A 72,089-nucleotide genomic window follows, 5' to 3' on the forward strand; every position below is an offset into this window, starting at 1 on the left:
GCAAATGCGAAGTCGTAATTGCAACAATATGTTCGCAAATGCGAACTGGGCCTCCCTCTGCCTTGATCGCGATTGTGATAGAGGGGTCGCAAATGCGGACCCTGCTGGGTTCAAAAATGCTAAGCAAAAGTCACAAATGCGACCACTGCCCCCCCCCCCGGCCCCATCGCAAATGCGATGTTATCCTCGCAATTGCGATAAATATCTCTCAATTGCGAGATCTGCAGCAGCAGCAAAAACACCAGAAAACTGGTGTGCTTTTCTACTCCCAACCCATGCCCGAAACTCACCCGAGCCCTCAAAGCTCCACTCCGAACACTCACACAAGTCCAACAACATTGTACAAACTTGCTTGAGCGATCAAATCGCCGAAATAACACCTAAAACCACGGATTTAACACCAAAATGCATGAAATCCTTAAGAACATTCAAATTCCTATCCTTACAACCGGACATTCGAATCACGTCAACTCAGTCCCGTTTCTCACAAAATTTCACAGACAAGACTAAAATACTATATTGGACCTGTACCGGGCTCCAGAACCAACATACGAGCCCGATACCAACACGATCAAGCATTATTCCTTTTCATTAAATCCTTAGAATTTCAGTTTAACAATTTCTAATAAAAATTCATTACTCGGGCTAGGGACCTCGGAATTCGATTCCGGGCATATGCTCAGGTCCCATATTTTCCCACGGACCCTCTGGGACTGTCGAAATATGAATATGGGTCCGTTTGCTAAAAATATTGACCAAAGTCAAATTTAGCCTTTTAAGAAAATCTTAAGGAATCAAATGGGCATATTTTAACCGAAACTTATGAGATTCTTCCAAAATGCTAACTTCTACAATAGGCGCCAAAATGTTCCCAAGTCTTCATAACCAGTGCGGACATACGTCCGAGTCCGAAATCATCATACGAACCTGCTGGAACCTTCGAATCCCATTTCCGAGGTTGTTTACTCAAAAATCCAATCTTAGTCCATTCTTTCAACTTAAAGCTTCCGAAATGAGAATTCTCTTTCCAAATCAACTCTGAACTTCCCAAAATTCAATTTCGACGATGCGTACAAGTCATAATACCTAAAAAGAAGTTGTTCATGGACTCAAACCGCCGAAGAACGCGCTAAAGCTCAAAACGACCGATCGGGTCGTTACAATTGTGGCTTGGAAACGATATTATTTAGAAATGAATAAAAGAAGAAATCAAATAATTTAACTATTGTTAGGACTTTATTTTATTTAATTAAATTCTATCCATTGATTTTTAACGATGCCAAGTGTCTCCAATCCAAGTAGAAACTTGGAGAAATGGAGAGATTAGCTAGGAAATGGAGGGGAGTTAGATCCAAGGTAAATAATTGTTTACACTAAACTTATTCAACTTACCATAGTTAACTAATTTAGAGCCCGTTTCGCTAAGCTGTCATAAACTACGTATTTTGAAAAGTACTGATGAGTTTTCAATGTATTTGCCTCATGCTTCTTATGTTTTGATGATCTAACAAACTTGTTGTAAAGAACCAGATAGAGAACCTAGCCCACATGTTATACATCTCAACTGACCTGGTCCAAGTCTGAAAATCGACAAATGAATAAACGACCACAGGGAGGAACACAATAGGGACCTGGTGACCTGGTCCCTTAGGGTTCTCCGACACAAGTACAAGTCAGTGACTGTCTGCAATTATAATAAAGAGGAATACAATAGGGACCTGGTCCCTTAGGGATCTTTGACAGAAGTACAAGTCAACTGTACAGCTGGAACGTAGCAGCAGAAAGTGACCATCTCGCAACTGTTATAGAACAGGAACACAACTAGGACCTGGTCCGATAGTGTCCTCTTACAGAAGTACAAGTCGACTATCCAGCTGGAACGCAACTGGACAGAAGTGGATGTGCAGACAGTACAACAGTCACTTCTTATTGGGAAGAAGCGTGTACCAAGAAGTGACATCACTATCTATTATGATGTCTTTTGTGATATAACAACCTAGTGCAAGGCACAACATTTTTGTGCATTCAGTGATATTCTCTCAAACATAACAGTGTTCATTCGGTATTGAAGTCATTGGTGTGTCAAGAACAAGAAGACAACTCCACTAAGGATTAGTTTCTTAACGAGTTTATGTACATCCGTAGTTGAGTTGTAATCTTGTTATTTTCTCTTCATTGTATTTCTTAGTTTGATTTCTTAGAAGCTTTGTCTTAGAAAAAAACCAAAAATCCGTAAACTTCTGAGTTTATGTTGTGACTAGGAATAGTCATAAGTTTAAAGCCTTTATAACTAGGATAGTTATAAAGTAGCTTGTGGTGAGAGCATCACAAGTTAGTTAAAGTCTTTGTAATAGGATTATTGCAAAGTGGATTGTAATAGGGAGATTACAAGTTAGTGAAGTTAAAAGCCTACAAGTATAGGTCGTGGTTTTTTGATCCCCTTGTGTGGGATTTTTCCACGTAAAAATCCCTTGTCTTCTTTACTTTTAGTTTCTATAGCATCCTCAGCATCATCTCAACCAGGTACTCTATAATTTGGTGGACTCATACAAACTAACAATTGGTATCAGAGCAGGTTCTTTCTAAAAGGTTAACACCTAGAAAGGATCCAATGGCTGCTTGATCGCTTCAAACTCCACACTATTAAAAAGTATGAAGAGAGGGTCACAATAGCTTTTACCCGATATGGGGGTTGGGATCGATTTCCACAGGGATCTAGGAATGGAGTTGAGTATCTATCTAGACTAGAAGTGTATATTTGTTCCAAATGTCGCTTCCATACATTTTTTGGGTTTTTAGATTACAAACTACTATTACCAAGCTACTAATTGAAACTAGATTATGCTACGAGATAATTGTTAAGTTGTATCTAATGGGAAGAAGGGCACTAGGGTTGTGACATTACCTAGGTGGCTAATTGACGGGTAGAAGTTATTAAAGTTCGATTGACATAATTGGGGCTCAGTTACCATTGCACAATTTTACCCACTCTCACACCTCTCGGTAGAGAGAGTGATTGTTCCCAATTGACTCTCTCGAGACCAAATGGGTAGGCAAATTAGATCAAGCAACTAGGGTTCAAGTAGGGTGATTACTCTCTCGAGGTTTAACCCGTTAACTGGGACTATCAATTCTCTTGAGTCTATCCCAATTCTTTGTTGGGTCAATTTTGGAGACTTAGGCTCTCTTTCTCAAGAAGAGCCAAGTCAACTTAGCACAACCCAGTGTTTGAAACCACCAATTCATAGATTAAACCATAAAATTGACCCAAATAACAAACACTCATAGTCAATCTAACAATAGATGGCAACACCCATCAATTACTCACACTAGGGTTGAGCCACAACCCTAGCTAATGGGTTTAGCTACTCATGCTTGAAGACAAAAATAAAGAAATAGATGAAGAACAAGGCATATTAATTAAATGCTAATGTAAATACAGAGAATCTATCGTTAATTTGAAGCTAAGATGCCAAAAATGGCTACAAATGAGGTTCCCACGAGCGTAGCTCAGCTCTGATATATCTGATAACCTAAAAAATGGTAAAATATTCTATTTATACTAGGCTGGAAAAACTGGACAAAAATACCCCTGCGTGGTCAGTGCAGGCCGCATAAAATGGACCGCGGCTGCACTAGGCTCTTGGACTTCAGTTCTGGGCTCTCTGAACTTGGGTTCCGCGGACCGCGGTCGTGGAGGCAGCTGTCGCGGTCCGCACAACCATGACCGCGGACCGCATTGGTATTTTCCATCTCTCTGAACATCTCTTCCGCGGACCGCACAAAAAGATAGTGCGGTCGCGGAAGCTTCACCACGGACCGCGGAATGTGTACCGCGGTTGCGTTACCTGAAGTCCATTTTTGCCAACTCTCTGAATCTCCCTTCCGCAGACTGCACAAAAAGGTAGCGCAGCTGCGGAGCCTTCACTGCGGACCGCGAAATGTCTACCGCGGCCGCGTTGCTGAGGCCTGGTTTTGCCTTCTCTCTGAATCACCTAGTGCAGCCGCATTCCATTTTGTGTGGTCTGTACTAGGCTTGTTTACCCTCAATTTACTTTGTCTTTGATACTTGAGTAGGTTTCACTTCGTTTGAGCCGATCTTTGACATTTCGTCACTTTGTCGATCAAACCTGCAATCAAGCACAACTTATGAGCCTTTTGGGACTATTTTGTAACGATTTATAATCAAAGCATAAGCAAGAAGGAGCATAAAACTCGTTAAAATTTCTATTTATCAACTCCCCCAAACTTAAGCCTTTGTTTGTCCTCAAGCAAACAAAATAGGACCCACCCCTTAAGGAAAAATCCAAGTATTTCCAACTATCCTAAAGTAACCTCAACAAGCATCAATTGGGACTAACAATTGCCCTCAATACGAATGAATCATTAACAACATTTAAACTTTGAAAAACTATGGATCAAGTGTGACACAAGAGCATCAAGAGTTGACTCATTACATCAAAGAACTCTCTCCATTCACTTTGGCCATTGTGGAACCCAAACTCACACATCCTCAACTCTCCCTAAGCAAACCTCACCTTTTAGAGTATTAGCACACAAACCAAGGTTAATGGAAATTCACTAATCTCTCTCAAGGAAAAATCACAAGTCCGGCTCTAAGTACCATATGCTTGCCCCTCATGTAAGTATCCACTAATGTAAGCGTCCTTCAACTCAAGATCATATAGGGCTTTGGAGGAGTCAATGTGAAGGCTTTTGGTTCAGGGTAGGAAAAGTTTGGTCTAAATGGGTTCCATCTTTCCTTAAGCACTTCTTTTGATTCATTTGACACAATTCTCTTGACTCTTTGAGTATCTCACTTCTTTTTAAGGGGTTAGAGAGACGTAATGTCACTCTTTTTATTGCACTTCAAAGTGTTTCTCCTTTTTCAACTTTTTCCACACCTTTTTCTCTTTTATTTTTTTCTTGAATCCCTTTTTATTCTTTTTCACATTGGGCTTTCTTTTTGTCTTTTTCTTTTCTTTTCTTTTCTTTTCTTTTCTTTTCTTTTTCATTGCCTTCCTTTTCTTCACTTTAGTACCTTTTACCACTTGTTCCTTCTCTCGTCTCTCCCCCCAAACTTAGAGTTTTGCCATTGCTCAAGGGAAAATCGGGTGCCGAAAGAGGGTATATTTTAGAATGGATATAGGCTGATAGTATTGGTTCTTGAAAGAAAAAGGTTTAAGGCTCAAAAGAGTTAACTAGGGAGTATATCATTGGTGGGCTATGGAATTGTTCAACTATCATTTGGATCAAGGAGAGCCTATAATCACTTCTCAAGCCAAATTTCACTTAAGATTTCGCCTCAACAGACATTCAGGGCAAGTTCTAGACCATTGGCTCGGAACTTGGACTCACAATTCAATTTCTCACCACACAAGCTCAAGGATTGTTAAAGACATAGAGTCGGGGACCCACAACAACCTTAGACACGATTTGAGCACACAATGGTCCCGAAAGACCACATGATGATTGTTTGGTCAACACAAGAGTCTCAAGGTCACGACTTTCACCATCCTAAACACAACGACTTGTCTTTGACCATGGGATCAAAGGCAACTGTGTTAGGCCCAAGTGAAGCTTTGCTTAAGGAAATCTTAACTACAAGCTACCAAAAATAGAAACAAAAACGGACTCAAACCCTTAAGAAGGTTGTCACACCATCCATCATCGGGAAGAGCCACTCGGTTCACACAATGCTCCACATTTGGAAAGAACCGTGGCATTAAGAAAACTAAAGGCTTATTGAAAGCGCCAAAAACAAAACAAAAAGCTACGAGCCTATCTAAGGAAATAAAAACAAGAAATTTTTTTACGAAAATAGAAAATAGAATGAATGTGTACAATAAGGGATTTGAATATACAATGGGGATGAATATATACAATAATGTAACTTTATATACAGACCAAATGAAAGATAAAAAATGCGATAAAAGTAACTAAACGTAAAATTATATACAGACCAAAGATGAAAATCAAAAAGACATAAAATGTAACAATATATACAATCATCCAAAAATGTAGGGCGCACCCCCTCAAATAAAAGTTGGCATTGTCCCCAATGCCAACTAAACAAATAGGCACCAAAAAGTATAAGGAAAGGATATGGGAACTCCCTAAGTTATGTCCATCTGCATGGGATCATCAGTGGTCCCTGGGTCCTCTGTATGCGCGGGAACCTCAGACTGGTTCCCGGTCTCCTGCTGCTCAGCTGCTGGGACTGGGGCCTGGACCTGGACGGTCTGAATATCAGGAACATCTTGTGGTTGACTGGAGGGAACCTCCGGTGGGTCCGCCAACTGGATGATCGCCTCATCTACACTAGGGAGATTCCTCTTCTTCTTTGGAAGACTCTATGTCTGCTCCTGCTGTGGCTCTGCTGCTGGAGCGGGATCCTCAAATAGCAAGTCTAAAGGCAGCTGGTCTGCCTTCAGTTTGTCCACATCCGCTCTAAGCTCCTTCACAGACTCCTTGGAAGCCCGTGTTTTGCGCAGCTTCTTGTGCTCCCTGGCAAGCTCCTTTAGGGCCTTGCCATATGAATCTGCTGCCTTAGACAAGGCACCCTGAGTACTGATGATCTTTTCCTGGTTCTCTAGGATCTTCTTCAATGTATCCTCAATGGCCTGTGGAAGTTGTGCTGGCTGCGGTGACGACTGAGCCGCAATGGTAGAAGTCAAGATAGACAACTTGGATGACACAGCTGACATCCAGTTGTTCAAGCTATGAAGTGTCTGGCTTAGCTGGTGGGTAGTGATAGGATGGGCCAGGAAGATGGAATCCCCGGGCCAGCTGAAGTAGAGGGACCAACAGTAGTGGAAGGTCCGGGAGGCATGCTAGTGAACTGTGGAAGCAGGCTCAGTGGAGGGCTCTACCGCAATTGGCTCTTCAGACTGGCTGGTTGGAGTAGAAGCAAGTGGCTTATATTTTTGTCCTTGGGGTTGTCTGACCCCTTCAGACTATACCATGAAAACGGAGCCACATGTTTGACCTTGATGTCAAAAGGTCTCTTCTCCACCTCCAGGTCCCTGAAATACATAGTGAGGGTGTTGGGAAAAGGGTAGTTCCGATCATGCTCAACCTCCACTGTAGAAATGACACGGGACATCACATTACCCATGTTGATAGGGTATCCCGCCATAATAGATGCAACAAGAACAGCCCAGGCAAGCGGAATAGTCTGATCATGGGTAGTGGGGTCAAGCCGACTGCACACAAAAGTCAACCATCCCCTAGCTTCAAAGTTAAAAGTCCTCCGAAGTATTTTTACCCCTGCTTGCAACCACTCTAGAACCGTACCCCGGACTGCTAGGTATGAGGCTAACCACAGACGAACCTCCTCGCCCATTACTAACTTTTCATTGTAAAGGGACTCATCTTCTTCGTTGAACCCCAAGTATTCATTTAGTGCCTTCCCGGTAAATACCATATTTTTGTTTCGCACTTTGGTCACTTTAGTGCCCTTCAAGATGTGGGCCACATTGCTATAAAATTCCTTGACCATGTGCTCATTCTCCTTCACACAATTATCTTTGAAGTGCTCCCAATCCATTAGAGCTTGAAACTGTCTATGTACATTGGGGTGTAGGGTTAGAAGGTCTCTGTCAATGAAGCTCCTCTCAAGAATCAACTTTTGTGTCGGCCACCATTCCCTAAACTTGTGGAACGCCACCTGGCTGACAAATATACCTTCCCAAATAGCAGGATTTCTAGTCTGGTCAACACCCCCAACTTGAGGCACACCACCCCCAGGTAACTCCCCATATCCCTCATCACCTCTAGCACTCTCTCCAGATATTGACGTTGTGGGAGAGGTAGAGTATTCATCCCCACTACCTGCCGTTGAGCCCTCAGACGACCCAGAAGAAATGTTGATTGAAGCTCGAGCATCGGGGGAAGAGTGAGGAGTGTCTTTATATATGGCATTATCCGGATACGGGATGTATATTGGGATTGAATTTGAAGAGATCTCCCGGGAGGGCTCGTACTCACTCCCCGAGTAGTCAATGGCTCTGTCGGCCGCTTTGATTGCTTTCCTCATGTCCTTTATATTTTTTCTAGCCTGGGGAGTGAGTTTTACCATCCTTTGCTTCCCTCCTCGGGAGGAATTACCTCGGCCGGGTTGTTTCGAGCCTTTGCCTCTGTGTTAAACCATTGCCTACAAGCATAAACATCTAGCTTTGTTAGTATCAACAAAGACAGTGAAAGATTTGTGGAAAATGAATTGCAAAACAGAAGATCAAAAGTTGCAGAACATATTGCAGAAACAGTGTACCACAGCCCGTGCAAAAAGGAGTGTGGCCGCATTGGGTGCACCGCGGACCGCACAAAAGCCATTGCGGTCCGTATTGGGGTAGTGTCTAAAAAATCACTCCTCTGAATCTCTCCACCGCGGTCCGCACAAAGTGGTATCGCGGCCGCGGTGGGCCAGCGCGGACCGCACTAAATGCAATGCGGCCGCGCTGGGCACAAGTCAACTTTCACACACATGAGTACCACGATCCGCACAAAATGGTACTACGGACCGCACAAAAGCTATCGCGGTCCGTGAAGGGTGCTTAGTTCAGGCACTGAGTTAGGGTTTCCAATTTTTGCATTTTTGTTCAAGTTTTCACCTACTTTGTCCCTACTCAATTTATCCAGTCATCATGCACATTAAGCACCCCAGAACTAACACTTAAACCAACCTAATCTAACAAAAATAGAGAAAACAGGACGAAAAAGAAGTTACAGGCTAATAGTAAAAAAATAAAAACAAAATTAATCAATTAAACGAACAAGCAATGAGTGAAATATTACCAGATGTGAAGATGAAATGCAATTAGTCAGTCTAAGCAAGAATTACGGTCACAAGAGCATATGAACAGTAGCATTTAGGTCTCTGAGTGTTAAAATTTCAAAAAGTGTAAACGGTGACCCTTGAGCTCTATTTATAGAAAAAGATGTGGGACCCAGTCTTACCTACCAGCGCGGGAGGTATAAAACGGACCGCGGACCGCGCTGGGTTTGTTGAGAAGGCAACCTCCGCGGTCCACACAAAACAGACCGCGGCCGCGGAGGTCCACTGCGGACTGCAATAAATGGAATACGGCCCCGGTGGCAAACTTCAGAGACTGTTTAATTTTTCCAAAATATTTTGCACTGCATCAACACAATCCCTGCAACATCTCACAAACAATTAGCTCGAAAATCAATCTTAAACTACAAAGAAAATCAGAGAAAACAAGAAGAAAAAGACATGGGTTGCCTCCCAAGAAGCGCCTGATTTAACGTCGCAGCACGACGCATATTACCATCCCATCACTTTAGATGAAGAAGCGCCACCATGTGGCTGTCATCAATTTTTCCAAGATAGTGCTTTACCCAGTGCCCATTAACTCTAAAAACTTCACCATTTTTGTTCCTTAGATCAAGAGCACCAAATGGGGTCACGAACACAACTTCAAATGGCCCACTCCACTTTGACTTTAGCTTACCCGAAAACAGACGTAACCGGGAATTGAACAAAAGAACCATATCTCAAACCTTGAACTCCTTACCCCGAGCATATTTGTCGTAAAGGTACTTCATTTTGTCCTTATACAAGGATGAACTTGAGTAGGCATGGAATCTAAACTCATCGAGCTTATTGAGTTGTTCAACACGAAGATTTGCCGCAACATCCCATTCCAAATTCAACTTCCTCAAAGCCTACATGGCCTTGTGCTCTAACTTAACTGGAAGATGACAAGCTTTTCCAAACACCAACCGATACGGAGACATACCAATCGGAGTTTTGTAAGTCGTCCGATAAGCCCATAGAGTGTCATCCAACCTTTTCGACCAATCGGTCCTATTAGCATTGACAGTTTTTGACAAGATGCTCTTAATTTCTCTGTTGGAGACTTCCACTTGACCACTAGCTTGAGGATGATAGGGGGTAGAAACCTTATGATTGACACCGTACTTGGAAAGAAACGTGTCAAAAGCCTTGTTGCAAAAGTGAGACCCCCCATCACTAATAATCGCACGAGGAGTGCCAAACCTTGTGAAGATGCTCTTTTTAAGAAACACAACAACACTCCGGGCTTCATTATTACGCAAAGCCACGGCTTCAACCCATTTTGAGACATAATCAACCGCAACGAGAATGTGAGTATTCCCACAAGAGCTAACAAATGGACCCATGAAATCGATGCCCCAAACATCAAAGATATCCACTTCAAGAATCGTATTGAGAGGCATCTCATCCCTTTTTGAAATTTCGCCCGCTCTTTGGCAATCATCACATCTCTTCACCAAATCGCCCGTATCTTTGAACAAGGTAGGCCAATAGAATCCACAACTAAGAACTTTCGAGGCGGTCCTCACCCCGCCATGATGGCCACCATAGGGTGAAAAATGGCAAGCCTCTAAGATACTCAATTGTTCTTCCTCCGGGACACATCTACGAATCACACCATCCGTACAAATCTTGAACAAGTATGGCTCATCCCAATAGAAATCCAAACTATCCCGCTTGAGCTTCTTCCTTTGGTTAGAAGAGAGCTCACACAGGATTATTCCGGTCACAAGGTAATTGGCAATATCGGCAAACCATGGCATATCCTTCATTGAAACCGCAAGGAGTTGTTCGTCAGGAAATGAATCATTGATCTCAAGGCCGTCACAAGGCCTCCCTCCTCCTCCAAACGGGACAAGTGGTCCGCCACTTGATTCTCACTACCCTTCCGGTCAATAATTTCTAGATCAAACTCTTGAAGAAGTAACACCCATCTCATCAATCTCGCCTTGGAGTCTTTCTTGGTCATCAAATACCTAAGGGTGGCATGGTCGGTGTGCACTATAACTTTGGCCCCCATAAGGTAAGGTCGAAACTTTTCCATAGCAAACACAATAGCCAACAACTCTTTTTCGGTGACTATATAGTTCCTTTGAGCCTCATTCATAGTCTTGCTTGCGTAGTACACTGGATGAAACATCTTGTTGATTCTTTGGCCCAAAATAACCCCAACCGCAACGTCACTAGCATCACACATGAGCTCGAAAGGCAAGCTCCAATTTGGTGCGGTAATGATGGGGGTAGAAGTCAACTTGAGCTTGAGAAGCTCAAATGCTTGCATACAACTCTTGTCGAACAAGAACTTTGCATCTTTCTCTAGCAACTTGCACAAAGGGTGTACCACTTTAGAAAAATCCTTTATGAACCTCCGGTAAAAACCCGCATGCCCAAGAAAACTCCTCACCCCTTTGACAGAAATAGGAGGAGGAAGCCTTGAAATCACCTCTATCTTGGCTTTGTCAACCTCAATTCCTCGCTTCGAGATTTTGTGACCCAAAACTATACCCTTTTCAACCATGAAATGGCATTTTTCCCAATTGAGTACGAGGTTTGTGTCTTCACACCAGGCCAATACTCTATCCAAATTTTTCAGACATTCATCAAAAGAATCCCCAACCACACTGAAATAATCCATGAAAACCTCCAAGATATCCTCCACCATGTCGGTGAAGATAGCCATAATGCAACATTGGAAGGTGATTCCAAGATATCCCCAATCCGAATGGCATTCGAGAGAAGGCGAATGTGTCATAGGGACATGTAAAAGTTGTCCTTTCTTGGTCCTCCGGGGCAATTAAAATTTGATTGTACCCCGAGTAACCATCCAATAAGCAATAGAAAGCACGCCTCGCAAGACGATCTAGCATTTGGTCAAGGAATGGCAATGGGAAATGATCTTTTCAGGTCACATTGTTTAGCTTCCGGTAGTCCATACATACTCTCCACCCGGTGACTGTGCAAATAGGAATGAGTTCTTTGTAGTCATTGGCCACCACAGTCATACTACCCTTCTTCGGCATACATTGCACCGGAGAAGTTCAAGAACTGTCAGAAATAGGATAAACCACACCGGTGTCCAACCACTTGATAACCTCTTTCTTCACCACTTCTTGCATCGCCTCAATTAATCTTCTTTGATGCTCTAAGGAAGGCTTTGCATCCTCCTCCAAGATGATTTTGTGCATGCAAAATGTGAGGCTTTTTCCCCGAATGTCAGCTAGAGTCCATCCAATTGCCCTTTTCGCTTTTGAAGCACCGCCAAAGTGGCCTCAACCTGCATGTTAGTAAGGCAAGAAGAAAGAATAACTGGTAAAGTAGAATTTGAACCCAAGAATTCATACCTGAGGCGTGGAGGAAGTGGCTTCAACTCCAACACTGGTGGCTCCTTAATTGATGGCTTTGTTGGTGGAGTTTTCTGGTTTTCAAGATCCAAAGATAGCTTCCTCGGCTCATAAGAATAAGATCCCATCCCATGTAGGGCATTGACACTTTCCACTCCACTAGCATCATCATTGACATCCATGTTCAAGAGCATTGCTTCAAGCGGATCTTCCACGTTGATCATAGCACTGGTATCATCCACAATCACTGTTGTGACAAGGTCTATAAATGAGTACACCTCAGTGCTATTGGGTTGCTTCATAGATTTGCAAATGTGGAAAACGACCTTTTCGGCTCCCATTCGAAAAGTGAGTTCACCCGCTTCAACATCAACCAATGCCTTCCCCGTTGCAAGGAAAGGTCTGCCCAAGATAATAGGAACCTCATAGTCCACCTCACAATACAAAATCACAAAGTCAGCCGGCAATATGAATTTGTCCACCCAGACAAGCACATCATCAATAATGCCCAAAGGTCACTTCATCGATCGATCCGCCATTTGAAGTCTCATTAAAGTTGGCCTAGGTTTCCCAATACCCAGAGTTTTGAAAACCGAGTAGGGCATCAAATTGATACTAGATCCCAAGTCACAAAGAGCTTTAGCAAAATCCGCACTCCTAATGGTGCAAGTAATGGTGAAAGCACTGGGATCTTCAAGCTTCGGGGCCATTGAATGCACTGTAGCACTAACTTGGTGAGTCATCTTTATAGCTTCATAGTCCATAGAACGCTTCTTTGTAACCATTTCTTTCATGAATTTTGCATAGCCCGGCATTTGTTCAAGTGCCTCCACCAGAAACACATTAATAGATAAGCTCTTCATCATGTCAATGAACTCTTTAAACTGATTATCAATCTTCTGCTTTGCGAGCCTTTGAGGATAAGGTGGAGGTGGCCTTGGCAGAGGAACCTTGGCTTTTGGCACCACCAGCTCGGGCATGTCAATCACGTGTTCCCTAGACGGGTTCACGGCATCATGGGTTTCTACCTCGGCCTCACCAATATCAATCCTTACATCATTGTTCACATTCTCTTCAACCACATCTTCAACAATCAAAGGTACATCAACATCCCGTAACTCAACATCTTCATCCACAACTTGCTTTTTCTTTGAGGCATTCATATCATCGCCTCTCCCACTTCATGTTGTAACCGCCATCACATGATAGTTATTTCCACCCTTCGGGTTCACTACCGTATCACTTGGTAGAGCACCCTTCGGGAGAGTATTCAATGACTGAGAGATTTGGCCTAATTGCACCTCCAAGTTTCGGATAGAGGTATTATGAAAAGCCAATTGTGCATCGAAATCCGCATTCCTCTTCATTATCTGCTCGAACATCATTTCAATTCTACTCATATCATTACCAGAAGAACTAGGACCCTGAGAAGAGAAAGGGGTGGATTGTTCGGTTGTTAGTACATTGGGGGCCTTTAAAAGCCTTGCCCCCTGTTGCCTTGGTTTACATTGTTGTTCCACCTACTTTGATTGTTGTTGTTGCCCTAGTTGTTGTTATTTCCATTCCAGTTGCCTTAGTTGTTGTTCTGATTACCCCAATTATTGTTTTGGTTGTTGTTCCAATTGCCATCACTTTGTTGTTGATTGCCCCAATTTCCTTGGAGTCGCCATTGTTGGTTTGAAGAGTTGCTCTTATTGCCTTGATAGTTGTTGACATATTGTACCTCTTCACTTTGGTCATCATAACCATCATTTTGACACCCATCATATTCATCAACAAATTGCTCAGAATTTCCTTAATTTTGTTGCCTCCTTTGCCTTCTCTAGTTTACAAGCATACTAACACCTTCCATGACATTCACTTGGCGAGGATTCTGAACTTGTTGCAACTGTGCCTTAGCTAATTGATTCATTGTGGTGGTAAGCTCAGTTATCTCTTGCCCGTGATCGTGTAATTCCTTGTGCAAATGGATAATCGTAGGGTCACCTTGAGGCACGTTTTCTCTACTCTACCATGCTGAAGATGTGTCCGCCATTTCATCAAGTACATCACATGCCTCCTCATAAAAAAGTTTCATAAAATTGCTCCCAGCCAATTGGTTAACAATGCATTGATTTGTAGTATTTATGCCTCGGTAAAAGGTTTGTTGGATCATGGCCTCGGTCATATCATTATTTGGGCATCCTTCACCATCGTTCTATACCGCTCCAAAATCTCATGCAAAGGTTCTGTTGGTTCTTGCTTGAAGGCTAATATTTCATCTCGAAGTGCCACCATATGACTAGGAGAGAAGAATTTGGCAATAAACTTATCCGCCAACTCATCCCAAGTTGTGATGGAATGGTTGGGGAGTTTCTCGAGCTAATCCAATGCCTTTCCCCGAAGTGAGAACGGGAAAAGTCTCAATCTCAATGCATCCTCGGACACATTCGTCTTTTTGCTCCCCCAGCATTTATCTATGAACTCCTTGAGATGTTTGTAGGCATTTTGATTTGCAACTCCCGTGAAGTACCCACGTTGCTCAAGTAAGGTCAACATCACATTGGTTATCTGAAAGTTTCCCACCCGGATTCGGGGCAGAACAATAACACTTGCGTAGCCCTTGTTCGGTAATACTCTGGGAGCCACTCTTGGAGGTGGAGGAGGAGGGTATGGAATATTATCATTTGGATTAGCATTTGCGTTGGCATTTCGGCCTCTCTGTTGTCCTTGAGGTGCAAGAGTCACCTCATCTTGCTCAAGTTCTTCTACTTCCTCCCCCGCTATCACGTTTCTAAGAGGGTCATTTGCGTTGTTTAAAGCCATGTTGGTACCTGAGTAATATCACAAACAAGTAAGTAAAAAAGAAGGAAAGAAGAACAAAACTCAAAACTAACTAAATTGATAGCCAACACCGTTAGCTCCCCGGCAACGGCGCCGAAAAGTGATCGCTTCAAACTCCACACTACTAAAAGTAGAAGAGATGGTCGCAATAGCTTTTACCCGATATGAAGGTCAGGATCGATTTCCACAGGGAGATAGGAATGGAGTTGAGTATCTATCTAGACTAGAAATATGTATTTGTTTCAAATGTCACTTCCATACATTTTTGGGTTTTTAGATTACAAACTACTATTACCAAGTTATTAATTGAAACTAGATTATGCTACGAGATAACTGTTAAGTTGTATCTAATGAGAAGAAGGGCACTAGGGTCATGACATTACCTAGGTGGCTAATTGACAGGTAGAAGTTATTAAAGTTCGATTCACATAATTGGGGCTTATGCTATAACCGTTGCACAATTTTACCCACTCTCACACCTCTCGGTAGAGAGAGTGATTTTTCCTAATTGACTCTCTCGAGACCAAATGGGTAGGCAAATTAGATCAAGCAACTAGGGTTCAAGTAGGGTGATTACTCTCTCGAGGTTTAACCCGTTAACTGGGACTATCAATTCTCTTGAGTCTATCCCAATTCCTTGTTGGGTCAATTTTGGAGACTTAGGCTCTCTTTCTCAAGAAGAGCCAAGTCAACTTAGCACAAACCAGTGTTTGCAACCACCAATTCATAGATTAAACCATAACATTGACCCAAATAACAAACACCCATAGTCAATCTAACAATAGATGGCAACACCCATCAATTACCCACACTAGGGTTGAGCTACAACCCTAACTAATAGGTTTAGCTACTCATGCTTGAAGAAGAAAATAAAGAAATAGATGAAGAACAAGGCATATTAATTAAATGCTAATGTAAATACAGAGAATCTATCGTTAATTAGAAGCTAAGATGCTAAAAATGGCTACAAATGAGGTTCCCACAAGCACAGCTCAACTCTGATATATCTGATAACCTAAAAAATGGTAAAATGTTCTATTTATACTAGGCTGGAAAAACTGGACAAAAATATCCATGCGGGGTCAGTGAGGGCCGCATAAAATGGACCGTGGCCGCACTAGGCTCTTGGACTTTAGTTCTGGGCTCTCTGAACTTGGGTTCCGCGGACTGCATAGAATAGACCGCGACCGCGGAGGCAGCTGTCGCGGTCCGCACAACCATGACCGCGGACCGCATTGGCATTTTCCATCTCTCTAAACATCTCTTATGTGGACCGCACAAAAAGATAGTGCAGCCGCGGAAGCTTCACCGCGGACCGCGGAATGTGTACCGCGACCGCGTTACCTGAAGCCCATTTTTGCCAACTCTCTGAATCTCCCTTCCGCGGATCACACAAAAAGGTAGCGCGGTCGTGGAGCCTTCACTGCGGACCGCGAAATGTGTACCGCAGCCGCATTGCTTGAGGCCTGGTTTTGCCTTCTCTCTAAATCACCTAGTACGACCGCATTCCATTTTGTGCGGTCCGCATTAGGCTTGTTTGCCCTCAGTTTACTTTGTCTTTGATACTTGAGTAGGTTTCACTCCATTTGAGCTTATCTTTGACATTTCGCCACTTTGTCAATCAAACATACAATCAAGCACAACTTATGAGCCTTTTGGGACTATTTTGTAATGATTTATAATTAAAGCATAAGCAAGAAGGAGAATAAAACTCGTTAAAATCTCTACTTATCACTACTCCACCCAACTTTGAGGAACGACAATCAACCTACAGACCTCCCATATTCAATGGTCAGTACTATGGCTGGTGGAAGACCCGTATGCATGATTTTATGATGGTAGAAGATTTAGAACTATGGGATATCATTTGTGATGGTCCACATGTCCCCATGAAGAAGCTTGAAGAAATAGGACCAATGGTGCCAAAAGGCAGAAAAGAGTACAGCGACATTGATAGAAAAGCTGTAGAAAAGAACTATCGTGCCAAGAAAATCTTGATGTGTGGCATAGGACCTAATAAGTACAATAGAGTCTCAGCTTGTGACACTGCCAAAGAAATATGGGAAGCATTGAAAACCTCACACGAAGGAACCACTAAGGTCAAACATTCCAAGATCGACATGCTCACCACGGAATATGAGCTCTTTAGGATGAAGAATGATGAGTCTATACAAGATATGCACACGAGATTCACCTCCATCATAAATAAGCTTCATTCACTTGGAGATGTCATTCCTAGAAACAAGCTTGTAAGGAAAATCCTCAGTGTTCTACCTGGTTCTTAGGAAAGTAAGGTAAACGCCATTAATGAAGCTAAAGATCTACAAACTCTGACTATGGATGAGTTTATTGGTAATCTGAAGACATACAAGATGAAAAGAAAGAAAGACAGTGAAAGAAGAGAGCCTAAGAAGGAAAAAAAACCTAGTACTCAAAGCTGAAAGCAGTGACTCAAGTGATGAAGATAGTGACATGGCCTATCTTACTAAGAGATTTCAAAAGATGGTTTGAAGAAATAGTGGTATACCAAAGTGGGAAAATTCAAGCAAAGCAAGGAACAACGATCTCTGTCACAGATGTGGAAAGCTATGGCATTTCATTAAAGACTGCCCACTTGCAAAACAGGAGCAATAGAAATAAAATCCTAACAAAGCAGCAAAAAGGAACCTGGTTCCAGACAAACCATTCAATCGAAAAAGTGTTGCTGACAATATTGTTAAGCAGGCTCTTGCTGTGTGGGGAGACTCCTCTAGTGAATCCGAAAGGGAACCAGATGCAGAAAATAGTTCCATGATGGCAGTGGAAACTGAAGCAACGAAGTATGATTCACTGTTCGCGTTGATGGCTTAGTCTGATGATGATGAAGAAGATGAAGACGATGAGGTAAACTTTAGGGATGTTCAGAGAAATCTGAAATCCTACTCTTCTAAGAAGCTAAGGTCATTAGCAAATGTCCTAATTGATGCTTATTATAGCCTTGTTAATAATAAGGAGATCTTGCCCGTAGAACTAGGAGAGGCCAAACAATCTTGAGATGATATGGTGGTCTGTGTAGTGGACCTAAATAAGACTATAGCTAATCTTGAAAAAGAAAAGGAAGCATTGAATGAAAGAATAACTAGCGTGGAAAATGAGAGAGACGACATGATGGTAGTAGTTGTTGATTTAAAAGAAACAATAGAAGGTCTTAGCAATGAGAAACATACCTTAGAAGGAAAAATTGCAACTATTGAGTTAGAGAGGGATGACCTTTTAATGATATGCACTGATCTAGAGGAAACCATTGAGGGACTCAATAGAGAACATAGAAATGTGAGTCTTGAGAAAGGGAAGGAAGTAGCTAGTGAGACACACATCTTGCTTGAAAAGGAATAAACTATTGTGAAAACCAGTCTATGTAGTGAACTCGAGAAGAATCAGCAACTTCAAGCTGAATTGGAGAAAGTAAGAATTGATCTTGAGAAATCTTTGAAGTGGACCTGGTCCTCAGATGCTGTCACTGCCATGTATCTTAACAATAGTGGAAACATGCAGGGCATCGGGTTCCAAAGGGAGAAAACCCCTTACAACCCTCACAGCAAGTATGTCACTGTCCCTGATAACTGGTTATGTACCCACTGTGGGAACAATGGGCATTTTAAAGAAAATTGTCAGGCCAGGGTTCAGTCTATTCAGAAAAACAAAGTGTTTACTGATAAAGTGACTACTAACAAAGGACCGGGTACCATACATAAGAAGCGGATGTTGCCTGCATGGATTAGGAAACCCTTTATTCATCCTTTCTATCATAACAAGAGACCCAAACTAGTTTGAGTTCCTAAATCTAACCTTTGATTTGCATGTGTAGGGAACAGTGAGAGGAAGCGGACTACGATAGACTATGGATTATGGATGTTCAAAGTACGTGACTAAAAACATCATGAATTTCTTCTCACTGAAAGCCCTGCAGGAAGGGAATGTATCCTCAAAAAGAAAGGAGAGGGTACATTCTCAGTAAATGTAAAGTTGGAAAGTTTTTTTTGGCACTCAGTTGGGAACGTGTACTATGTGAATGGCCTAAAGTACATGTACCAATCTAATAACTGACCGAGTGGTCTCAATGGACAAAGGAAACAAGAACATCCATTCGGTCGACTATGAATCTCCAAAAGCTGGTGGTATGAGATGGGTGAAGTCGGAAAATGGGCATGAAAGATTGGTGTATGTAAGCTTCTCATCTCCAAATAAATTAACCCAGAAGGACCTGGTACGAGGTCTTCCAAACTCAAGAGTCACCTGGATACGGGTTCACAAAACAAAGGAGGAGACTCTCGAGGTGTTAATGGTTCTTGTCAAGAAGATTCAAGAGAAAGCAAAAAAGGGGGGGATCACGCACAATTTCTCTACACCAAGGACTCCACAGCAAAATGGTATTGCTGAAAGAAAGAACGGAACTAGAAGATGTGGCATGGAAAATGCTCATCGACTATGGAATCGCCAAAATTCTGGGCAAAAGCAGTAAACACTGCTTTCTACTTGGTGAATAGGTGTCTGATCAGGTCCCTCCTGAATCAAAACCCACTATGAGATGCCAAATGGAAGAAAATGCCTTCTTGACTGAAAGATAACTCATTTGAGAACCTTCTTGACTGAAAATGTCATGTTCTCGACAATGGAAATGATCAGCTTGGGAAGTTCAATGCAAAAGACAAACAAAGGAATCCCTCTGGGGTACTCTCCACAAAGCAAGGCCACAAAGTCTACAACAAAGGGCACACTAAATGGAAGGAAGTGCTTATAGGGTATTCAACAAGACACATTCATCTAGACAAGGAAGAAACAGTGATGATCAAATGATGAACCAACTCTGGTCCCTGGGAAACATCTAATGCTTCAAATAGGGAGGCTGATAAAATGAGTAAGATGAAGGAGACTAGTGGAAGACAATGCAACATCATCTGCCACTTCTTACAAGGAACCTGGTACTTCACTTACTACCACTAAAGTTGAACAAAGAGTGGAGATGCAGCTTATGGAACCTCTCAAGCAACAGAACACAGAGTGTAGGGAAATCAAATTCTTCCAAATCTCCTCTACCAATCAAACTTCAGTCCCAAACTGGAAACACAAAAGCTCCCATCTATGTGACAAGTTAATCACTTTCTTTTATTCTAGAGTTAGATAAGTTTTTTTAAAAAAACATTTTTCCTTAGTTCCTTCTGTATCACCACTCTAAAATAGAATCCAAAGTGAAAGTCCGTAGGAATCCTACTTGAAAGATGCCCACCGAAGTTTGAGATACCATAAGGGAACTCAGGACCTGATCCCGTGTTACCCCTCAGGTGACAGCATTTTTAATCCTGTTAGGTATGATGATGTTAACTGTGCAAGTTTTTCTGTGGAAAGGAAAAGCACTTCTGGAATGGTTCACTTTCCATGATCGTGCCTCATCCCTTGGGAAATAAGGAAGCAAAACTCAATGGCCTCGTCAATAACTGAAGAAGAATCTCAAAACAAGAGGACCAAGCACATTGAGGGGTGGGATTATCTTCTGAGGGTCAATATGAAGAAAAGGTTGATCTGTGGAAAGTCTTGCAGAACAGAAGACCAAATTCCAGATATCTTTGTCAAAGCCCTGAGTAGAGAATATTCTAGATCAAACAAGGTGAAGATGGGGTCATAAGAGTCTAATACAAAACTTGATCCTCCATCAGCTGGCTATGCAAGACACTGTCAGGTAAAGGTGGCTAAAGTGTTTTCTGACCAAGCCTAACTCATATCAATTCCGTTGCAGGTAAACACGCATGACAATCAGAGAAGCTAAAGGTATAGTATGAAATGTGAGAGAGGAGCTGCTCAAACCTTTTTCAAAATAATTGGTCTAGCATCAGGTTCCTGTACCCCAGGTTAGTAGTAATGTGCTTATTCTGCATGCCTTCACAAAAAAAAATTAAAAAACAAAATTAACTCAACTGCCACATCATCCGACTTTTCAAAGTTTGCATGTCATGTCTTATCATTCAAATCCCTTCATCCCCTCTGCACGGTAACGCTTTCCCACAAACTTACTGTTATTTCAGAACCTGTTTCTCTGTCCTCTCATTATTAGTCCTTCTTCCAATAAAACTTTCTTTTTCTCTCACAGCAAGTCATGAACCTTCATCTCTTTTGTGTAGATGTGATCCTCTCTTCATCTCTCTCTCTTACTCTACTCATCTTCCAAGTACTCCTATAATAGCAATAGAACAATCGCCTCCTTCTCCCACTATTAATACCACTCCCACTTCCTTATCATCCTTGAAATCATCCCTAAAGCTTCACTATTTTACTCCTTCTACTACTTTACCCACTCCTAGCTCCTCCTCCTTTCTTACAGTTTTCCCTTTTCTGATAAACCCTGTTCTCTCTCGTTTTGAAAACCCTATGTCTATCCATTCCTCTGATCTCATCAACATACACTTAGGAGGTTTTACCTCTCAAGTGTCAGAAATCCCTGAGGATGATCCTGACCAATATCTGAACTCCTCCATCCTGGACTTCGTAACTCTCTTAGAGTCACTAGAAAAGGAAGCAGCGCATAACATCATGGCTATCGTTACTGGGAGTCTGATAAATGAAGGAGCGTATCTCTCATCTGGGTATCAAGGGGAAGAAACTCCATTCCTAGGGGATGTAAGAACCACAATACTCCTTGAGTCTTTGGCTCATGAGACGTTCTCAGAAAAACCTTCTAAAGAACCTGATTCTCTTCCATGCAAACCCACTCCTACACCTCCTGGTCATTCTAAGATCATAGAATCCTCCTCTAAGTCACCCACTATCAGGTCACAACAGCAAGAGAGTTTTGAGTCCACATTACAGAAAAGTAAGAAGAGTGTCAAGAAAAGGAAAAAGAGGATAATGAATCAAAGGGAATTTGTCACTAACAAGAGTGTTCCAGTAAGTGGGATTGACAAAAATGCTCCAAAGGAACCAGATTCCCTAGTACAACAATCTTTGAAAGCTCGAAAGTCTGTGGATAAAGCTTCCGATGAAATTATTGAGCAACAAAAAGGGTCATCCGTGAAGGGCAGCAGCAAGTCTAAAAGGAGTCAAACAGAGCAAGTTATGTCTGAAGATGATACTGTGGGGATAGTGAGCTGGAAAGGAAAGTCTATTGAAGGGTCTAGCAAACAAAAACGGGAAACTGTTAAAGAACCTGGTTCACTGAGGACCATGCCCTGTGATATTGGTTTTTGGCAGCAGAGATTAAGAACTCAGAATGTCTTGTGGGGTCGTACATTTCATCCAGTAATTTTGGAGATGGACGGTATAAGACAAATTCTAGAGATTGTGGAATTTCAACAATGGGAACACCTGTTTGAAAGGAGCATGCCTCTGGAGTACGAAGATGCGGTACAAACTTTTTACGCATCTCTCTTCACTGTTGAGGGGGATCACATTTGTGCGCTAGTAAATGGAGTAGACATTATACTCGACGCCTCAACATTAGGAAAGGTTCTTAGAATTCTATGTGAAGGGATATCCTCAGTCAAGGGTGTCTATGGTGTAAACTTCAGTAGAGCCATCATGAAGGAGCAAGCTATTCAGCAAGGGGAATAGGTGCATAAGAAGGTATTGCTTCCTGAGTATCAGCTTCTCTTTGAACTGGTCAATAAGGTGCTCTTACCTCGTTTTGAGAGGCGATCTATTGCTACAAAATCAGATATGGTCTTAATGGAAGCGCTTGATGAGTTTGTCCCAATCAATTTGCCAGGAATCATAATAGATCATATGCAAAAGGTGGCAAACTTTAAAAGTGGGAATCATTGGCTACCATATGGCTTTCTCCTCACTCAGGTGTTCAGATTCTACAAGGTCCCTTTGGTAATCCCAGAGTAGGCACAAGCAAGCAAACCTTCTTTAAGACCACTTTAGAAGAATGTGAACGTGTAGAAAGAGTTGGTGGAAGCATCTCGACCATTTCTCAGCTGATCAACGCTCAAAATATAGCTTCTGAAGAGATTAGAAGGTTGATGGCTCGAAATGCCATATTGGAAACTCAGCTCAGTCAAGCAGTTAAAGGACCTGATTTTGTTAATGAAGAAGTTGCACGACTGACAAAGAAAAATGATAAACTTTGGGAACAATTACTTGAAGAACAACTGTCTCTAAATGCTCGACTGGACCTGGTTCTCAAAACCATTGTTGTTTCTTCTTCCAAGCCTCCTTCTTCTAGTGCCCCCTAGGATCCTCTTAGTGTCCAACTATTTTTGCTCTAATATTTTATGGCTTTGCCTTTGTTTTTGTGATGGCATGCTGGTATTCACCATTATGCTCTTGTTCTGCTCAGTCCATTGTAAACATTAATAAAACAGCTTCCCTTTTTTGCTTGTGCAATGTTATGTTCCTTTGGCTTCTCTTTTCTGTCATGTTGTGTGCACATATGTGACATGAGCTATCTGTGTTAGACTTCTTTATGCTAAATCCCTGCTTATGCTCCTGCTTGTGCTCTTTTTAATGATGCCAAAAGGGGGAAGAATATAAGATTTCAGGGGGAACTTTATGTATTTGTGCAGTTTTTTATGCTTTTGCAAGTCTTCAGGATTTCTGATTTTGCAAGTCTTCAGGAGAGCTCTAAGATTAAGGGGGAATAAAAAAAGAGAGATCTGAGATTAAGAGGGAACCTTGTGTAGTTTCTGGTATCTTATCTGGTTATTTATGCTCTAAACAAATACTATCCATGCCTAAGTTTGTCATCATCAAAAAGGGGGAAATTTATGGGTTTTCAATGTCTTTGTCTGATGTCTTATGTTTTGATGATCTAACAAACTTGTTTTGAAGAACCAGATAGAGAACCTGGCCCCCATGTTATACATTTCAACTGACTTGGTCCAAGTCTGAAAATCAGCAAATGAATGAACGACCAAAGGGAGGAACACAACAGGGACCCGGTGACCTAGTCCCTTAGGGTTCTTCGACACAAGTACAAGTCAGTGACTATCCGCAATCATTATAAAGAGGAACACAACAGGGACCTGGTCCCTTATAGATCTCTGATAGAAGTACATGTCAATTGTACATCTGGAATGTAGCAGCAGAAAGTGACCATTTCGTAACTATTACAGAAGAGGAACACAATTAGGACCTGGTCCTATAGTGTCCTCTGATAGAAGTACAAGTCGACTATCCAACTGGAACGCAACTGCACAGAAGTGGCTGTGCAGACAGTACAACAGTCACTTCTCATTGGGAAGAAGCGTGTACCAAGAATTGGCATCACTATCTATTGTGATATAACAACCTGGTGCAAGGCACAACATTTTTGTGCATTCAGTGATATTCTCTCAAGCATAACAGTGTTCATTCGGCATTGAAGTCACTGGTGTGTCAAGAATAAGAAGACAACTCCACTAAGGATCAGTTTCTTAACGTGTGTATGTACATCCGTAGTTGAGTTGTAATCTTGTTATTTGCTCTTCATTTTATTTCTTAGTTTGCTTTCTTAGAAGCTTTATCTTAGGAAAAAAATAAAAATCCGTAAACTTCTGAGTTTATATTGTTACTAGGAATAGTCATAAGTTTAAAGTCTTTGTAACTAGGATAGATATAAAGTGGCTTATGGTGAGAGCATCACAAGTTAGTTGAAGTCTTTGTAATAGGGTTATTGCAAAGTGGCTTGTAATAGGGAGATTACAAGTTAGTGAAGTTAAAAGCCTACAAGAGTAGGTCGTGGTTTTTTGATCCCCTTGTGTGGGATTTTTACACGTAAAAATCTCTTGTCTTCTTTACTTTCAGTTTCTATAGCATCTTCAGCATCATCTCATATAGGACCAGGTACTCTATAGTTTGGTGGACTCGTACAAACTAACAAGTACTTTTATTCGGAAGTAACAGTTTGTGTTTGACTAATTCATTTGAATATCATTTTTTTTTAAAAGTAAATTATGTTTGACCAATTTTTTCAAAAAGTACTTTGAGTATTAAATTACTAAAAAGTACATTAAAGATGTAATTTGCAATTAGTATTTTTTTAAAAAAAATATATGAATTTAAATATTTATTAAAAAAATTCCTAAAATATAAAACATAAAGTAACTAAACTAAAGATTTTAATCAATATAAAATATAGATATACTTATTATTTATATGATGATTTAAATATATCAAAATACATCATTCAATATAAATTAAAAATCTACTCTTATAAATTACTATATAAAAGAAGCGATCTATTTATAATAGAGAATATTCCAAAGAGGAACAGGCGAAAGAGAAAAAAATAATGGAAATAAAAAAGAACAGAAAAGTATGGTAGAAAAAAAGTAAACTAATAAGGGATAATTTGCAAATATAAATTTATTGAAAGGATAATTTTATCTTGAATAAATAAATTTTCTGCTTCTGCTTGTTGGAAGAAGCTAGAATTTGTAACTTCTTCCCAAAAGTAGAAAAATTGCTTTCGCTTCGGCTTAGAAGCACTTCTTCATTCCGGCCAAACATCTCAAATTTTTCACAAAGTAATTTTTTTTTGGCCAAAAAGCTTGGTCAAACATGCTCTTTCACGAAAATTAATACTTACTAATATTTCGAGATTCTTACGATTTCATCTTACATTTGTTTTTTGTTCTGACACAGGATTGCGTTGCCACTAATGGAGATTTAATTATTCTTTTGACTTATTTATGAATATTCACCCTTGTTAATAATAATGGCATTGACCACTTTCCAGATTTATCTACACTTTAGCTCCTTAAATAAACTTAAACATCTTATTGTCCACATCATTTGGAGTCAAACAAGAATGGCTGCCTTCTTTTCTGACAAGACTAAACTGCTATGTTCATGTTGTTTAATTGCACTTGTCTTGCTTTTGCAATTGAATATGTCAAGATCACAAAAGGTCACGGCCATGTATGTGTTTGGTGACTCTCAAGTAGACGTGGGGAACAACGATTATTTTCAGACAATATTTAGGGCTAATTTTCCTTTCAATGGCATTGATTACCCTGGTGGCAAACCAACAGGAAGATTCAGTAATGGGAAAAATGCTGCTGATTTTCTTGGTAAATAATTCTATCTTTAGGCCTTAATTAATTTGGTGATTGAAATTTACGTCAAAAAACAAAAAGCATTTATTACCCTTTTTTCAGTTTTATCTTTACTGCTCTAATTAATACTCTCCGGTCCACAATAAATGACCAATTTACTTTTTTATTTTGGTCCAAAATAAATGTCCATTTATATAATCAAAAAAAAAAATCAATTTATTTTTCCAAAATTACCCTTATATACGTATCCTTAAAAAGTCATTTGCTCCTCACATTTGAGAAGAAAAGTAAGTGCTACTATAACTATTCTTCAACATTTTATTAAGGGTAATTTAGTCACACTAACTATTTTGTCTAGAATTTAGTATTTCATTAATGGGTGTGCCCAAAGCAAATTGATCACTTATTGTGAAGTGGAGGGAGTACAAATTATTTAAACGTTAGAGATATAAAGAGTCTTATGATTAAACTATTCAATAATATAAATTGAAATTAAGCGGGGATAGTTTCAAAGACCTCTCCTCACGTTTTCCTTCATCATATCAACTTCACTCGTGATTTATGTCTGATTATTCTCTTATTTCAATTTTGGTGTAATAATTCTTTTGACCTATTTATAAACCCCTCCCTAATTAGGAGTATTTATAATGTTTTTATACTTTCCCTCCAACCTGAGCCGAACCCAAGATCTAACGATCGTGGGTAGAGGTATTTTTACCACTAAGTAAATTTCACTTGTCTCTTTTGACCTATTTATCATTTATATAAAAGAATTATCCTTTTTATATCACTTTATAATCACGAGAAAGGTAAGTGTGATGGAGCGAAATGTGAACTGATCTAACGATTATCCCTTGAAAGTAAAATAACTTTAATTACTTCACAACATCTCTTCCAAAAATATAGCTTTCATGAACTTGTTGGATTTTATGTAACAGCTGAAAAGGTTGGTTTACCAACACCTCCACCGTATCTTTCGAACAAGGATGGCCTCTTTATGGAAGGTGTAAGCTTTGCCTCGGGAGGAGCTGGAATTTTAAACAGCACCAATGGAACTCCTTTTGTAAGAGCATATCTATATACGTGTCGTTTATGTTTTTGATAAACTTATTTAGAAAATTATTTAATAAAACTAATAATTATATACTACTTCCTCCGTTCCAATTTATGTGAATATGTTTGACTGGACACAGAGCTTAAGAAAAAATAAGACTATTGGAATTTGTGGTTCTAAAAAAGTCAAAAAGGGGCAATTTGTGTGGTTATAAAATTAAGTTTCTCATTAAGGGTAGAATTATAAGTTTAAGCTAAATTGTTTTCAAAATTAAAAAGGGATCATTCTTTTTAGACAGACAAAAAAGGAAATAAGTTCACATAAACCGGAATAGATAGTACTCTTGATTAAGCAATTTCTTATTTTGTTTGTTAGAGTAATTAATGACTATTATAACTTCACTTCTTGGAGTACTATAGTTAAAATTGACAAAAAGTTTATAATACCTTATTGGCTTTTAAAGTAACAAATATTCGGGAAGAAATACTTTTTACTAATGTGACATTATTTATTATTATACTTGAAAGTTAAATATTTTTGCTTCAACTACGATTTTTCAAAGTTCTTCTAAAATTAATTATTTAATATATAAATTTTATTTTACAAAATTCAATTTTATACTGAAAATTAGATACTTGACCCTCTTATTCAGATCCACTCGTTATGTGGTCTATCCTTATATTATGTAATAATTAAACTTCTATGCTTTTAATATAATAGACTCCTCTTTCATTAGCAAAAAGAAAAAGATCCACTCGTTATTTTCTTGATCGAGAAAGTACTACTATGAAAGCTTATTGTCTTTGTTTTCTAAACTATTCATTAAGAGGAGTTGGTGTTTTCTAATGAGTTTTTTATTTTGTACTTTTCCTTTGTCATAGAATGGGACGATTCAACTCTCAAAACAGATAGAGTACTTCTCCGAGTTGCAACAAAGGTTGATCCAAAAGATAGGATACGATGCAGCACAAATACACTTGTCAAGTTCTCTATTTCCAATTGTTATTGGAAGCAATGACCTATTGAATTACTTCACATTCAAACTCCCTATGACCAAGCCACCACGAGAATACATCGATTTTATGCTATCCACCTTTTCCACCCAGCTAAGGGTAAGCTCTAGCATCTCTAGAATTTTTCGTTTATGTCAAACTTTTTTTTTTTTTTAATCATCCAATGTCTGGTATTCAGTATAATTTGCGTCACCTAAGGCCGATTAAAGGGGAAAACACTCTGTATCATGACTTTTTTCATTCACTTGGCTTAACAAAAAAATCACATCCATCCTAATTCCTACCACAAGTCTTGATGGTATCTTGAAGATATTTAGAGGGCGTTTGGACATAAGAATTGTAAAATTCTAAAAAAAAAAAAGTGATTTTTTTTCAAGTGTAAATGGTATTTGAAAATTAGAGTTGTGTTTGGACAGAAATTTAATTTTGGGTTGTTTTTGAATTTTTGAGTGATGTGAGTGAAAATTTTGAAAAACAGCTTTTGGAGTTTCAAAATTCATGTTCAAGTGAAAATTGAAAGTTTTATGGCCAAACACTGATTTTTTTTAAAAAAAAAAAGTGAAAAAATTCTTATGTCCAAACGGGCTCTTAATAAAACAACAACAAAAAAATGGTGTCACATAACCCCTTTTTCTTCTACTTTTTGGGTACAGGTTAATTATATATGTAATACAATTACCCTTTCCAAGTAATTTTTGATTGCAGCAATTACAAGGTCTAGGTGCACGTAAATTTCTGATTTTTGGGTTAGCACCCATAGGTTGCACTCCAGCGCAAAGACTTGTGAAAATTACTGAGGGTTATAAATGCAATGACGAGGCCAATTATTGGGCAACGATTTATAATCAAGGTCTACAATCGATGTTGAGAAAATTGAAGTCACAGCTGCAGGAGCAATTCAACTACTCCTACTTGAACACCTATGATTTATTGGTCAACCTCATCCAAAATCCAACAAAATACGGTATAATCACAAGTTCATTATTCATTCACCCATTTTTCTAATATAAATTGATAGAATTGTTGTTATTGTTAATCAGTATATTTAGCATGTTATTAGGATATTATGTTATTATGTTATGAACAATTACTAATTATTGTTATCTTCTGTTGATTTGATAATGCACCTACTCTAGTATATTGTCACTGTATAAAATTAAACTCTTTTAAATCTGAAAAAATGCAAGATTTCCAATTTTTTATAATATCATGCAATTACAAATATGATTTATTTTTCAGGTTTTCGTGAGGTTAAAGCAGCTTGTTGCGGGACAGGAAGATTAAATGCTGATGTTCCTTGCCTTCCTATTTCAATATATTGTCCCAACAGGAATGATCACGTTTTTTGGGATAGAGTTCATCCTACAGAGGCAGTAGCAAAGATTCTTATTAATACTCTTTTCAATAATACAAAACAATATGTAAACTCAATGGATTTACCCATATTACTTGCTTTGTGAAGGTAAGACTAGAATAGGCCAATCTACATAGTTATACAACATATATGGTACTTGCTTTGCTTGGTGTAGCTTATCCAAAAAAATATATTAATAACATAAATAAGAATTATTCGTGGGAATGGATACATGATATTTGTATGCTATCATCTGATATTGTATACAGTATGATAAAACTGCTTCAAGTACTTTGGATTACAACGAGGAAAGGGATAATGCAATCTCAAATAGGGTGTTAAACGGGTGGGTCGGGCCGGGCTGGGTTAAGATTTTTGGGCCCGTACAAGTTATGGTCCGGGCCGGTTACGGGTTCGGGTTCATCCGGGTAAAAATTGAACCGTAAGGGTTACGGGTTAAGGGGGCCGGGTTTAGTGTATTTTTTAATTTTTTTTGTATTTTGTATAACTATTGTAAGTTATATTAATACAAAGTATTAACATAAAGAATACAAGGAAGATGAGAAAAAATTGCACTTATAAATTGCAAGTGCTACATTTATTTCAAAATTACAAAATTAAAGTTTGCATTTAAAAAGTAAATTAACAAAAAAATAGTAAAACTAAATTTTCATGCATAATAAATTAATAATACTTCATATTAATCTAACAAACTAAAACATTAAGCATAAATACGTCTAATAATTTTAAAATAACACAATTGTCTTAAAATCTTAAATACGAATTTTCGGAGGACGCTCAAGACAATACTTTATATGCTTCCTTAAATTGCATGTGCCTGACCCTGAACGAAGATTTAAGACTTGACCACAGTTCTTGCACTTTACTTTCTGACCTTCTTCATTTTCTTCTACCACCTCAAAGTGTTGTCAAACATATGAGCGCACTCTAGAAGTACGAGGCATGATTTAACTTGAATTGAGATTTGAGAATTGAGATTGAGAAATGAGAATTGAGAGATGAGTGAAGAAATGAGGAAGAGGAGGGGGTATTTATAGTTTTAGAGAAGGTTAATTTTATAAATTGAAAAAAGTTAAATTTTAAAGAAAAAAAGGCTATTAATGCAATTAAGGGTGTTAAGCAACGGATCCCTGCCAGGGGTAACCGTTGTCAACGGTTAGTGGGCCCCACAGATTTCAAAAAAAAAAGATTTAGTCATTGTACCGGTCCGGGCCGGTTAAACCAGTACACAGTATTGTTCACGTGGATCGGGTTTGACCGGTCCGGTTAACCGTTAAAAAAAATTAACGGACCAACCCCCTCTACCCCTCCTACCCAGCCCCACCCGGCCCCTATGTACCGGGCCGGTCCAGTTCCGATTTTTTCCGGTTGGGGCCGATCCAGTTACGGGTCAACCCGGCCCGTTAGACACCCTTAATCTCAATCGCAACAATAAACTTACTCTACTATGGATTCTCGTACATAGTCGACTTCTTGATAATTAACCGTGGAAAGTAAAAGAATTAATTAATTATTGGAAGTACTCATATGTTATTATTGAAGATACTGATATATATATATATATATATATATATGTCAATTTAAAGGAGGAAATAACGCATAGCGGCTATCAAGACCAAAATAATTACTCGGTGTTGCTTATTTAAAAATTAATTACAATTCCTACTTATACAGCACTGTTATAAAATAAAGACTATAAAGTAAAGACAAGTATAGAGAGAAACTGATATATTATTCGAATTCAAACTGATGTACATAATGAACTGAAATCTCTTCTATTTATAGAAGAAAGGAAGCTGTTGTGTAAGCTGCTACTATACCAGATATGGATAATCTTCTACTGAGGGCAATGTTTATCCATAACGGAGTACTGAAAGGATAAACTTATTATACCTGATATGGATAATCTTCTACCGGGGGTAATGTTTATCCATAACTGGGTACTGAAAGGATAAGCTTATTATACCCGATATGGATAATCTTCTACCGGGGATAATATTTATCCATAATTAGGTACTGAAAAGATAAGCTTATTATACCCGGTATGAATAATCTTCTATCGGGGGTAATATTTATCCATAACTGAGTACTGAAAGGATAAGCTTATTATACCCGGTATGGATAATCTTCTACCGGGGATAATATTTATCCATAATTGGGTACTGAAAGGATAAGCTTATTATACCCGGTATGATAATCTTCTATCGGGTGTAATGTTTGTCCATAACTGGGTATCGAAGTGATAAGCTTCTTCAGGAAGCTTATTTCCAATAGAGTACTTAAATAGATAAACATATTTACGGTGGAGTCCCATATGGATAAGCTTCTTCAGGAAGCTTATTTACAACGGAGTACTAAATGAACATTCATAATATAATATATTTATAACACTCCCCCTTGGATGTTCATTAAAAGATAATGTGCCTCATTAAAACCTTACTAGGAAAAAACACGTGGGAAAAAATCCTAGTGAAGGAAAAAGAGTACACATATTTAGTATACGCATTGCTGGCTGCCTCATTAAAAACCTTATAAGGAAACCCTGTGGGAAAAACCTTAGTAAGGGAAAAAGAGTACATCGCGCATTTTACTCCCCCTGAAGAAAACCTTATTTCAAATATTTGAGTCTCCGCATTCAAATCTTGTATACCATATTCTCAAAAATTGATGTTGGTAAAGACAATCTGTTGGATTGTCAGGTGAAATGTGCTTCGTTCTATCTCCTTTTATAAATCCTCCCTTTAATAGTGCTATGCATGAAACATTGTCTCCGTATAATATTGTGGGTCTTTTATCACATTCCAACCCACATGTTTCTCGAATGAATCACTGATCTCAATCATATGCACTCCCTGCTTGCCGGTTTGAAATCGAGCTTTATGGGTATCGGATAAATAACCTGCATCTGCATTACCAATACGATCTGCACCACTTTTGTTAGCATTAGCAAGATAAATAAGTGCACCATCTACACCGAGATAGAGTATTTCAGGACCAAGGAGCTCCTCATCCTCTTCTAGAGGTTGGAACGGATCCTTATTCACTTCAAGTGATTGAATATTCATTGGTGTACTTAATGGGTACACTTTGTCCATGTAAAAGTATTTTTAAGACCCTCTTGGAGCTCTTCCGAAGTTCCAATAAGATTTATGTCACCAACATAAACAGCAAGTGTAACAAATTTTGATGACATTTTCTTTATAAAAATACATGGACAAATAACATAATTTATGTAACTTTCTTTCAGCAAATATTTACTGAGGCGATTATACCACACGCGCACAGATTGCTTTAAACCGTACAAAGATCTTTATAATTTGATCGAGTACATTTCTCAAGACTTTGAATTATATGCTTCGGGCATTTTCAATCCTTCAAGGATCTTCATATAGATTTAGCCAAATAAGTCATATAGGTTAAGACTTGTATCTAAATGGTATGACATCTTCAAGTGTCTGGACTGCTAGTCCGATCCTCACAATCTTTTACAATATTGTGCACTATATTGTATTAAATATATCGTCGACGATCATTTTGTGTCAGTTCCGAAGCGACATAACTTGTGGAGATCTCATCACTTTCTTTATTTTCAGGTACCTGAACTTTTTCGGGAGTTTCATGAAATGTTATGTCGTGGGCTCTTCTAGAGCTTATTTCCTCCTCATTATGATCATTTTGATCATTAGCTCCTACTATTTTTCAAGGATTGTTACCTTTGGAACCGATTGGTCTACCACGCTTCATGCGTACAGTAAACTCTATCCTTCAGGGACTTTAATTTTAATAGGAGCATTTGCAGCTGAAATATGATATTTAATTTTGGATCAGCAAATGCTTCTGGCATTCGACTTGAATTATCTTCTAAGTGAGGATCATGATAATTCGATTCATATAGCATATTTTTCAACTGTTTATTCCATCCCCCAAATGTTAGAAAAACTAACATATATCCCCAATCATCTTTGGGAAACATATCTTTGTGTATTATGGTAGAGAAATTAATCATATACCACGCAACAAAAGATAGTAAAAATATTTGGTTTCTGATCCTAAACCAATTGTGAAGGGAGGACTTATCATATATTGTTGATCTGATGCATACAAGTGCTGCTATATGCAATTTAGAAAATCTTAGACCAACACATGAAGCTTTGTTCTCATAAGCAATGGTTTAGCCATTAATAGGAGGTATTCAATGCTAAACCAGCTTGGATATAAACCAGCATTATCAAGATGAACTGTCTTGATTTCATAATCTGAAAATTATGCTCTTAATCGAGAAAAGCAATTCCAAATGCCAAACTGCAGGTTGACAATAATTACACATGTAACCATCTCATATATGCACCTATAAGTGGTTCACATGATAGGTGAACGGGCCCATATTCACCTTTTATATATTTCAGAATCAGGGGTCTTAGTCCCAACTTTAGCTGGTATAATCAATTCATTATGAGAACAAGCAACACATGAGAATTCCTGAAGAATCTTCTAGTTCTTTAGTATATGCTTATCTGAATTCTCAAATAGCTCATTTAAAAATGGCAAATGAAAACTTCAAGTTTATCATGTCATGTGTTATCTCTTAGTAAACTTCTGGTTTACTATGGCATAAACTTTTGCTTTAGTAAACTTCTGGTTTACTGTGATACATGATATAGTACAAATTAAAGAATAAGGCGGGTAACTTCTCACATACATATTATTTTACCCCCTATGATTGTGGAAACATGAAGATTATCAATCTTCCAATCATTTGTAGTCTCAATATGATAGCCATTTGTATTAGTAAACTTCAGGTTTACTACAACATATGTTTTGACCATAATCATATAATATGAATGACATATTTGTATATAAGCTCTTCGAGAGCCTTCATTTATTATCCACAATCTAATATTTATCTGGCACTACTGGTGTCATGTATTCTTTAGGCAAACATTTAGCTCTTCAGGAGTTGTTGATACATTTTGTACTATCAAATATTGCTCAGACACTGCTGGTGTCATGAGAGAAAATCACAATCAAATAAACAATGTAAAACAATTGTTTAAGCACACGAAAACTCCTCTTCATAATATTTTTCCACTTCAGGAGGCAATTTCAATTGTGTTACTTCTTCAGGAGCAAATTTAAAATACGAAATATTGAGTATATATTCTCTCAATTATATTAACTCTTCTGGAGGTGAATTGTAATGTATTCACATCAAGAGCGCGTTCATATTTACCCGACTTATTAGTATTGTCACATTCACTTCAGGGAATGGATTAATATTATCAAAAGTTCTCATCCTTCAGGAAATCGAACATAATTATCTGAATGCGCATTAATCACATCAAATTGTGATGCCTCAACCTCTTTTAAAATATTTACTACTTCAGGAGCAAATCGAGGCGTGCATTTAATATAGAGAATATTTATGTAGCTTATCTTCAATTGTAACCATAGAAAGCCTAAATTATCACTTCTGGTGATCATAGGCATATACCACTTCTGGTAGTTAACAAAATATAATTACAATGAGATATACGAAATATAACCACTTCTTGTGGTTGTATATTTCTTGCAAACTCTGCTAGAGTTTAAGTTGATCTAATAATGTTATCCATATTCTTCAAAATGACATAAACAAGATATATTATAGTAAACATCATTATCAAATCATAATTTTTCTTTATGTACAACAATTACATAACCATACTATCTATTACAAATAACAAAAATTAAAATATTTACATTTCTACAGATTCACCACCGATTACATGACTTGTTTCTCCTTCTGGGAGTGCAAGATAATCAGTTACATCCAAATGCATGAACTCTAAATTATCTTCAAAAATAAAATTTGCTTCAGCATTTTTCTGTCTTCTTTAGGGAGGCTTGATAAAGCTCAACCAGGTGCTTTGGCGTACGACAGGTACGTGACCAGTGCCCTTTTTCTCCACATCTATAGCATGCATTTTCTGCATTTGGTGCTTGCACCGCTTCATGCTTTTGTTCCTTCCTTTTCTAGTGCTGGTGGTGAGGAGTGTTCTTTGGTGCATTATTATTACCATGATTAGAGTTTCTTTCCCGACCACGACCATGACCACGACTGGGACCACGACCTTTTCCACGTTTAGCATGGTGGAAGTTCGTCTCATTCACTTCAGGGAACGGACAAGAACCAGTAAGTTGACTTTTATGATTTTTCATTAATAACCCATTATGTTGCTCGGCTATAAGAAGTTGTGAGATAAGTTCAGAATACTTTTTAAATCCCATCTCTCGATATTGCTGCTGCAGGAGCATATTCGAGGCATGAAAAATGGTGAAAGTTTTCTCCAACATATCATGATTAATAATATTATCACCACATAACTTCAATTAGGAAATAATTCTAAACATAGCAGAATTATACTCACTGATAGATTTAAAATCTTGTAGCCTTAGATGAGTCCAATCATATCATGCCTGTGGAAGAACGACCATCTTCAGGTGGTCATATCTATCTTTCAAATTATTCCACAGTATGACTGGATCTTTAACAGTAAGATATTCCATTTTCAGGACCTCATCAAGGTGATGGCGTAGGAATATTATTGCTTTAGCACGGTCTTGGTTTGATGCCTAATTTTTTTCTTTGATGGTGTCTTCCAGACCCATCGCATCAAGATGAATTTCAGCATCAAGCACCCAAGACATGTAGCTTTTGCCCGATATATCCAGGGCTACAAATTCAAGTTTAGAAAGATTTGACATTATTTAGGAAAAGAAAGTTCTTACCTCAGATACTTTCAAAATATTTGCTCGAGATGGCAGAGTCTCGTGCTGATAACGTGTTATAAAATAAAGACTATAAAGTAAAGACAAGTATAGAGAGAAACTGATATATTATTCGAATTCAAACTGATGTACATAATGAACTGAAATCTCTTCTATTTATAGAAGAAAGGAAGCTGTTGTGTAAGCTGCTACTATACCAGATATGGATAATCTTCTACTGAGAGCAATGTTTATCCATAACGGAGTACTGAAAGGATAAGCTTATTATACCCGATATGGATAATCTTCTACCGAGGGTAATGTTTATCCATAACTGGGTACTGAAAGGATAAGCTTATTATACTCGGTATGGATAATCTTCTACCGGGGTAATGTTTATCCATAACTGGGTACTGAAAGGAAAAGCTTATTATACCCGGTATGGATAATCTTCTACCGGGGATAATATTTATCCATAATTGGGTACTGAAAGGATAAGCTTATTATACCCGGTATGGATAATCTTCTATCGGGGGTAATGTTTATCCATAACTGGGTATCGAAGTGATAAGCTTCTTCAGGAAGCTTATTTCCAATAGAGTACTTAAATAGATAAACATATTTACGGTGGAGTCCCATATGGATAAGCTTCTTCAGAAAACTTATTTACAACGGAGTACTAAATGAACATCCATAATATAATATATTTATAATAAGCACAAACTTATTACCGGACTACTCAATTCCCTATTTTCGCTTTAATTTGCTCCCACGTGAGGGGCATGTGGAAAATGCAAATCTATTCCCTTTTTGTTTTATTTTATGACTTGAATCGCATTACTTTTGGCTATCTTTCCGTCTATGATATTTACTTTGACTGTCGAAATATATATTAATAATTATTTGAAAAGTAAAAATAAAAATGAAATAGGGTATTCACAGTGAAAAAAATGGACAAGTGGAATAAATTGATCGGAGAAACTACCGGTTGTCGTGCAAACCACAATTTCAAAAGGATTGTCCTAAAATTTTTGTCTGATTGTTGTCCACATTTTCAATAATTAAATAATAATATTTATTAACATTAATGAAATTCCACGGAGGTATTATTAATTGCATAGGATCTCATTGAGTTAACTAGATTATGTGACAACTGATATTATTTCAGTTTAATAATTGAATTTAAAAAAAAAAAAAAAACTCTTTGTTTACAATTGTATACCCTGTTGGTATAGCTATATACTATACTGGTATCATATGTTAGTTGGAACATTTTTTTGATTGTATTAGCTACATTTAGTTGGTACACTATTTGATTTTTCTTTAGTAATAGTAGAATATTACAGTATCTTGAATTTTTTTAATTTTCCTTTATGCATGTGTATTATGTAATCATTTTGATTTTTTCTCTGTGCATTTGTTTTATATAATAGTATTATAGTACAATATCATGAAATACATTCTTATATTAATATATGGTACACTATTTTTTTATTTTTCTCTTTATGCATGTGTATTATGTAATAGTAGTATAGTCAATATAAGTGCCTGGAATTAATTAGCAGAACTTGTGAGCACGTGATTTTTGTTTTTGCGCGACAATCGCTCCAAGAGAATAAAAATTGGTCTTGCTGTACAATTTTGGATTTCTGTACGGCACTTTGTTGATTTATTTGCGACTTTGGCCCATTTTTATTTATTTACTTTATTAAAACAAAATTCAAAAAAATAAATGTGTACGTGTCATGCATAATCTGAACCGCAACATAGAAAGGCATAAACAGGCCCCTTTGTCCGTAATTTTGTTTTGTTTGATTTTACCTGTTTGAAATATCTTTAGTGTGTGTGCAAATAATTGTATTGAGTGTGTATTTAATTTTAATTTGATTTGTTGGCTTAGTTTTGTTTTTAAAATAAATAAGAAAAGAAATAAAAATAATAAAAAAAAAAAAGAAGAAGAGAAAAGGGCCCTTTCTTCTTCCGGATTGGGCCAATTTATTAAATAAATTGGCCCAAAACAAACTCAGCCCAAACCCGGTCCAGACCAGCTGGCCTCAGGGGGCCTTCCAAACGACATCGTTTTACTGCAGTCTGATCTGAGCCGTTGATCTCAAATTGATCAACGGCCAAGATCACATTCCCCGTAACCCACCAACAAACCCGACCCGTTTCCACCCGGACCAACCCAAACCCCTTACCCTCGAAACGACACCGTTCCACTTAAGCCATCAGATCCAGACCGTAGATCTAAATTGATCTAACGGTCGAGATCCGCCTACTCATTCCATATATAAGCCCTTAACATACCCTACCCCCCTATCCAATACCCCGGCCTCCGTCTTCAACCTCATCCCCCATCAAACCCTAGAGCCGCCCCTGTATCCTTCACCATGGAAGCCGGCGGCATGAACGCCGGTGACCTTCCCCTGAACACCATAGAACCCCCATGCCATCCTGAACCCAAATCTATCAACCCCATGCTTCGAATCTTATCCCACCTTCTCGAATCTTCATTTGAAGATTCGAGTCGGAACCTGATCTACACCGATCTGCTTCAAATTCATACCAGACACTCCCCAGACCCCCTCGTGACCAAACCATACTTGGTTTGGTCCGAATCTGACCAGGGAAGCCCGAATCCTGGATCTAATTTTTTGGAACTTTAAAGGTCCTCGTCACTGGTCCATATCCGTTCAAACCGAAGGATTAAGGTCTAATGGACCTTAATCGAAGTGTTTCTCATCTGAGAAACACTTCGATTAAAGCCCGTTCAGTCTTAAGAAAGGTCTGTCCGAATCCGAGTTGGAATCTTTTGATTTTTCAAAGATATGAGGTGAGTCTTGCTTTTTCTTTTCTTATTTCTGTTTAGTCCGTGTGATTGGCTAAAAGTTTGTTCATGTTTGTTTTGATTTTGTGTCTTTGAATTTTATCAACTGTGCCCTGTCCACCTCGCCTGAACCTTTGTTGTTTGATTGAGTCTTTCTTCTAATTGTTCTGATAATTTGTATGTATTTGCTGTGCAATTAATTGAATTTCAAAGGTGAACTGACCAACTGATTCCTCCCATGTAATTTTGCTTAGTCAGTGCAATCCGAATCATGTGTTCGATACTGTTAAATGTCTGATTTTAGGTTACGATTGTATGAGTTATAACTAGTATAGTCGAGTCGACATATGTCGTCAATTAGTTTCAGATGTTTGAACAACATACAAATTGATCTGCTTCTGTTTAGCATTGTTGAATCAGTTAGGAATTGAATTCAGCTACTTATAGTTTGTTAATCTGAATCAGAAGTATAAAAGGTTTGGTTTTGTTTAGTTGCAGTCAGAATTGGAGGGCATGTGCACTTGTGCACAACATGTGCATTTGTGCACAACATGTGCATAAAGGCTTTTGTTTGATTTAAAAATAGTTTGACAGCATGTGCTGTCAGACTACATCCTGCTGCCCATATTCTGTTGTAAGTTTCAGAAATAATAAAACATTGCTAAAAGTTAAAGCCTGCCAAGGGAATGTCATGGGATTAATACTTAAATAGCTGAGTGGAAACTGAAAAGAGATGGGCACATGGGAGGGGTATCTGATTAATTTAACAGGCTGTAAAAGGTTTGATGTTGAGGCTTATAAAAGGGAGGCACATTAAGAGATAAAAGGAGACAGAGATATACAGAGGATTGGAGAGATAGGCAGATTTGAGAGAAAGATAGAGAGACAGAATTAGAGAAAAAAAAAAGAAAATACAGAGACTGTGAGGAATTTTTGAAAGAGAGAGCTGAAATACATACAAACAGATACACACAGAGCATATAGGAGAATTGGAAAGAGGGAGGGGAATACACATTGAGAGATGGATATACACACACAAACAGAAAAGCTGGGAAAGAACTCTGTTTGATAACACAGACAGACAAAAACTAGAAGTTGCATTCTTAGTTGTTTGTTTTGATTTCACTGGTCTTGATATGTTGTCCAATACCGATTCCTTCTAAATCCAACTGAGTCTGTTGGTCGTTTGTTGGTCTATTCTGAGATTTGGTCTAGCTGGGATCTAGATTCTACCCCAATTGTTTCATTTGTTGCTGCTGCTGTTACTCTGATTCCTGTTGCTGCTGACCTTTCTGCTTCACTTCTTCTTTGCATTTCAATATTCAGTGTTCTCCAGGTACACATTCGAGTCCCCATATTGGTGTAACCTAAACAGTTTGAAAGCATGAAATGAAAAAGAGTTGAAGAAGTTCAAAGTTATTTGTCGTAATATTTGTGGTATATTAATGGGCCTGTGTAGTTGTTAGTTTACAATTCAACAGTACGAAAATGTATGTTAACTAACACTCATCTGAGTTTAGTACTTCATGTTTTAGTTTGTAGTTGTTTTGTTAATACGGGGTATAGATACTCCAAACTTATACTATGCTGCTTTGTTTTATTTTATGTCCTTTTGCTGTGTCTCGTTAGGTAGTGCACAAGATCACATTCAATTCACCTTAGTAACAATGTCTAGTAGTTAATCCCTTTAATCTAGGCCAAATAAGTTCAGTTGAATTCAACTCAAAAATGTTCGGATTAGGTATTGCATTTCATCAATCTCATATGTAGTCTTTTTGATTCGACTGAAACATCCTCGCAAGGCATGACGTTTTTACTTTATAAGTAGTTAATCAGAAACTGACAAAAATCCGGATTAGGCCAAAGCCTATAATTGAATTAGCATGTACCTTTTCTTCTAGTTTTAGAGACAAATGCATTAGAAATGTAGCCATTTTAGGATATCCTTTTCTAAAATAGAGATGAGCCTCGCCAAACAAAGATGCAAAATTGCGGGGCCCTCAATAAATAACCATGGTAATTATTTAGAATTCAAGATAGGCCATTTAATAAATTTCTCGGCCTTCTACAAAGATAATAACGCGTCTAGATTCTTTAGGCGCGACTTTAGTAAATTATATTCTTAAAAATCGGGTGCACATTGATGTGACCCGAGTCCAAGTCCCAACGAAGTCAAAATGTGTTAACAACTACGGGTGCATTGATTGTGACGTGGTTCGATATGCATTTTCACGACGTTGCAATTCTGTAAAAATAAATGATAATAATAAAAGCGGTCAAAACTTAATAAAAGCACATAAGTCACAACATGTATTTAAATCAGATATTTAGCCATTGTAACAATTTAAGCGACCGTGCTAGAACCACGGGATTCGAGGGTGCCTAACACCTTCCCTCGGGTCAACAGAATTCCTTACTTAGAATTTCTGGTTCGCAGACTTCATTTGGAAAAGTCGAAAATCTCCTCGATTTGGGATTCAAGATAAACCGGTGACTTGGGACACCAAAAGCCAAACCTTTCCCAAGTGGCGACTCTGAATTAAATAAATAATCCCATTTTCGAATATTGTCACTTAAATTGGAAAAACTCCACCCGCGCATCTTACCCCTCGGGGCGGGGCGCGCAAAAAGGAGGTGTGACAGAACTGTATACCCTATTGGTATTATATGGTAGTTGAAATATTTTTTTTGTTCTTTTAGCTGCATTTTTAAGTGAATTCTATTCTGAAATGATTTATATGATCATGTTTTGCTTTGTTGGATTTTCTTGTACCTGTGGACATATATTTTGTGTATTATGTATTAGTTTTTATAGTTATATGAAATGACCTCGTACAACTATATACCCTATTAGTATAATTATATACTATATTGGTATCATATGCTAGTTGAATTATTTTTTGGTTGTATTAGCTGCGGCATTTAATTGGTACACCATTTGATTTCTTTTAATAATAGTAATATAGTACAATATCTTGAAATGCTTTGTTATATTAATATGTGGTACACTATTTTTTTTCTCTTTATGCATGTGTGTTTTTAAAGTCATTTAGTTGCCGGAAATTAACCAGTAAAGTTGTATACCATGTTGGTATAGTTATATGCCATATTGGTATCATATGGAAGTTTGAACATTTTTTTGATTGTTTTAGCTGCATTTTTAAGTGATTACTATTCTGAAATTATTTATATGAACATGATTTGCAGTGCTGGAATTTTTTTGTGCCGATGGACATAGATTATGTGTATTATGTAATAGTTTTTATAGTTATAGGCAATTGTTAGAACGACCCCATACAACTGTGTACCCTGTTAGTATACGGAATGAGCAAGTTGCTTTGCGAATATTTAGCTTGTAATGCGAGCATGTAATTTTCTCATACTTTTATTGCATCCTTTAATGTTTTGGTACAGTAGTATAGTCACAGATAGTTGTAACAATATTCTAGAGTAATCATATACTCTGTTGGTATACATGTATACCATATTGGTATCATATGATACTAGAAGTCTGTTTTGCTACTTATACTTTTATTGCGTTTTTAATATTTTATTATCATTTCTATTCTAACTAGTATATATGGAAATTTGGTTGTTGTAAATTATGTTTTCTTGCTCCATAACTGATTGTGTTACTGCTAATGGTAGAGTGTATATTGATATTTATAGGGATGAGATCAAGGTTTGCATGATAATCACGTGTTAATTCTTAGAATCTGATTATGTAATTTATGGTGCTTAGCAACAGTCAGTGTGATATTCAATGAATTAGATCAAGTGACAACTGATATTGTTTCAGTTTAATAAATGAATTTAAAAAATAAGAAAAAAGACAAAAGGTATATTATACTAGTTATATTAAAAAAATATGAACAAATTTTACTATATAAGTTATTTTTTCTTATCGTATAAAAAAAGAATAATAAAAAATAATGAAAACGGTAAATGAAATTAGATTATGAAGAGAAAAATAATATAAACAATAAGTTAAATAAAATTAGAAAAGGAAAAAAGAAAAAAATAAGAAGAAAACGAGAAAAAAGAAAAGGAGAAAAGAAAGAAAAAAGGAAAAGAAGCATAGAAACTACAAAAGAATTGGGGAAAAAGAGAAAAATCCCCATAAAACTACTATGGGTAGGAAATATAATTAGTTTGATGGATAGAAAAATAAATGGGTAGGCAAGGGTAAATAGTTTTATTTTTGTGGATAACTGTGTCATTCTCCCAATTAAAAGGTCTAGAGGACAAATATGTGAGCTCCTATATGACTTTCACATATTGTATGCATGTTCGAGGTGGTCATAGGAACCTATAAACTTCAAATCATGGATCCGCTTATGGTCTAGAAAAAACAAGTGAAATACACCCATTCTATGTCTAAGATGAGTTGTCAATTTGATGAATGATGAAACTAGTAACGTGGTAGAAATGGGGCATAGCGGCCTCGCATGTAGTTTTTATATCTAAGTTGTTTGGCATCCTATAAATTGCCAGAGTTTGAAAATAAAGTGTGGTTTTTTTTGACTCAAAACATAAAAATAGGTGAAAAAAATAACATGTGACCATTTTATGTATAGCGCATGGACTTCATGCGCTATACCTTGACGACACGTTTGTTCGTTAAGGTATAACGCGTGCAATCCATGCGCTATACTGCTTAATTGACTGAGTTAGCGCAGTAAATTTATGCGTTGTACCCACCAATTATTGTACCCCCCGCACAACTTTGTTGCTTCTTTAAAGAGCTTCATTCTTTCTTCAAAAATCCATTCCGAAAAATTTAGTCTTCTCCATTTTTCCATAATGTTTGAAGAGCGAAAACTTAGGGTTGCATTATATTGGGGAGCGAGGTTGTCGTGAAGAATAACTCAGTACAATATATTTGTTCTCCACAATATATTGTTAAGCTGCCACTTATATTGAAGTACAATAGATTGATATCGTTGATATGTAAAGAAATGAGTGTGGGAAACATTCAGTTAATATTAAAGTAACAGAAAGATATCCATATTCTCTTACTCCGCAAGTAGTTGCTTGTTATGCTGAGTTTAACATAGAAGATGATGAAACTCTGAAAGATTTGTTGAGGACTTCAGATGAACACCTGAAACTTCTTGTGATAAAAATGCTAGAAATGTACGTCAAATCTGAAAACATTTGCAATATTAAGGTTCAGCAAAATAGGGATAATCCTCAATCATTGGGTAATGTTTTTGGAGCAGTTTTATCTGTACGGGTTCTGTTTGAAAGAATTTAGCCAGTTCTAAACTTATGTCCGCGGGTGAATGAGGAGCGAGGACACAATTTCACCCCAAGTTTATATTATTCACATGCCAAGTGGTAAATTTTAATTTTCCTTTGTCTTAGTATGATTTTTTAATGTATCGTATTCGTACTAACACTCATATATTCCGAAGTGGGTACCTGTTAGATATGAATTTTACAAGTTATAAACCAACCAATAGTTAGAATATGTCCAATTTCGGTAGTTTGGATCATGTTGATCTATCCGGGAGTCATCAGCAACTCGATAATTTGTATCATGTGCTATCAACATATTATAAATTGTAAGTTAAGAGATAAAGCTAATATATAATATTGGGATGACTTTGAAAAACTCATTATTTTATTGGTTGCGCAGTGAAAGCGAGCAACATAAAGGTCTTGTCCTCACTCAATTGCCCGAAGATGACATATTTAATCATGATTTGGCAGATGCACAGAGTCATGAAGATGATAGTGATTATGACAACATTGCTGATGAGTTTGGAGATGATACACCTGTCACGACCCCAATTTCCCACCTTAGGATGTCGTAATGGCACCTAGTCTGTAAGACTAGGTAAGCCTAACACATGTTGATTTAACAATAGAATTAAGCTATTTAATCATTTATCATAAACTATTAAATGACATACACAATCGCAAACGGCCAGTAGTACGGAGTCATAAGCACTATTGTAACACACTAGAATTTCTAAATACAATTCTATTTTGAATTACAGTTTAATGGTAGCATAATGAAGTAATATGGTGACTCCGAGGCCTACAAACGTCAAGAAGGTATAACTTGAAGTCTCCCGTGGCGCAAACGCAACTCTCAACAACATAGTCAGAATACTTGGATCTGCATAAAAATGTGCAGAAGCATAACATGAGTACACCATAACAGTACCCAGTAAGTATCAAGCCTAACCTCAATAAAGTATTGACGAGGCCAGGTCAAGACACTTACTAGAAATAGAAACATGTTCAAGATATACATAAGTTAACAATGACAAGAACATCAATGTAAGATCAACAGCGAAAAAATTATTGATTTACAACCAACAATGAAGTAATAGAAACATAAATGGAAGTAAGTAGTAAACGAGTAATAAAAAAACAACATAATCAGAACACCAATGAGATGTAAATGAACTCAAATAAGAAAAAAACGAATTATTGATACCCAATTTTTCCCTATATATTTTTTATATGCAAAATACTTTCAAAATAGCAGGTACATGCATATATAAGTATGTCCCAAGGTTTTACTATTTTTCTCTTAATTTTTATAGATTTTTAAATCTATTTATTGCCCTATTTTATCAAGAGAAACCCAATAATTATCCCCAAAATTATTATTTTGGGTGATTCACTTATTGTATTCTCATATTTATATTAAAATATAGCTGGCATAATTTTTTCATATTTTTATAAAACTTTTTAGTATTTTTAAAGTTAAATTGCATATAATTGCAGTTTTAGCCTATTAAGATTTAATTATTTTCATAATTATAAAATTGACTCCAGTATTTTTTTTATTTGATAATTACATATTATTAATCATTTTAGTACCTTTAATTTATTTTTAGAAATTATTTTACTATTTTTTATAAAATAAATAAGGGAAAAGTGGCTATTTAAATACTAACCCTATTTCATTTCAATTGTAGCCCAAATCAACCCCCCAATTGAACCCAATTGCAATTTAAAATTACCCAGCCCTATCTCTAAATTACCCGACCCCTGACCCGTTTAATTCAACTCGCCCGGCTCCCCTTTTGTTCCAGGCCGTTGATCATTTTGATCAACGGTCACAAACCCTCCTTTCCTTTTTTAATCTACCAATACCCCTTAACCCTAAATCAGTTCACCTAACTAGCCGCCTCTGAACTCTCAAACTCTCTCGAACATTCCCAAACCCTAACCGCCTCTTACCACCACCTCCACCTTGAAACCCACCGGATTCCATAGCTTCTCAGGCTATGAGAGTCTTATACTCACCTTCTCTTACTCCACGCGCCTGATCTCTGAAGATTCAAGGCCTGGACTCGAAGTTTTGCACCCAGACCTTTGTCGATTCAAGGTTCCACGGCCATCTCCGGCTTTACTCCGACGTACCATGGTGGTTTGAGCCTGATTCCGACCTCTCCGACTCAGATCGGTGACTTTTCAAAGCCTATCTCACTTCTAGGATTCTTTTGAAACCATAACCCTTCGAGGTTCTCTTCGATTTCCTTAGATCCGTTGTGTATCTGTGCTCTTCTTGAGTTTTCAAATGATTTCCCTAACTTTTCTTTCAAAAATTACTTTCAAAACCGCTTCGTTTCCGATCTAGGGTTTTCTGAAAATGCTTAAGTGTTTCTCTGACTTTCTTTTCCTTTTCTTTTGTGTGTTTTTGCCTCTACTTTGTTCTATGTTTTCCTTCTACCTTGTATGTTCTTCCACTGAGTTTTTACACCCCGTTCTTGTATGTTCTTTTACTGAGTTTTATATACTCCATGCTTGTATGTTCTTCTACCATGTTTTCCATACTATGCTCTCATATGCTTTTCTACTGTGTTCTCATATTTTTTGTCTTCTACTATGTTCCCGCATGTTTCTCCTACTGTATTTTCCTACTAAGTTCTTAAGTTTCCTTATTTTCCTTCTATTAAGCCCTGTTTAAGTTTCTTCTGAAAAATCTCTTAAGCATGTTTCTTTTACTATTCCTATCAGTGTTTTTCTTTTGAGTGCTTTTAATATGTTCCGCATGTTACTTAGCTATCATTTTTTCTCATGAGTTTCTGTTGATGAAAGAAGCATGCAAGAGGTTTCAACTCTGAAAACTCTGAACCTGTTTCAACTACTTGCCTCCTCATCTTTGTACTTGATTCAAGGTGGAAACCCTAAAATTTAGGGTTCTGCCGAGGTTTGATTGAACTAGGGTTTTATTTTAGAACCCTTAACTCTTTCAGACTGACTTTGAGTCTCTGAACTGAGTTTGGACATCTTTGTTTTCATACAATGCTGAACTTTTTGCTAAACTCTTCTACACTGGATTTTTTCTGCTAATTTACACGACAGTTTTCTTTCATGCTCACATGCTCCTTATATATGATGAATTTTCCTCTAAATGGTTTTCAAATTTGCAATTAGTGCAAACTTCTTTTTGAATATAGCTTGATTGATTTCTTTCCATCTTTTACTGATTTCCTCTGTTACTCGACTTAAGTAAAACCCTTCTTCATCTTTTCTGACTTGGTTCATTCATACCAAATTTCAGACCATGTGATTTACTGGCCGTTAATTGACTTCATTACCTTATTTGCACAAACCGTGTACTGACAAAACCCTATCCTTCAATAACCTTTATGTATTTGCCCTCAATTGTATGCTTTACACAAAGTGTTTATTCAATTCCCTTCCTTAAATGGTTTTACTCGTTTTGAATCTGAATCCCTTAATTATGGGAAGCCTTGTGTAGTTGATTGACAATCAGTTTTCAAACTATTTTCTTACCTTATTTCTGACTGCTTTCTACACTATAAAAGGCACGACCCTTTTCACAAACACACACTTCAGACTTCACAACATCAGAATCTCTTCTGAATTCTCACTCTCACATATTAGAACTCTCTCTTCTTGTCTGCACTGAGGTTTTTACCAGACTACTGCATTTTTCTCTACTTGTTTCTTTGAAACTGGTATGTCCTAATTTCAAATTTCAGCATCCCCACAATGTGTTTACTTACAGCTTTTTGCATCTATGTCTACTTTACTACATCTGCAGAGTTAAATACTTAAACTAGCATGTTGATTCCCTTTTGCCTGTTTCTACTATGAATCCCTATTCCCTATTTCCCTTTATGTGCTTTGAGTTACAGTTTAAAACATGGCAATATACAAGTTATTGTCTATGGATTGAACTTGATCTCTTAGGGGATCCTAACCTCTAAACAATGTGTTCCAGTAGGCTTATGGGTGTGCCAGCATCTCCCATTGTTGGGTTATGCCCACTAGCCTGCTTTTTTTCTCTTGCAACTCCACATTACCTATATCCCTATGTGTGATGTTTCACTTTCCCTTCCTCCTTTCAGAATTCTGTACTTGCACTCTCTCTTAGTTCCTAAGTTCTGCCCCCTTCTTGTGAGCTTTGCCTTGGGACCTTGAGTTCCCACTGAATTTGGACACCTAAGGGCTGACACTTCCACACTGCACTTTGGCTTAATATGGAGATATATTTGGGTGTAAGCACTGCCCGGAGTTCTTATGAAACTCTTAGGGAACTCTGACATACCCAAGTGGGAGAAAGGCTTTGAAACATGATCTTTGGAGTTGGTTTAGTTCATACTTCAGACAGGAAGTCTGAATCAGGCTCTCCTTGGTTGTAATTTTCAATTTCTGATGTATTTTTCTTTATTTTATTTGGACTGTAATAACTTGTAATAACTTTTAGGGATGGTTAGTGAAATGGGAAGGGTAACCATATATGTAAAAGGGGTAGATATCCTGCTCATAGGGAATTTTTGATCTCTACATATCACATAGATATCCTGCCTATAGGAATTCTGCACTTTCATATGTAGATACTATGCCTATAAGGAATTCTGCACCCATATAGATATTCTGCCTATAGGTTTCTGAAATTCTGCATTCATATGGATATCCTGCTTATAGTTAAATTTCGGCATCTCTCATATAGATACCATGCTCATAGTTAACTAGAAATCTGAATCCTGCATATGCATCTGTCACTAGGCAAACATGTTTATAAGGATTAAATAACTAACTGCATTTAGATATCATGTTCATAGGCTTAAACGAAGTACATCATTTAGATGCCATGCCTATAGGATTTCTGCACTCTTGCTATGTCTATAAAAGTGTTTAAATCAACAACGCCTAGAAAGCATGTCTATAGGAATTAATAACCAAGTCTGAAATGTCTCACTCGCCTACAAATCTAAAATCATTGTCTAACGTCTGCAGAATTTATGATCTTTTGTCAAAACTCGTCTTTCCTGAATAACTGACAACCTTTTCTAAAATCAGTATATTTTACCTTTTCTAGAATCAGTAGATATCATGCCTATAGGGGTCTTCGTCTAACACTCAGGCAAGCCATATGACAGTTTATAAACTGAATCAGATTTTATTAACTACAACTAGCAGGCATGCCTGATTCGAGCTTCTTATCTGAACTATGTAATAAATCAATCTGCCTCCATCGTTTAAGTTTTAATCAGACCCGAAACAGTACATGTAAGTCATGCTACATTATGTGCTTTATTTGATTTAAAGGAGGTCTGTTTGAGCCCTTTTATTTGTTTATATGCTACCCCAAACTTGTTATATGTGTTTTGTTTGTCGCCTTAGTATTTTACCTTTTGAAATCACAAATAAGCCCAATACCTCCTCCCTCAAGGATTAGTAGTCCCAAATGCCTCCAAGGCTGATAGGATTGGGGCGGGTAATAACATGCAATAAGTAAACGAGACCATTCCGCGCTTTAATACCTTAACGGGGTGGGAAATGGTAGATATGGATATGATGACCACGCAATAACATCACGTGTATCCCCTCATTGAGGAGTGATTACCGGATGTTGTGTGGGGTGATCCATATTATTAATAAACCTAGGACCCCCCCTTTCCTTTGTATTCTTTGTTTCTTTTAAATCTCTTTTTAAACCATTTTTAAGAAAATCAACTCCTTTTAGTTCCTTTTTCTTACTTTTGTTTATTTGTAACCATTACGTGAAAATTTCCTCTTATTTGAAGTTTTTATTTGCTTATGTGTTATTTGCACTTAAGTCACAACAATATCTTGGTCGGGAAACACACTAGTGGATCTTGAGGGGTGGCTAACACCTTTCCCTTGAGATAATTTCAAGCCCTTACCCAATCTCTGGTTGTTCAAAACAAACCTTTCTTAGTGTCTTAGTGCACTTAAATCATTAGGTGGCGACTCTTCAATTCAAACCCAATTCCCCAAAAGGGAACGAGTTGTCTCCCAAATGTCACAAACCCGATTTTCGCGAGAAGAAAGGGGGCGCGACACGGATGACAACTCAAATAATCAAATCGCTAACAACGCATGTACTTACAACAAGAATTACCCCGAGGCATCTCATAAACCATAAGTCATGGACCACAATTTTTAAATCTTACACATATGACACTTTGTGCCCACAACAACAATCACCTTCGCACGATAAAGGCCACGTGCTACCATGGACTTTACAGCCGTGATAAATATTAATTTAGATGAACAGAAGATATATTTAGACACAATAAAATATAATAGCATTCTTGAATAAAGTAAGGTGTCAAATGAAATAATGAGTTTATTCTAGAAATCAAGTAAAATAAAATTATATACAATTTGTACGAAACAGAGTATAAGATGGGTTTAGTTTTAAAATCAATAAAATTGAGTAAAAGTATCATTTTTAAACAAAGCAAAACATAAGTTAAATTAACGAATTAAATATAGAATTTATTAAGAAAAAATATGATAACAATTTTAGGTACAGTAAAATTATTTGTAGTTCATCTATCTTTAGTAGTTATCGTTCATTAGCTTTTTTATATTTCCACTTTAGTTCTTGTTTCAGTAGTAGTTTCTTTTTATGTTTACGTAGATAATAAACCTTTGCTTTTCTTAATGTTACGGTTCTTTCCAAAGGTAGTTTTGTGTGAGCCGAGTGACTCGTCCCAACGGTGGATGGAGTGAAAACATTCTTAAGGGAATGAGTCCATTTTTGTGTTTAGTTAATAACTAGTATTAGTACCCGCGCGGATGCGCGGACACTAATCATGTCAAATATTTAAGTTATTTGGATTATATATAAAAATAATCTTAAAATTTACACTTTCTCAGTAAATATAGATAGTCATTGGATATTAACTACATGAAAAAAATTAACCACTTCTTCTATTTTTCTTTTTTGATACGATTCTTGCCGGCGTCATTGGATCCTAAAAATAATCAGGAAGCAAAATAATAACTCATATTTATGGCAAAACAATCAAATGTTGAGGCAATGAATTACTCATTGGATAAGACTTAACTCTTTTACTACTACTTAAATTCTTATTTGGTGTGTTGATATTTCTTAAAAAAAATATTTCTTTCTTAAAATTTCAATTTCTAAAATATTATTTTTCAATAATAATTATTTTATAATAATATAATTGAAAATATTATTCTTAATTCAAAACTCATTTTAGTTGGCTATCTAAAAATATAAAAAAATATTTAGCTAGTGAATTTTTTTTGCTCCATTTTGATATTTGACATTAACCATGTTAAATATCTTAGTTATTTGAATTATATATAAATAACTTTAACATTTAAACCTTCTAAATAATTATAGATAATCATCAGATATTAATTAAGAAACACTACATGAAAAAAGACTAACATTTTCTCAATTCTCGTAGTGATAGTTTTATTTGGCACTATTCTCATAAGTGTCATTGAAACCTAAAAATATCCACATAGTGAAATAATAACTCATATTTATGGCAAAGCACAAAGGTTGACACGATATAAACGATTCTTTGATTACGACCTGACTGTTATACTACGACTTGAACTCTTATTTGGTATGATTTTATCTTTCAAAAAATATTTCTATTTTGAAATTTCAATTTCTAAAATTTTATATATATTACAATAATGATTATCTGTATAATGATGCAAGTGAAGATATTATCCTTAATTTAAATTCACTTTAATCGGCTATCTAAAAATTTAAATGATTCTTTGGCCGAATTTATTTCAGTATGACTCCACTTTAAGTTTGTCGATATCTCTAGCCCTAGAATTTTAATTTTTAATAAACTATATATACAAAAATTTTGTTCATTGAATCATTAAATGTTAAATTATTTGATTATTATTATAAAATACTGCGTATATTGTCTTAAAATTGTCAAATAGTTTATTTGTCGACAACATACTTGGCATAACCTCAATGCAAACTACTCAAATTGCATTTCAATTCAAATTCAAATATCGTATTAGTTTGTTAGTAATAGTAATTTTTTAAAAACGACACATAATGTAAATTTTAAAAAAATATTCTAAGATATTCTTATCTTATAATCTATGTATTTGAGTTGACATTTTTCTTTTGAAATCGATGAGATTAACTTTCAAACTTTTTATACTCAACAAGATGAAACATAAGAAGAAATTTGTTGTCATCTTTTATTTCTCGTTTTTAGATCTTTCTAACATTTTTTTCAATATTTATTTTCTTTTATCTTATTTTTTATGTCATTATTTCTTTTGTTACAAAAAATTGATTTATTTCACTATAGAAGGATAAGTTTTAATAAAAATTATCTACATATGAACTTTAATTATATTTTTTTGTCTTTGGTTGAAATGATTTCATATTTTACTTTTGACTTTATCTAATCAGCCTAAATATGTGCTCACCTGACCACTTAAATTAAAAAATTGAACGATGTATAATTTATATATAATTCACATATAATATGTGTATAATCGTGTGTTGTCGGTATATCATCTATTTATATTAACTATAAAAAGTAAACAATAAATATGGTCGGATATTATGTAAATATTCCATAAGATTTCAGTTTTTTGAATTTATCCATGATATAACTTCTATTATAATAATTTTAAAACTCTCTACTAATATTCAAAAATATCTTATCATTTTATTATCTTTGAATTAAAAAAAGTAAAAAGTTTTTTCGAAATAATTTGTTTACATTTAAAAAAAATATTTCACGTCATACCAATTTTTTCTTTATATATACTCTTTGTTACACTTAAAAGTCGCTATATAAACTATCAATTAGAAACCAATTTATTCCTTGTTGAGTTTGAATAAAAAACCTTTCACATAATCTAATGATTCAAAACTAATATTCTTCAAAGAAAAAAATACTATACCCTTGCAATATTGGCTTAACTACAGCTAAATGAAGGGGTTTCAACTTATACCCTTCAATTCCTTGAATGTGCTAAATTGAAATTAATGATAGCAATTGTATAGCCAAAGTTTTGTTATTTGTTTGATGTCCATTTATGCAAATTGACTCTTCAAACAAATATTTTTCAAGAAGAAAAAAGAAACAACTTTTTTTTAATATTGACTGATTTTGTGATGTTTCTTTCTCCAGCATGTATATTTACTTTATTATATATGCAAGTAAACTTTTATTTAGTTTTGTAAACTCTTTTTTGTTATTTAGATAAACATAGATGTGTACCATTTATATTACATTTATTTTAAAAGAATTTTCTTTTATTCAAATCTAGCTACAATGTTTCAAAGAACTATACTTATAGGATTTTAAATGTGAAAGAGTTTTATAGTTATATGAAGTAGTTTTTTTTTTGCTAGAGGTGAAGTAGTATTTAAATAATTAGAAAAAATAACAAAAGTTCCTAACATGATTGCATATGATCACTAACCAAATTAAGTATGATAACATGATAAAAAAAGATTAATTTTATTTTTAATTTAAATTCGAATTTTAGAACTTCATCTATAAATTCAAAATTATCTTTTATATATATATATATATATATATATATCCATATATATATTATATTTGTATTTAACTAAAATAGTCAAATATAGAATAAAGTTACCATATATTATTGACATTTATTAGCTTGTCACTTGGCTTAACCATAATGTCAATTATATATGGTAACTTTCTTGATTTAATATATATATAGATATAGATTATCTATATATATATAGATAATAATAATAGTAGTAGTAATGAATAAAAGGCCTAATCAAGTCATTCTCGAAAAAGAGTTATTCATGCTTCATTTGGTACCAACACACGTAACTATGTGCTTATGGTTTGAAACAAGGTTCTTGAAAGAAAATAGCTATAGTTAGTGACTTTGATACTCTTGAGTTGACTTTGGTAATCATCAAGTAATTTATTGGATCATAGTGATCTTTAAACTTGAGTGTGGGTGTTGTAGCCTCTCGACTCTATCCTCTTTTACGGTCTAGTTGTGTGAGGGGTGAGGTGATTTATTGCTAGTCCAAGTATCCATGTGAATGGTCTAGAATTTTTCCCAAATGTGCTTTAAGGCGAAATCCTAAGTTTTGCTTCGTTTGAGAAATGATTGTAGGCTTTCCTTGGCCCGTTTGAGCTTTTTATTGCCAACCAATGTCGTTATCCCTAGTCAACCCCCTTTGAGCCTCTAGATTTTCTAATTTGATAACCATGTTATAAGCCTTTACCCGTTCTGTTGTGATCCTCTCTTGGCACCCGGACCTTCCTTAACACTCTTGTGAAATAAGTAGCTTAAGGCATAAGTTTGAGGGGAGAGTTGAGGAATTTGAAAGAGGAATCAAGGCACAAAAGGAGAAAAAATGATCTTTATGAAAAGAGAAGGCAAGAAAAGAAAAAGAACAAAAAGAAAAATGAAAAAAATGAGAATAAGTGGAAGGGTTGATGGATTCAAAAAGAGGTAACGATCCCTAACATGAGCATCAAGGGAGAAAAAGAATGAAATGAACAAGAAAAAGTGATGTCAAGTCTCGCTAGCCCCAATAAAAAGTGAATGCCTCTAAGAATTGGTAATTGATAGCCAGAAAATAAAAATGTGGAGTGATTAAGGAAAAGTGTAGCCACTTACCCATATGACATCCTACCCTAACCCAAAAGCCTTCATTACAACCTGAAAGAAGTCCTACTTGATTTCGAACCGAGTGAGATTATATTAGTGGTGATGTACATGAGGGGAAAACCTATGGTACTTGAAGCCGTACTTGTGACATTCTCTTGTGAGAGAAGAGTGAACCTTTCATGAATCTTATGATTGAATGCTAACTTTTGAAGTGAGCTTAACAAATAGAAAGTAGAAGAGGAAGAGTTTAGAGTCTACCATGACCTACATGATAGAACAAGAGTCCTTGATGAGTAAAGTCAATTCTTGAAGCTCAAATGTCGCATTAGAACTATATGTGCATGATACTTGACTTGTCACTGTCACGATCCAAAAACCCTTTGCAGGCATCGTGATGACCCTAGTCTCTAAGTCTAGGTAAGCCGATTATTAACAACGATTACAAAAAAATTTAACAATGATAATTTGAAATAGAGTCTAATATGAATACCAACACAAAAGCATAATAAGCCTACACCACAAATCATAAAAACCTCCCAAGATTTGGTAATACAGAGTCATAAACTCTAGCTAAGTACATGGAAAGATCTCAAAGATCAAAACATAATATTTCTCAAATAACAAGCTGACAGTACAATGAAAGGAAAGAACTCCAAGGGACTGCGACGACCAAGCAACTCTACCTTGAATCCTCGCGACCAATATGCTAACTCTGCTCGAGTCCAATATCTCCAATACCTGGCTCTGCACAAAAATATGTAAAAGTGTGGTATGAGTACACCACGGTCGGTACCCAGTAAGTATCAAGACCAACCTTGGTACAATATTGACGAGGTACAAATCAAGATACTCAGTAGACAAAATAACTTGTGCAATATAGAAGAATAAAACTAATAATGAAAGCAAAAATCAGTAAATGACAACACGAATCAACAAGTGATATATGCAGTAAAGCAACAAGAACATTGTGAAGTATCGTTAAAACCAAATAAGGAACACGAAGGACTACCAATTAATCAAGTTGTTCTACCACAAGTTTCACAACAAAATCACTCTGTGATTCCTCATTTGATAATCACAAATCACAGGTCTCAACCCACCATCCAATGCTCACGGCACCTTGTGCCCACATTTCAAACCACACCAGTGCGGACAACTCACGTGTCAATATCTCAATCCATCCTGCATGATCACGAGCTCACATTCACAATTCGCCCAGCGTGGTCACAAGCTTACAATCATAATCCTCCCAGCGTGGTCACATGCTCACAATCACAATCCGATCGGCATGGTCACAGACTCGTAATCACAATCCGCCCAGCGTGGTCATAGGCTCAATATCCACATGAAAATCGATAATACAAGAACACATGGGCATGATTAATCAATGTTAAGTTTCATACTCCTGAGCTAGTATAAGTGGTATGCTACGGTGTATGCTTGTATGAGTGTATGTATCCCAAGTCAACAAGTAATATCAAATACATCGAGTAGCTCATCGAAGCAACACAACTAATCACTTAAGGTGTATGAAATACACAAGGAAAAGCACACCATCACACGAAAATCACCAACACAATGTCCCCATGCCATCACAAATCATCCTTGACATTATCACCCTTATCTCTCTCTTATATCCACTCGTATCACTCCGCTCTGATAATATCATTAGCCACCCATATCACTCCATATAATAGCCACCCTTAACGCTCCGCCCGGACAATAACACAATAGCCACCCGTATACTCCGTACATTTAACAACACTAATATGCCACCCTTATGCCCCGCATAATAACAATGGTGAAATACCACCCTTATACTCCGCATAACAACAACCAAACCATACACCAATTCTTATTAGCTAACATCACAACAACACGACATATCAACTCGTATTACAAGTGCCCATAAGCCACAACCTTTCCAAAGATCCAACAATATCAATATTTCCACAACAAATAGCCTACGGCTCAACACAATGTGTATAGAATCTCAACAACACCAAAATGAACGAAAAAGCAACTCAATGAGGAACAACACCCCCTTTAAATACAACTTCAATTAAAATAAATTAATGCCTTTCGATAACCTCAATCCCAATTAATTGTTTAAGGATAAACTCAATAGTGAAAGTATTTTTATGAAATGGCAAACTTTGAATTCTAGTGTATGAATAGGCTGAAAATGAAGGAGATGGCACAAACTAGCACTACGTCTAAATGCATGAGAATAACCCGACAACAAAAGGATATCATGTAACACAATTTCAACTAAGAGTAACTCCACAATAAAAAAAATCACATAATGATAAAAGTGATAACAACTTCAAATAAAGCATATAAGAGCAAACTCGACAAGTAAAGAATGTGACATGTAACGACAAATTCAAATAAAGCATGTGATAGTAGACATGACTAATAAATGATATAACATATGCTAAAATTCCAAATAAGTATATGAAAGAAGCTTAAGAGTCTAAGCCAGTCAATTTTCCACATGTAACCCCGAGTACGTACTCGTCACCTCGTGTACACGGCTTTCACATGACACAAATAGCACAAACGACTCAAATCCTAAGGGGTAGTTCCCCTACACAAAGTTAGGCAAGATACTTACCTCAAAGAAGCTAAATTGATACTCTAAAATGACTTTCTCGTGTAAAAAAACCTCCGGACGACTCAATTCTAGCCAAAATAACTTAATATCATAAATAAAAATCATACAAAACAATTTCGGATAATAAATCTTTGATCTTTAATGAAAACTAGAAAGTCAACCCAAAAAGTCAACTGCAGGCTTGCACCTCGAAACCTGAAAAAATTCAAAATCTCCGAATATCCATTCTGATACGAGTCCAACCATCCCAAAATTATCCAATTCCGACATCAAATCGGCCTTCAAATCCTCATTTTATATTTTTGAAAGCTTATGCAAAAATTCTCATTTTCTCCCATTCAAATCACTAATTTAATGTTAAAAATAAAGATGCAATCTTGAAATATAATCAAATTCGGATAAAGAACAGTTACCTTAATCCAAAGTGTGAAATTCCACTTCAAAATCGCCCAAATTCAAGCTCCATAGCTTAAAATATGATAAAATGATCAAGACCTTCGAAATAGAGTAATTTTAACACTCCTTCATAGGTACCCTTCGCCATCGCGGTCACCAACCTTGTGATCGCGATTCAAAAATTTTCCAGCGCAAATTTTACCCTTCGCGATTGCGGCCATTTCCCCGCGATCACGATGAACGAATTCCCATAACCCTTCCCAAACTCTTCTCATACAGTTTGTAGTTTAACAGCCATAACATTTTGTACAAAACTCTAAATGACAAACGGTTTGATTATCTGAAAACTAGACTCAAAGGGCTATAATTTTCTTTTTTGGATCATCTACAAATTCTTTATAAATTGCAAGATATAATCTTCCAAAGTTGGGGCAGTGACAGTAGAATTTCCTCTACGCGATCGTGAAAAGGCTTTGGCAATCGCGATTCACACTGACCAAACAACAAATTTGCTCTTTGCGAATGCGGCCTAAAGTCCGCGATCGAGATGCATACCCCTGTGGCCAAAAACCATCAATTAAAAATGGCCTAGAAATGGTCTGAAACTCACCCAAGCCCCTCGGGACCCCGTTCGAACATAACAACAAGTTCCATAACATAATGCGGACCTGTTCGAAGCCTCAAATCACATCAAACAGCATCAAAACTATGAATCGCACCTCAAATCGAACTTGATGAATGTATGAAATTTCAACTTCAACAACTCGCACCAAATAATATCAAATTAACCCAGAATAACCTCAAATTTTGCTTGCAAGTTTCGAATGACATAACGGAGCTATTCCAAGTATCGGAATCACAATCTGATTCCAATATTCACAAAGTTAACTCCTACTCAAACCTCTCAACCTCCCAAACCTTCAACTTTCCAATTTTTACCAAAATGCATCAAATCAACCTATGGACCTCCAAATTCAAATTCGGGCATATGCCTAATTCCAAAGTCATCATACGGAGCTATTGGAATCATCAAAATACTATTCCAGAGTCGTCTACACAAAAACCTACATCAGGCGTCGTGATGGCACCTAGCCTCTAAGACTAGCTAAGTCGATTACTAACAACAATTAGGCAAATTTTTATTAATGATTATTTGAAATAGAGTCTAATATGATAACTGAAACAAAAACGTAATAAGCCTACACAACAATAATCATAACAACCTCCCAAGATTTGGTAATACTGAGTCACAAATTCTAGCTAAGTACATGGAAAGATCTGAAAGATCAAAATACAATATTGTTCCAATAACAAGCTCACAGTACAATGAAAGGAAAGAACTCCAAGGGACTGTGACGACCAAGCAGCTCTAAGTTGAATCCTCCCTACCTATATGCTAACTCTGCCCGAGTCTGATATCTCCATTACCTAGCTCTGTACAAAAATGTGCAAAAGTGTAGTATGAGTACACCACAGTCGGTACCCAGTAAGTATCAAGACTAACCTCGGTAGAGTAGTGACGAAGTACAAGTCAAGACACTCACTAGACAAAATAATCTATGCAGTATAGAAGTATAAAGCTAATAATGAAAGCAGAAATCAGTAAATGGAAACAAGAATCAACACATGATATAAATAGTAAAGCGATAAGAACACCGTGAAGAATCGTTAAAACCAAAGAAGGAATACAAAGGACAACAAATTAATCAATCCATTCTACCACAAGTTTCACAACGAAATCACCTTGTGATACCTCATCTCATAATCACAAGTCACGGGTCTCAACCCGCCATTCTATGCTCACGACACCTTGTGCCCACATTTCAAATCACACCAGCACGGACAACTCACGTGTTAATATCTCAATCCGCCCCGCATGATCACGAATTCACATTCACAATTCACCCGGTGTGATCATAGGCTCATAATCACAATCCGTCCAACGTGATCACAGGATCACAATCATAATCCGTCCAGCATGGTCACAGGCTCATAATCACAATCCGCCCGGCATAGTCACATGCTCAATATTATCATGAAAATTGATAATACAAGAACAATGGGCATGATCAATAAATGTCAAGTTTCATACTCCTAAGCTAGTATAAGTGACATGATACGGCGTATGCTTGTGCGAGTGTACTACTGTAGCCCAAGTCAACAAGTAATATCAAAGATATCGAGTAGCTCATCGACGCAACACAACAAATCATGTAAGGTGTATGACATACATAAGGAAAAGCACACTATCACATGAAAATCACCAACACAATGTCCCCAAGCCATCACACATCATCCCTGACATTGTCATCATTATCTCTCCGATAGCCACACATATCACTTCACCATGGCAATATCGATATCCACCCGTATCACTCTGTATAATAGCCACCCTTATCGCTCCGCCCGGATAATAACACAATAGCCACCCTTATCACTCCGCACATTCAACAACTGTGAGATGCCACCTTTATGCCCCACATAACAACAACGGTGAAATGACATCCTTATACTCCGGATAATAACAACCAAACCACACAACAACTCACATGTGATAACGTCACAACAACACGATATATCAACTCGTATCACAAGTGCTCATAGGCCACAACCTTTCCAAAGATCCAATAATATCAATATTTCCACAACAAATAGCCCACGACTCAACAAAATCTGTATAGAATCTCAATAACACCAAAGTGAACGGGAAAGTAACTCAACAAAGAACAAAACCCCCTTTAAACACAACTTCAATTAAAATAGATTAATGACTTTCGATAACCGCAATACCAATTAATTGTTTAAGTATAAACTCAATAGTGAAAGCATTTCTATGAAATGGCAAACTTCGGATTCATGTATGAATAGGTTAACAATGAAAGAGATGGCATGAATGAGCACTACGTCTAAATACATGAGAATAACACGACAACAAAAGGATAGCATGTAACAACAATTTCAACTAAGAGTAACTCCACAATAAAAGAAATCACATAATGATAAAAGTGATAACAACTTCAAATAAAGCATATAATAGCAAACTCGACAAGTAAAGAATGTGACATGTAACGACAATTTCAAATAAAGAATGTGATAGTTGACATGATGAATAGAAGATATAACATGTGCTAACCTTCCAAATAAGTAAATGAAAGAAGCCTAAGAGTCTAAGCCGATCAATTTTCCACATATAAGCCCGAGTACATACTCGTCACCTCGCATACACGGCTTTCACATGAAAAAATAGCACAAACGACTCAAATCCTAAGGGATAGTTCCCCCACACAAAGTTAGACAAGATACTTACCTCAAAGAAGCTAAACTGATACTCTAAAATAACCTTCTCGTATGAAACAACCTCCGGACGGCTCAAATCTAAGCAAAATAACTTAATATCATAAATAAAAACCATAGGAAAAATTTCCAGATAATAAAGCTTCGATATTTAATGAAAACAAAGAAGTCAACCCCGGTCCTGCACCTCGGAACCCGACAAAATTCATAAAATCTGAATACTCATTCCGATACGAGTCCATCCATACAAAATTATCCAATTAACGACATCAAATCGACCTTCAAATCCTCATTTTATATTTTTGAAAGTTTATGCAAAAATTCTCATTTTCTCCCATTCAAATCACTAATTTAATGTTAAAAACAAAGATGGAATCACAAAATATAATCAAATCCGAATAAAGAACACTTACCCCAATCCAAAGTGTGAAAATCTTCTTCAAAATTGCCCAAATCCGAGCTCCATAACTCAAAATATGATAAAATGGCCAAGACCTTCAAAATAAAGTACTTTAAACACTACTCTAGAGGTACCCTTTGCGATCGCGATCACCAACAATGGGATCATGATTCAAAAAAATTCCAGCACAAACTTTACCCTTTGTGATTGCGTCCATTTCCCCACGATCACGATGAACAAATTCCTATTACCTTTCCCAAACTCTTCTTAGACAGTCTGTAGTTTAATAGTCATAACTTTTTGTACAAAACTCCAAATGACAAACGGTTTGATTTTCTGAAAACTAGACTCAAAGAGCTAAAACTTTCGTTTTTGATCATCTCCAAATTCCTTATAGATTGCAAGATATAAGTTTCTAAAGCCAGGTCAGTAACAACAGAATTTCCTTTACGCGATCGAGAAAGGCTTCCGCGATCGCGATTCACAGTGCCTAGACAGCAAATTTGCTCTTCACAAACGTGACCCAAAGTCCGCGATCGCGATGCATACCCCTGTGGCTAAAAACCAGCAATTTAAAATGGTCTGAAACCACCCCGAAACTCATCCGAGCCCCTTGGCACCCCCGTCAGAACATATCAACAAGTTTTGTAATATAACACGGACCTGCTCGAAGCCTCAAATCACATCAAACAACATCAAAACTATGAATCGCACCTCAAATCGAACTTAATGAACTTTTAACTTTTACAACTAACGTAGAATCATATCAAATCAACCCGAAAAAACCTCAAATTTTTTATGCAAGTCTCAAATGACATATGGAACTGTTCCAACTCTCGAAATTGCAATCCGAGCCCGATATTCAGAGAGTCAACTCCTGGTCAAATCTCTTAACCTCCCAAAGCTTCAATTTTCCAATTTTCGCCAAAATGCATCAAATCAACCTACGAACCTCCAAATCCAAATCTGGGCATATGCCTAAGTCCCAAATCACCATACAAAGCTAATGGAATCATCAAACACCATTCCAGAGTCGTCTACACAAAAGTCAAACTTTGGTCAACTCTTACCGCTTAAGCTTCTAAGACAATAATCATCCTTCCAAATTAATCCTGAATTAATAAAAAATTAAACTCGACCACATACGCAAGTCATAATACATAATACGAAGCTACTCGAGACCTTAAACCACCGAACGGGACACTAATTCACAAAACGATCGATCGGGTTGTTATAGTCACCTTGTTGATAATGCATGAGTAGTGTGGGTTATTATTAGTCCCAACTGAGTATGCATGGCTTACCACTGACTCGATGTAATGACCTTTGACTTTGAGGAGGTGGTAACTAATATATTTGCTTGAGGACAAGCAAAGGCTTAAGTTTGGGAGAGTTGATAAGTGTGAATTTTTTACCATTTATTAGTACCTTTTTACTTTTATTTTAGTCCGAAAGTGTTGATTTATATTCCCAAAACTAATGAAAGTGTGCAAATTGCAGTAATGTTGGAGATTTGGGCTCTTATGAAGAAATCAGACTCAAAAAGGAGTGTTTCGACTCACAAGGCAAGAAGGGGTGCAGTAGACCAGAAGTGCGGTCCGCAGAAGCAAGTACGGACTGCAGAATTCTCTATGCGGCCATATGTTGATTTATATGAGTCCACCAAACTATAGAGTACATGGTCCTCTATGAGATGATGTGTAGAATGTAGTAAAGATTGAATGTAAAGAAGGCAAGAGATTTTCTACGTGGAAATATCCCACATAACTCATAAGTGGATCAAAAAACCACGACCTACTCTTGTAGGCTTTTAACTCAACTAACTTGCAATCTCCCTATTACAAGCCACTTTGCAAAAACCCTATTGCAAAGACTTTAAACTAACTTGTGATGCAACCATCACAAGCCACTCTATAACTCTCCTAGTTACAAAAGATTTAAACTTATGACTATCCCTAGTCACAACATAAACTCAGAAGTTTACGAATTTGGTTTGTTCATAAGACAAAGCTTCTAAGAAAGCAAACTAGGAATTACAATGACGAACAAATAACAAGATTACAACTCAACTACGTATGTACATAAACTCATTTAGAAACTGATCCTTAGTGGAGTTGTCTTCTTGTTCTTGACACACCAGTGACTTCAATGCTGGATGAACACTTTTGTTTCTTTGAGAGAATATCACTGAATGCACAAAGAATGGTGTATCTTGTACCAAGTTGTTTTATCACAAAAGATAGCACAATGGATAGTGATGTCAACTCTTGGTGTACGCTTCTTCCCAATGAGAAGTGACTATTGCACTGTCTACACAACCACTTCTGGGCAGTTGCGTTCTAGCTGGATAGTGGACTTTGTACTTCTGTCAGGACATACCAATGAACCAGGTCCTAGTTGTGTTCCTCTTCTGTGATAGTTGCTAGATGGTCACTTTCTTCTACTACGTTCCAGCTATGTACTTGACTTCTACTTCTGTCAGAGAATCCTAAGGGAGCAGGCTCCTATTGTGTTCTTCTTTATATTAATTGTGTACAGTCAATGACTTATGCTTGTGTCGGAAAACCTTAAGGGACCAGGTCATCAGGTCCCTGTTGTGTTCCTCCCTGTGGTCGTTCATCCATTTGTTGATTTTCAGACTTCGACCAATTCACATGAAATGTATATCTTGTGGGCCAGGTTCTCTATCTGGTTCTTCATGACAAGTTTGTTAGATTATCAAAACATAAGAAGCATAAGGCTAAGACATTGAAAACCCATCACCGCATATCTGATAAAGAAACTGAGAAGTAATTGAAGAAGAAGTCGCTGAAGATGGTCGCACTGACAAGAATTTAAAAAGTTTAGAAAGTGCAAAATAACCAAGACTGAAGCCTTTCCTGAAGTGTGGATGGCTTCCCCTTTAATCCCCACCTACCCATCACCTCTCAGCATGCATATATTACCCCTCACTCTCACCTACACACTTCTTTCCCCCTTTTTGGCATCATTAAAAAGAACAGGTATTAAGAAGAGCACAAGCAGGTAATAAGCATAAAGAAGTCTAACACAACTAGCTCATGACACATATGTGCACACAACATGATAGAAAAGAGAAACCAGAGGAACACAGTATTGTACAGGCAATGAAAATGGAGCTATTTTATTAATGCTTACTTTGGACTGAGCAAGTCAGGAGCAGTAATGGTTAAGTTCAACATGCTATCACAAAAACAAGCAAACAAAAGTAAAACAGTAGCCACAGGATGTTGGAGCAAAAATAGCTTGACACAAGGAAGATCCTAGGGGACACTAAAGGAAGGAGGCTTGGAGGAAGAGACAACAATGGTTTTGAGAACCAGATCCAGTCTAGCATTTGCAAACAGTTGTTCTTCAAGTAATTGAGCCCGAAGTCTCTCATTTTCCTTTGTCAGTCGTGCAACCTTCTCACTTACAGAATCAGGTCCTTTAGCTGCTTGACTAAGCTGAGTTTCCAGTATGGCATTTCGAGCCCTCGACCATCTTATTTCCTTAGAGGCTACATTTTAAGCGTTGATCGGCTGAGAAATGGTCGAGATGCTTCCACCAACTCTGTCTATACATTCACATTCTTCTAGAGTGGTCTTAGAGAAGGTATGCTTGCATGTGCCCACTCTGGGATTCCCCAAGGGGACCTTATAGAATCTAAACACCTGAGTAAGGAGAAAACCATAAGGTAACCCATGATTTTCACCCTTAAAATTTGCCACCTTCTGCATATGATCTATTATGATTGTTGGCAAATTGATTGGGACAAACTCATCAAGCGCTTCCATTAGGACCATATCCGATTTTGTAGTAATAGAGCGCCTCTCAGAGCGGGGTAAGAGTACTTTATTGACCAGTTCAAAAAGAAGCTGTTACTCAAGAAGCAATACCTTCTTATGCACCTGTTCCCCCTATTGGATAGCTTGCTCTTTCATGATAGCTCTCCGAAAGTTTACTCCACACATACCCTTAATTGAGGATATACCTTCATACGGAATTCTGAGAACCTTTCCCAGTGTTAAAGCATCGAGTACAATGTCTACTCTGTTTATGAGCGCACAGATGTGATCCCCCTCAACAGTGAAAAGAGATGCGTAGAAAGTTTGTACTACATCTTCATACACCAGAGGCATGCTCCCTTCAAATAAGTGTTCCCATTGTTGAAATTCCACAATCTCCAGAATTTGTCTCGTGCCCGCCATCTCCGAAATTGCTGGATCAAATGTACGACCCCACAATACTTTTTGAGTTCTTAATCTCTGCTACCAAAGACCACTATCACAAGTCATGGGCCTTATTGAACCAAGTTCTTTAACAATTTCCCTTTTTCGTTTGCTAGGCCCTTCGGTAGACTTTCCTTTCAAGCTTACTATCCCTACAATATTGTCCTCAGACACGGCTAGCTCAGTTTGACACCATTTAGACTTGCTACTGTATTTCACGGATGACCCTTTCTGTTCCTCAACAGTTTCCTCAATTGTCATAGATTGTTGTACTAAGGAACCAGGTTCCCTAGAAGCATCTTTGTCTATCCGGTTTACTGACACACTCTTGATGAAATCCTTTGGATTCATTTTCCTTTTTTTCCTTGTCTTGACAATCCTCTTAATTTTCTGCAATGAAGATTCAAAACTCTCTTGCTGTAATGATCTAGTAGTAGGTGATTTGGAGGAAGACTCTAAGAGCTTGGAGTGAATAGGAGGTGCAGGAGTGAGTTTCCATGGAAGAGAATCAGGTTCATCAGAAGGCTTTTCTGAAAATATCTCATGAGCCAAGGACTCGAGGAGTGCTGTGGTTCTTACATCTCCTAGGAATGGAATTTCTTCCCCCTGGTACTCAGACGAGAGATATGTTCCTTCATTCATCAGACTCTCAGCAGCTATAGCCATGATGTTATGAGTTGCTTCCTATTCTGGTGACTCCTTGAGAGTCCCTGAGTTCAACATGGAGGAGCTCAGATACTGGTCAGGATCATCCTCAGGGGCTTCTGATACTTGAGGAGTAAAACCTCCTGTGTGGTCTTTGATGAGATCGTAGGATTGACTAGACATATGATTCTCAACATAATGGTAAACAGGGTTTATCAGAAATAGAAAAACTATAGGAGTGGAGGAGGAGCAGGAGTGGGTAAGGTGGTAGAAGGCGTGAAATAGTGACGCGCTGGAGATGATTTCAAGGATAATAACAAAGTGGGAGCAGTGTCAATGGTGGGAGAATGAGATGATTGTTTGATCGCCATTAGATGTGTATTTGGTAGACGAGTAGAGAGAGAGGGGGGGGGATAGATGAGGAGAAGATCCTAGATATACAAAGGAGATGAAGGTTCATGAATTTTCGTGAGAGAGAAAGAAGGTTTTATTAGAAGAAAGGCTAATGATGAGTGGAGAGCAAAACATGTTCTGAATAGTTTTGAAAACGATGTTAGATTTGTGGGGAAGTATTACCGTGCGGAGGGGATGAAGGGATTTGAAAGACAAGATATGACACGCAGACGTTGAAAAGTCGGATGATGTGGAAGTTGAGTTACAATTTTTTTGTTGTTGTTTAGAGAGGGCATGTAGAATTAAGCACATTACTACTAACCTGAGATACGGGAACTTGATGCTAGAGCAATCTTTTGAACAAGATTTTAGCAGCTCTTCTTTCGTAGTTCATAACTGTACCTTTAGCTTCTATGATCGTCATGCATGTTTACCTACAATGGTATTGATTTGAGTTAGGCTTGGTCAGAAAACATTTTAGTTACCTTTACCTGACGGTGTCTTACACAGCCAACAGATGGAGGATCAGGTTCTTCATTAGACTCTTGTGACCCCATTTTCACCTTGATTTATCCAGAATATTCTCTACTTGAGGCTTTGATGCAGATATCTGGAGTTTGGTCTTCTGTTCTGCAATGCTTTCCACTGATCAATCCCTTTTTCATATTGACCCTCAGAAGATGATCTCGCCCTTCAATGTGCTTGATCCTCTTGCTTTTGAAATTCCTCTCCAGTTGTTGATGAGGCCATTTCGTTTTGCTTCCTTGTCTCCCAGAAGATGAGGCATGAATCATGATAAGTGAACTGTTCCAAAAGTGCTTTTCTTTTCCATAGGAAAACATGCTTATCTAGCTCTAGAGTAAAAGAGAATGATTGACTAGTTACGCAGATGGGAGTCTTTGGTTTTCCAATTTGAGACAGAAGTTTGATTGAAGAGAGAGATGTGGAGGTTAATTTGATTTCCCCACAGTTTTGTCTTTTGTTGCTTGTGCAGTGCCATGAGCTGCATCTTTACTCCTCCCTCAGCTTTAGTGGTAGTAGGTGACACACCAGGTTCTTTGTGAGACGTGGAGGATGATTTTGCGTTGTCTTTCACCAAACTCCTTCATCTTACTCATTTTATCATTCTCCCAATTTGAAGCCTCATATATTTCCCAGAGGCAGGGTTGGTTCATCATATTGATCATCACCGTCTCTTTCTTGGTAGGGGAAAGTGTCTTGTTGAATACCCCATGAGCACCTTCTACCATTTAGTGTGCCCTTTGTTGGAGACTTTGTGACCTTGTTTTATGGATTGTACCCCAGAAGGATTCCTTCACTAATCTTTTTGCATTGAGCTTCCCAAGTTGATCCTTCATGTTGTCAAGAACAAGGCATTTTCTTCCATTTGGCAGCTCCTGGTGGATTTTGATTTAAGAGGGACCTGGTCCGGCACTTGTTCTCAAGGTAGAGGATAGTATTCACTGCTTTTGCCCAAAATTTCTTGGCGATTCCATAGGCGATGAGCACTGTCCATGCAACATTTTCAGTTCCATTCTTTCTTTCAGCTACACCATTTTGTTGTAGAGTCCTTGGTGTTGAGAAATTGTGCGTGATCCCTTCTCCCCCTCCTCCTTTATTTTGTGAACTCATGTCTAGGTGACATTTGAGTTTGGAAGACCACGGACCAGGTCCGACTGAGTTAATTTATTCGGAGGTGAGAAGTTTGCACATACCAATCCTTCATGCCATGGTTGCGACTTCACTCATCTCATACCACCAGCTTGTGGAGATTCATAATTAGTCGGAGTGGATATTCTTGTTTCCTTTGTCCATTGAGACCACTTGTCAAGTCATCAAATTGGTGACTGCACTTTTTAGGCCATTCACATAGAGCTCGTTCGCACTTGAGTGCCGAAAGAACCTCTCTACATTTTCATTCACTAAGAATGTACCCTTTACTTCCTTCTCAAGGATACATTCCCTTCCTGCAGGGCTTTCAGTGAGAAGAGATTCATGATGTTTTTCAGCTGCATACTTTAAGCATCAACTGTACATAGTCCATCGCAGTCCGCTTCCTCTTACTGTTCCCTGCTTATGCACATCAAGGGTTAGATTTAGGAACCCAAACTAGTTTGGGTCCCTTGTTATTATAAAAAGGATGAATAAAGGATTTCCTAGTCCATGCAAGCAACATCCGCTTTTTGCGAGTGGTACCTGGTCCTTTGTTAGTAGTCACTCCATCAGTAAACACTTTGTTTTCCTGAGCAGACTAAACCCTGGCCTGGAAATTTTCTTTAAAATGCTCATTGTTCCCACAGTGGTACATAGCCAGTTATCAGGTACAATGACATACTTGTTGTGCGGGTTGTAGGGAGTTTTCTCCCTTTGGAACCCGATGCCCTGCTTGTTCCCACTATTGTTGAGATACATGGCAGTGATAGCATCTGAGGACTAGGTCCACTTCACATATTTCTCAAGATCATTTCTTATTTTTTTCCAACTCAGCTTGGAGTTGCTGATTCCTCTCGAGTTCATTGCAGAGACTGGTTTTTACAATAGTTAACTCCTTTTCAAGCATGATGTGCGTCTCATTGGCTACTTCCTTCTCTTTCCCAAGACTTACATTCCTATGTTCTCTATTGAGTCCCTCAATGGTTTCCTCTAGATCAGTGCATATTACTAATAGGTCATCCCTTTCCTCTTCAATAGATGCAACTTTTTCTTCTAAGATGTTTTTCACATTGTTAAGGCCTTCTATTATTACCATCAGATCATCTCTCTCATTTTCCACATTAGTTATTCTTTCATTCAAGGCTTCCTTCTCTTGTTCAAGATTAGCTATGGTCTCTTTTAAGTTCACTACACAGACCACTAGATCATCTCTAGATTGTTTGGCCTCTCCTAGTTCTATGGTCGGGATCTCCTTATCATTTACAAGGCTATAATAGGCATCAATTAGGACATTAGATAAAGACATTAGCTTCTTAGAAGAATGGGATTTTAGATTTCTCTAAACGTCCCTGAAATTTACCTCATCGTCTTCATCTTCTTCATCATCATCATCTGAATGAGCCATCAACGAATCGTACTTCGTTGCTTCAGTTTCCACTGCCATCATGGAACTATTTTTTGCATCTGATTCCCTTTCGGATTCACTTGAGGAGTCTCCCCAAGCAACAAGATCCTGCTTAACAATATTTTCTGCAGCACTTTTTCGATTGAATCTTTTATTTGGAACCAGGTCCCTTTTTCCTGCTTTGGTAGGATTTTGCTTGTATTGCTCCTATTTTGCGAGTGGGCAATCTTTGATGAAATGCCTTGACTTTCCATATCTGTGACAGAGATCGGTGTTCCTTGTTTTACTTGAACTGCCCCACTTTGGTATACCACCATTTCTTCGAACCATCTTTTGAAATCTTTTAGTAAGATAGGCCATGTCACTATCTTCATCACTTGAATCACTGCTTTTAGCCTTAAGCACCAGGTTCTTTTCCTTCTTAGGCTCTCTTCTTTCACTGTCTTTCTTTCTTTTCAACTCTTATGTCTTCAGATTACTAATCAACTCATCCATGGTTAGAGTCTGTAGATCTTTAGCTTTAGTGATGGCATTTACCTTACTTTCTCAAGACCCAGGTAGAACACTGAGGATTTTCCTTACAAGCTTGTTTCTGGGAATGACATCTCCAAGTGAGTGAAGCTCATTTATAATAGAGGTGAATCTGGTGTGCATATCTTGTATGGACTCATCATCCTTCATCCTGAAGAGCTCATATTCAGTGGTGAGCATGTCAATCTTAGATTGTTTGACCTGAGTAGTTCCTTCGTGTGCGGTTTGTAAGGTTTCCCATATTTCTTTGGCAGTATCACAAGCTGATACTCTATTGTACTCATTAGGTCATATGCCACACATCAAGCTTTTCTTGGCACGATAGTTCTTTTTTACAGCTTTTCTGTCAATGTCGTTGTACTCTCTTCTCCCTTTGCACACCAATGGTCCTGTTTCTTCATAGGAAAATGTGGACCATCACAGATGATGTCCCATGGCTCAGAATCTTCTGCCATCATAAAATCATCCATCCGGGTCTTCCACCAGCCATAGTATTGACCATTGAATCTGGGAGGTCTATAGGTTGATTGTCCTTCTTCAAAGTTTGGTGGAGCAGCCATTGAGGATCGTTCCTAGGTGTTAGCCTGATAGGAGAAACCTGCTCTGATACCAATTGTTGATTTATATGAGTCCACCAAACTATAGAGTACCTGGTCCTTTGTGAGATGATGCATAGAATGCAGTAAAGACTGAATGTAAAGAAGGCAAGAGATTTTCTACGTGGAAAAATCCCACACAAGGGGATCAAAAAATCACGACCTACTTTTGTAGGCTTTTAACTCAACTAACTTGTAATCTCCCAATTACAAGCCACTTTGCAAAAACGCTATTGCAAAAACTTTAAACTAACTTATGATCCAACCACCACAAACCACTCTATAACTCTCCTAGTTACAAAGGATTTAAACTTATGACTATCCCTAGTCACAATATAAACTCAGAAGTTTACGAATTTGGTTTGTTCATAAGACAACGCTTCTAAGAAAGCAAACTAGGAATTACAATGACGAACAAATAACAAGATTACAACTCAACTACGGATGTACATAAACTCATTTAGAAACTGATCCTTAGTGGAGTTGTCTTCTTGTTCTTGACACACCAGTAACTTCAATGTCGGATGAATACTTTTGTTTCTTGAGAGAATATTGCTGAATGCACAAAGAATGGTGTGTCTTGCACCAGGTTGTTTTATCATAAAAGATAGCACAATGGATAGTGATGTCAACTCTTAGTGTACGCTTCTTCCCAATGAGAAGTGACAACTTCACTATCTGTACAACCACTTCTAGGAAGTTGCGTTCCAGCTGGATAGTGGACTTTGTACTTCTGTCAGGACACATCAACGGACCAGGTCCTAGTTGTATTCCTCTTCTGTGATAGTTGCTAGATGGTCACTTTCTTCTTCTACGTTCCAGCTGTGTACTTGACTTGTTCTGTCAGAGAACCCTAAGGGAGTAGGCCCCTATTGTGTTCCTCTTTATCTTGATTGCGTATAGTTACTGACTTGTTCTTGTGTCGGAGAACCCTAAGGGACCAGGTCATCAGGTCCCTCTTGTGTTCCTCCCTGTGGTCGTTCATCCATTTGCTGATTTTCAGACTTCGACCAGTTCACATGAAAGGTATAT

The 72,089-nt window shown here is 37.4% G+C and overlaps 2 protein-coding genes across 2 annotated transcripts; one reads left to right on the forward strand and one right to left on the reverse strand.

Moving 5' to 3' along the window:
- Positions 1–25,812: 25,812 nt before the first annotated feature.
- LOC104234624 (GDSL esterase/lipase At5g55050-like) lies at positions 25,813–29,574 on the forward strand. Its single transcript, XM_009788252.2, has 5 exons — positions 25,813–26,006; positions 26,930–27,054; positions 27,927–28,157; positions 28,764–29,022; positions 29,298–29,574. Exons 1-5 carry the CDS (start codon positions 25,826–25,828, stop codon positions 29,516–29,518), a joined length of 1,017 nt encoding a protein of 338 aa, XP_009786554.1. The 5' UTR covers positions 25,813–25,825; the 3' UTR covers positions 29,519–29,574.
- Positions 29,575–69,333: 39,759 nt separating this feature from the next.
- Positions 69,334–69,831, reverse strand: LOC138873362 (MAR-binding filament-like protein 1-1). Its single transcript, XM_070151827.1, has one exon. It carries the CDS (start codon positions 69,829–69,831, stop codon positions 69,334–69,336), a length of 498 nt encoding a protein of 165 aa, XP_070007928.1.
- Between the last annotated feature and the right edge of the window lie 2,258 nt (positions 69,832–72,089).

This window comes from Nicotiana sylvestris, chromosome 7, assembly GCF_000393655.2.
Source record: "Nicotiana sylvestris chromosome 7, ASM39365v2, whole genome shotgun sequence".
NCBI classification, from domain to species: domain Eukaryota; kingdom Viridiplantae; phylum Streptophyta; class Magnoliopsida; order Solanales; family Solanaceae; genus Nicotiana; species Nicotiana sylvestris.

Bases quoted from the DNA above. Each gene is read 5' to 3' on its own strand.
- LOC104234624 (XM_009788252.2), top strand. From the start codon at position 25,826: ATGTCAAGATCACAAAAGGTCACGGCCATGTATGTGTTTGGTGACTCT. The intron at 27,055-27,926 runs GTAAGAGCATAT...CCTTTGTCATAG, and splicing joins GCACCAATGGAACTCCTTTT to AATGGGACGATTCAACTCTC. The intron at 28,158-28,763 runs GTAAGCTCTAGC...TTTTGATTGCAG, and splicing joins CCTTTTCCACCCAGCTAAGG to CAATTACAAGGTCTAGGTGC.
- LOC138873362 (XM_070151827.1), bottom strand. From the start codon at position 69,831: ATGTCTTTATCTAATGTCCTAATTGATGCCTATTATAGCCTTGTAAAT.